This window comes from Manacus vitellinus, unplaced genomic scaffold (genome assembly GCF_001715985.3).
Source record: "Manacus vitellinus isolate BGI_N305 unplaced genomic scaffold, ASM171598v3 scaffold_7_pilon, whole genome shotgun sequence".
NCBI lineage: Eukaryota > Metazoa > Chordata > Aves > Passeriformes > Pipridae > Manacus > Manacus vitellinus.
Window position 1 is genome coordinate 11,694,985 of NW_021940813.1, and position 63,137 is coordinate 11,758,121.

The 63,137-nt window shown below is 39.2% G+C and overlaps 1 protein-coding gene across 7 annotated transcripts; it reads left to right on the forward strand.

Annotated features, from left to right (window-relative positions):
- Positions 1-17,267: 17,267 nt before the first annotated feature.
- MAP7D2 (MAP7 domain containing 2) lies at positions 17,268-54,518 on the forward strand. 7 transcript variants are annotated; one of them, XM_029964782.1, is made up of 18 exons: positions 17,268-17,365; positions 17,536-17,613; positions 20,870-21,033; positions 28,778-28,892; positions 29,812-29,910; positions 31,797-31,907; positions 33,200-33,322; positions 36,176-36,324; positions 37,307-37,434; positions 45,125-45,357; positions 45,736-45,862; positions 47,144-47,348; positions 47,466-47,570; positions 48,754-48,807; positions 49,439-49,517; positions 50,188-50,374; positions 52,031-52,310; positions 52,895-54,518. In XM_029964782.1, exons 1-17 carry the CDS (start codon positions 17,296-17,298, stop codon positions 52,278-52,280), a joined length of 2,277 nt encoding a protein of 758 aa, XP_029820642.1. In that variant the 5' UTR covers positions 17,268-17,295; the 3' UTR covers positions 52,281-52,310; positions 52,895-54,518. The 7 variants fall into 7 exon arrangements, with proteins under 7 accessions (XP_029820642.1, XP_029820643.1, XP_029820645.1 ...); XM_029964783.1 differs by having other exon boundaries at positions 36,200-36,324; XM_029964785.1 differs by lacking the exon at positions 33,200-33,322 and having other exon boundaries at positions 36,200-36,324.
- The last annotated feature ends 8,619 nt before the right edge of the window (positions 54,519-63,137 follow it).

Here is a 63,137-nt window from a genome sequence, read left to right on the forward strand (position 1 = left end):
CCTTTACAAATAGCCAAATGGTGAAGGCAGAAGGCAGCGGGTCCAGGTCATACCAGGAGAGGTTTTATCTTGATAAAAGAAATTTTTTACAATGAGAGGTGTAATAACTGGAGCAACCTCCCGAAGGACATGGTGGAGGTCCTGCTGCTGGAGCTTTTCAAGATGGAGTTGGACAGGGTGCTACATAATCTCATTTGGGCTCCCTCTCTTGTCTAATGTTGGACCAGGTGATCTTTCAAGGCCATTTCCAGCCTGGCCTGTGCTGTGGTTGTATGAACTTATACCCTGCCCTCACCTTTACAGGACAAACTTTAGAAAGCAACAAGCAAATCACATATTTCCTGTACTAAACCTAAAGTTTTGGAGTTAGACCTGATGTGTGATTTTTGTAAGAAAAGCCCATGTATGGTTTCTGTGTGTGGCCTGGAACCACTCTGGGTCAGGAGTGCCAGAGTCCTCACACTGGGGTTTGGGGGCTGTTGCAGCTTACAAAGCCTGTGGAAGTTCCAAACCTCCTTCCCCTGTGAGTGGAGTCGGTAGGAGTGAGGGAGAGACTTCATGGTCTGGTAAAAATATGCCTCTTTTCCAGTTGAGGGCTTCTCAAGATTCCCAAAACAGCGAGCATGTGTGGGTTTGCTTGCAGTGGGTGCTCTGGAGCGTGCCAGCCACCTCTGACAGCAGAGTGCTGGTGGCACTTGCCTTGCCAGGGATGTCAGCTGCTCACCTGAGGAGCCTGCAATTGCCCCCTGCAATTCCTTGGGGGCTTCCTGGAGCAGTTTGCAAACCCTGAGAGGAGATGTACGTGATGGTGGGGTGCAGGGCAGTTGTTCTGAAAGCCACAGGGCTGCAGGAACAGCGTGTTGGATGTGGCACAAGGCTTTTTATTTCAGGTGTAAGGTTTTGAGGGGAGAGAAGAGCTCATACAGATTTGTGCTGAGAAGTGGGATGGTATGGGGCACGTCAGAAAGGGGGCATACAGGCATAGGCAGGGCCTGAAGGCAGTTTTTGTGTAACTTGAATTAAAAGAAGGGGAGGGGTAGGGAAAAGACACCTTTGTCTATTTTTTGTTCTCTTTTTAATTGTAAGAGTGAGGAAAACTGCATAGAATGAGGAGAAACAGCAGAAATCAACATATTGGTACTCTGCACAACCAAATTCCACAAAAGTGGAAACAGGTAATGATCCTAATTGCACCGAGGTGTCTTAGAACCACTGTACACATATTCTTGTTTCTCAGGTGTGTATAAATACAACTGGTTCTGTTTGCTAGATAAAGTCTAAAAATAAACACTGGCTAACACCAGGGAAGCTTAATATGTGTACTGTTCTTTACACATCAAAGTTCTTAACGTGGCTATAACATGTCCAGTGCTGCTCATTTGGGCAAACCTGGTCCTGTGGGGGAGAGCTGCTGAGGCACTTGCTGTGCTGGGGAAGGAGGTTTGGAGGGAGGTCATTCCTGGTCTGCCTTGCACGTGGAGGTTGTGGCAGTGGTTTTTCTACTGATATTTCAGATAACTTTCCTGCCCTTAATACTATTTCCAAGCTAGGATGCTCACCAATTTTCAAGGTTAAATAAGCCTGCCATGAGATTTCCAATGAATAAACAAACACAAGAGGTGTTTGAAAAGATAAATGTTCACACAGCACTACTATTTATCACTCTGCTTATAGAAAACTCTTCCAGTTTTCATGGTTTTTGTTGTTCAGTTTCTTTCCTTTCCACCGACCATATATATGTATGTGGGGGGAATATATCTATCCACACACACATAAATAAAATCTTTGTCTAAATCTTACTGTTTGCTCTTAATGCTGTAAATCAGTCTAAAATGGCTGAGACAAATAAATCGAAGAGCTAATCCAGTCTTTGGCTCTTCATATAACAGACAACACTTCCAACTGAACTCTTTGCCATCAAGAAAAGTAATCTTGAATTAATTATGTGCTCACTATATAAAGTATATATATTTTTGTCTAGAAAGACAATATTTACAGAGTGCTACTCACTGATTCTTCTGTAGAAGTTATCTTTGTATAAATCATAGTAATTGACCTATTAATTTTTAGCAGGGTTGAAAGATGGAAAGTGCTTAGAAAAAGCCTGCATCCACTTTCAGTGAGAGGAAGGGGGCTCAATTGCTGATACCACCAGCTGCAGGTGTCTTTGTCCAAAGTAATTTTGAGTGCAACTGAATAACCTCTATTAATACACTTTGTTTCTTAGAGGAGGGAAACATATATGTTGTCTTCAAATAGTGTTTAGGAATGTTTTCTTTGAGATTATCATGATGTCTGCTTAAGTGGTTATCAAAAACATCCTTAAGAGCTCCTCTTCAACATGGAGAAGGAAATCATTGTGGCTTTGCTGCAGTGGCTGTTATGGGCAAGACTTATAAGAAGCTGCACTTGACTTTTTATTTAAAATAAACCCTGCAGAGTGTTTTCTGAAAACAACTGTTAGTGCTGGCTGTGGTATTACAATTGAAAAGAAGAATGATTTTATTTCCCTGCTGTTGTTTTTCTCAGCTGCACTGGGTAGGATATTGTCTCCCATCTGGCTAGATCTGTGTGATATTAATAATGAGAGTTGTTTGCAAGGCAGGCTGATTTCATTTTCACCTTGAATACTTCCTATTTTCAAACTGAAACTTTTTGGATTTCCTCCTGGTTCTACCTTTATCAATTTCAGAACTTTCTGTAGCTGTGTGGTGTGTTTATATGGGGTTGTCTTGGTTTGGTTATTGGATTTTTTTTATATGTGGACCTTTGGGCTTTGATAGACACATCACCTTGAACTCTTTGAGCTGCAGATTTTATTAGGCAAGTAGCCCTGATCTTTTAGCTGAACTGCCATGATGGATTACATAGGGCAGGAATCTGCCCTTCAGCAAATGTGTGTTCAAGACACCCTTCATCCTAAGTCTTGCTTTTTAAGGTGACAAAATAAAAATACTTCTATTTCAGCACTCAAAATGTAGTGACTCTTGTTGACATTCCAACCTTTAGTCTACGGAAAGGTTGATGAGCAGCATGACCAAAAAGGATAGAGGTTAATATAAAGTGGGGCAGGGGGAACCCAAAACATTGCTGTGTAGGTCTGACATTTTATTTCCCCTGAAATTGTCTTTATCTGATCACGTCTCATTATGCAGGAACAGCTGCTGGTTTCTTGGGATGTGCATGAAGGAGCAGAACAGCTTTTCCTTCCCTTCCACTGGCAGCTGGTGGCCCCTGTGCAGTGAGCAAATGGATGGTTTGCTGGCTTCTGGTTACTTGTGCACCAACAGCCATTTCTGTGTGTTAACAGAATTGTTTATTTATGAACATTTTTTATGTATAAAGTATTTGGTCCAGCATGATCATAGGCTTGGGTAGTGAGCATGTGTGGCTTATTAAGATAGAAACAGAAGAACATAGTAATACCAGTTTAAAAGGGTTTAATTTTCTGTCAAAAAGAAGAAACCTCTTACAAGCTTCTGTTTAAAAAAAAAAGAGAGAAGTAAATATCACTGATTCACATAACAAATGGACTTGAGGAGACATTTATGTTTAAAAATATAAGAAACCTGGTACAGTGTTTGCTGTTGACATAGCTGTTGTTTTACTCAGTTGCTATCCAATGGATGGATTAGTAGGATATCACCCTATTACTGTTTTTTTTATTTTTTGTTTTATGTGGTGAAAAACCATCTTGTTTTATGTCAGTTAGTGATTCCTGGAAGCCAGAAGTGGAAAAGAGCATGCAGGTTTCTGTTGCATTAAAAGGGATTAGAAATAAAAAAGAGCCTGAGGTAAAGACAGTGGTCCCTGGTCCTCTGCCTTTACAGGGCTGTTCAGTGCAGCCTGTGCTTCTGCCCAGTGCAGCCTGGGTACAGTGAAGTAGCTCCTGGGCTGTGAGTTACAGAGATCTGGAGTTGAGCACTTTGTTTTACATGAGAGAACCATCAAAGGAGTAATTCAGAGTTTTGTGTGTTGAAAATTGTGCAGCACAGCAGAGTGCTGGGAGGAGGCTCCATTGACAGTGGTAATTTCAGTCTAAATTTCAGTTTAATTGACAGTCTCATGCTAGTAGGGTGATCAGTTGGGTCCAGGGATCCCAGCTGGGAAGAGCAAGTGTTTGGGCTGGAGATGGAGATGCTACCTGGAACATAGCCCAGAGCCCAGCCCAGAGGTGCAGCCAGCCTGCATCCTCAGTTGGGATCCATCCATGTGGATCCCTCCTCTATGCCAGAGGTGTCTTCAAGGAAAGTCCTGTGTAAAACTTCTCTTAATAAGTGAGTTGACAGGTGAAATGGAGTGCACAGCTGCAAAGTAATTTCAGTGTTGACCCCAAACTCTAATGGTGTCCAGTAGACCCTTTACAATGCAGATGATCAGGTTGCTTGGACCTTGGCTTTTGTGGGGACTGCTGAAGTCTTAGTGTGTTTCAGTTTTGCTTTGCTTGCAAATTCCTTTGGATTAACCCTTTCTGTTTCCATTGTCTGTGCGGTTTGTAAACTGGATAAATTCTTAATTAAGGGTTTTCCAAGAAATGCTTAATACCTTTAGCAACTATTTATCAGTTGTAGTTACTTCATATTGTATACTTCATGGGAGATTTTTTCAGTCAGTCAAACGAAACCCCTCTGCCTGGTCACTTTTGAGGTAGAAGATAGCAACAGGACATGATTATATATGTGGTAAATCCTAAGTAACTATATTGCAAACAAAAGAAAAGGTGATGAAAAGACAGTCTGACTTTAATAAAATTGGTAGATTGCTGGAAGATAAAGTTCATCCATTGATAATTATATGGTATTTCTATAATTGTATGGTATTTCTGTAATTGTGTTGCACAGTTGCACCAGTTTATGTCAGTGGTATAGCTGAGAAGATATTTTTTAAATAAAAGCGTCTTTAGTTTTGTAGGATCCAGAATAGAAATTATTTTAAATAATTGAAGATGTTCTTCATGTGAGGAAAGTTTTGTATGTATCTCTACTCCATAGCTATGATGCCAGTTCTGGAAGCCTGAGAGGTGGACAGTCTCACTGTCTCAGTAAAAACCACAGTGAGATATGAAGGGCAAAGGTAAGGAATAAATTGTAAGTAGATACTCAGACACAGAATAACTGTACAGAAAGATTTAATGGTGCAAATGTCAAGAACTGAAGTACCGTGTAAAACTAGATCTTCATGTCTTACTGTTTTTGTGACATGAAAAGAAAAATAGTCAAGTAGGAAAGAACATAGCTTGGGATTTAGTGTTGACACTGGGGCAAGGAAAGATGATGACACAAGTTGTTACAAGAATTAAACCAGGATTATTTTGCTATCTGTTTTGGTGCAAAGTGGATGTTAAGTTATAAGCTTTTGACAATAAATTCCTACATTTTGGTGCCAAATAAAGCTACATTTGTTTTGTTTGCAGGAGCAGTCGGGTTACATTTTCTGCCAGTAATTGTTTTATTAAAACCACAATTGCAATACATCAGAAAAGGGGGAGAGGGAGGAACAAACGAACAAGAGAAAATGAAAAAGTAAATTTTAAATAGAAAATACCAACCAACCCATGCATGGGCTAATTGTAGGCTTACAAAGTCTAAACGTGCATTAGAGGGAATTAAATGAATTGGAATCTATCTTTGAAAATGTATAATTACATTGTATTACAAGTAGATAATTTAATTGCAAAATCATTATTCAAGTGTTTTCAAAATGAATTAGAACAAAGTATTGCCTGACAAGCAAGTGCGACCTTCGGCTTCACGCATTTATCAGGCATTTATCTCTATTGAAGAGCTTTCCTTTTATCCCCATGTACTCATCCACACCATGTGTTACTAGACTGTGTCATAGCATTAAATAAATGTGTTTGCCTAAGAGTCTGGCTGCATGATTAGATTTGGTGTATTCAGTGTGGCATCTCCCACAGGAGGGAGTTGTCAGTGGGAATTCAGCAGTCATTCAGCAGTCATCAACCTTAGTGCATTTATGCTGCTGTTCACTTGTGCAAATAATTGTCCTTGTTTCTTTTTAGAGCTTGGTATATTCCAAGCAAGTAATTTTTTCAAGCTCATCTGTTACCATCCACTTTTTTAGCTAAACAGTGATTTTTTGATAAACTGCAAGCACTCAACTTCCCATTCTGCTTTTTATGAGTAACACAAAAGAAATTACCATTGAAAATTATTCTTCCAGTATTGTTGGTCAGTTTATCTTGGCAGTTTAATGTCATGACACTGGATTAAGCTTCTTTTAAAGTACTCAGATGTTGTCTCTGTGTTTCTTTAAGCCTCCCAGTTTAAACGTCAGGCAGTTAATTACTACAGCATAACATCAGTACAGCTTAACATCATATGTTTTTTTCCTAAAACATTTCAATTGTGTGTTTAAATGTGTGTTTTTTGGCTAATCTATGCCTTTATTCTAGGTGAGTTATTCAGAAAATGTGCAGAAGAAGATAGTGATTTTTCTCTGAACTATTAGGTTATTAAAAACCATAACGTGCAGATTTCTGTGTTTTGTTGTTTTTAGAAACTTCAATAATTTTGATAGATTTTCTTGAGTTTTCTTTTTACCCAAGGCCATCCTGTTGTGCGTAGCTGGGGCCCTGAAGATAGAAAACCTTGATTGATGTAGGGCATCATAGACTGAATATGCTATATTTCTCAAGGCATGCAAATGAATAAGGACTTTGATACAGGTTTTAAGTGTCTGGCTACAATTTCAAGAACTCAGTTTCTGTATTTCTTCAAAAAGAAATGAAGTGTAGAGGATCACACTTTTCTGTCTGTCCATCCTTCTTTCTTCTCACCAGTAATTAGCTGTTGAAGCCATCAGTCAGCCTCAACAAATTTGACAGAAATTACAGTCTGAAGGATGTTCCTGCAGAGATGGTAAAAAGAGGTGATACCACAGAATGCATTAAAAGCTCTCCCCGTATTACATGCCCCAAAATTCACTCTCAGCATGGAGTTGTTTATGAATTCCCTGACTTCTGAGAACATTTCAGTAGAGAATCTGGTGTCAAGGCACAGCCCTGTAAGAAAGGAGGCTTTTCAGTGCCTATAGAAGTTTTTTCAAAGTGACTTTTTTGAAGAATTTGAATTACCAGAAAAATTAGATTCTGTGAACCAGATTTCCACCTCTGCCCTTACATGAAAACAGGAATTTGCTATGCAAAGTGCTACAAAATTAGATGCAAGAGTATACAGAGGCAGAAGGAATAAAATAATAAAAAATTTTCTTTTGAACCAAACAAATAGTGTTTATTATGCTGTCATGGAAGACCCATACAAACCTTTTAATAGAAGTTTGTAATTATAGACAAATATAAACCACATCTTTTTGTTAAAACATTTAAAATTAATTTCTACTGCTTTTTTTTGTGTCCAGAAAGCATCTGGACACTGATGTTGAATTACTAAGTCTAACACTTACATACCAGTGTTGGACTTAGTTCTGAAATCAAGTCAGTCTTCTCCAGATGGTAGAAGGATCAACAGAAATAGTCCAAGAAATGTAATTCTACAAGTATTTGCATTTTCTTAAAAAAATAGTGTCTTGAGTCAATGTCTCTGTTCTCTGAAATGAATTCAGGTAACAGTGAAAAGAAAACACAATGCCTGTAGAGTGCACGTGTCTGCAAGAGCCTGTTTGTGTCTGATGACTCTACATAGTGATCGTGCCAAGGGAATGCCAGTCGAGTCCCTGTAGTTGTCCCCTGGTGCCTGCAGTGCCTGCTGCTGCACGGGACTCTGAGCTGGGGCAGGAGAGGCAAACTTGTCATGGCAGTGAAAACTGCACGTTGTTGACTGTAATATTAAATACATCTCTCTTTGGGCCACGAAGGTCACAAAAGGGGGTAGGAGACATCACTGCAAACTGGAGTCTCCCTTCATCCTGCACAGTTTTGCCACATATCACAGCCGAAGTTTAGATGAACTTTGACAGAAAATACTGAATACAGGATATGATCTCTGTGCTAAGCACTCCTCCTGCAAAGCTTAGTGACCCACTGTGCTTTAAGTGGCCTCTTTGTGTTGACCTAAGTGTGCTGTCAGTCCTGGATTCAGTGTATGTTTTCATCTTTGCATATTATTTAAAAACTTTGCATGCAGCTTAGTCACTTTGCACTTCTGTTTTGTCCTTTACTTTTATAGGCTTTTGTGAATCTTTGTAAAAGCTCCACATGCTTACCCGGAAAAAAAACAACAAACCCTTCCTCTTTTTGAGACTTGAAAAATTAGTGGATGCATAATCCAGTCATCTCTCTTGTGTAGAAAGTTGTGGTTTGGTAAAATATCTTAATTATTCTGCAAGTTAAGAACCTGCATATATAATGTGACTTGTGTTCTGAATTTGCATAAATGGCTAATACAGTTTATAGTGTGAACTCAGTGAATAATCCTCTGAGAAATTACAGATTAAACAAAGATTTATCTTTTGCAGTGGTAAAAAGGTAGACTTAATCTTTTTAACACTTTTTAAAGTAGTGAAAATCCAAATAAATTCCACTTAAGAACATGGGTTCACATAACCCTTTCCAGGTATGCAGAAATGATCAGCCTTATTTGTGTATCAGTCCATCTCCATACCATTTCTTGCCCTTGAAAAATAATCTTCCAAGTACTAACCTGATAGATCCAAGGCCTTCTGTATCCATAAAATGTGAGCATCGTCTCTCCAAGAGAATGGGGCAGGGAAGGGGGGTGGGACATGTCTCAGTTACAGCTGTGGCTGTGTCTCACTGTTCTCTCATCATCTGGGACTCTTTCAACAGGCTGCTCTAGCCCCATGCATAAATTAGGTTGCCCGAGTCAATGTTAAGGCAATCTCCACTTGGGAGTATTTCCTAGACATCTGGGAGCTCTCAGTAATTCAGACCTTTCAGTGTAGTTCAAGGGTAAGAGTTGAATGAAGTTCTTGCTTTTAGAGCCTTGTCCTGTGGGGGGATTGGCTTGGTTTCCAACAGAGACAATTAACTCTGTGCACAGTGGCCAATATTAAATAGTTGGATCAAGAACAATCATTAAAAATGATCATACAAAGATACATACATTGCATACAAGAGGATGTGTGCAAATGTAATATTTTTGTTCTCTTTGTCTGGGGCAGCGAGGTTGCCAGTGCTTTGTCAGGTCTCAGCAGTGTCTTGCAGGTGGACTTGCATCCACTGAAAGCTTCCTGGAGAGCCAGAAGCTCACAGCTGACAGACAGGTAGAAAACTAGGCAGAAGCTCTAACAAGGACATGTTAGACTCTTGATGGAAGACCTAGAATAATTAGATACTCAGGTAAGGTGAAGTGACTGCATAAAGGTCAGAGGGAAAAGTTCTGGATTTAAAAGGGCCAAGTATTTGGATTCCATCACTAAATTATATGACTTATTAAGAATTATATCTAGGGGCCAAGACTGGGGGATGCAAAAGCAGGAGCTGTATGGAGTACACTTTGATAAAGAGACCAGAAACATAGTTAAAACTGTATGTCTATGCACAATGTTATAAATATGTAGTATGTTGGTGTAGTACATTCTACTAAAATATGAGAAAAAAGTTAAGGATGAACATTTTTTTTGCTAAAGCTTTTCCTCCCTCTGAGGACTTACTGTACATGTTCCTAGAATAAATTTTTTTGATTTTGTTAATCAATGGATGTTGAAATAAATACAAGGGAAATATAATTAGTGTGAAGCAAAGCAAAAGCAACATTTTACCTGTCACTCCTAATCATAATCAAGTCAACAAAGGATGAAGTTCACTTGATCGTGTCTGCTGTGGATTAATCAGCTTTGCTTCTTTTTCTTTGGAAGCTTTTGCCAAATCATAGGGAAAATGTGCTTTCTGCATTTGCTATCTGGTAGCTACTTCGATGTGGAATAATACACTTACTCAGCAATGCACCTGGTAGAGGCAGAGCGAAGTGAGGTTATTTAGGTTAGTCCTTGATAGGTACATGCCTTGTTAGTAAGGCATCAACACTTTTTTTTTTTTTTTGCAGAAAGAAATATATAAATGGAAACTTGCAAATAGATTTTTCTTTTGTTAAATGCTCTATATCCGCTTTGCTCACTGCAAAGCATAGAAACATCCTAAAGCTTTCTCTGAACCTTCAGTAATGGTGGAGGACAGGGTATAGTGAGAAATGAAGGTTCATGGCTGCTGGTGTGTGGGGTTTTGGGGGTTGTCTGGCCTGTGATGGAGTCAGCACAGCCACCCACTGCTGAGGGGAAGGTCACTCATGTCCCCCGGCCAGTGACACTGAAGAGCCGGAGCATGGAGCCGGGAGCTCAGCCCAGCATGCTCCTGCTGACCTGAGTGCTCGCAGCCGGGAAACTCCCTGTTTTCTCCCTGGCTCCTCCACCCCTTGGTTTTAAATTACAGCACAGGGTGTTGCTGTGAAGGTTTGAAAAACTGATCACCGCTGTCAGCAGGGACACAACCCGCAGTAAAATGAGAGTTGTGGTGCAGCTCAGCTGCAGGTCAGCTCCTCGCCCGCCTGAGGGCTGTGCAAGGCTCCCACTGAAGCTCCTGCTACCTGGCTACGGAAAAGCAGCTCGGTGCTCTCCCTCCACTTTTGCTGTCTTTCTGCGCTTCAGCTGCTGTTTGATAGTGCAGCACGGGAGTGACAGCTGTAAAACCACCAAAGCATAAGGTCACTGTGCAGTGCCATACACCAGCAAAGCCAATTAACTCAAATAGGAAGTGTGTTTTAATGTGCATTTGGGGATTACAAGCTAGTGGGCAGTGGGAGAAATGGATACTTACAGTTCCCATCTGGTCTGCTGATGCTAAAAATATCCGAGTTTCTCAGTGAAATGCTAGTTTTTCACTGAGCTCTGGAACCTGGTACCTAATAATAAACATGTGACATCAGCAGATATTGTTGCATAAATGTATATTGTAAGTCCAGAAACACTTTTAATAAGAAATTGAAGTGTGCTAGAGTACACTGTAGATGCAAAACTTCTAGTTCATTTGAGTAACAAAAGTTATTAGCAAATAAATGGAATTTCTTTCATTTTGATTTGTATATTTCTAAAATGAGGTTGTTCAGGTTGAATCCACTGCAATAGAGAAACAGATGTATATGATCCTAACAGATGTATATTATCCTTAGATAATTTGGACAAAATAACTGTGACTTGAGGGTTACTGTTCTGCAGTTAGGCTTTTTCTTGCAAAAGTCAAAGTGAAGTGAACCAGGCAAGCACTGTTTACAATATTTATGGCTGCTCTCCTTCCAACAAATGTGTTTTACATTTATTATGATAGTACGTGAGTGATAGGACTTTTTTTTCAAACTTGGGTGGGGCATACAGGGGCTTCTTGATCCGAACAAGGTATTTCCATATTTTCTGTTTTAACAAAGTAGTTGTGCTGAAGTCAGTGAAACTAGTCTGTGCAAGTTAGTCAATGCATAAATTGTAAATACGTGTTGGGACTACTGCTAATTCAGGAGATATGCAGTGAGTGAACGAAAGAAAAAAAAATTTCAGTTATGGAAAAAAATTGTTTCATTTGTAATGGTTATAGCTTTGGGGTTTGGGGCTTTGCTTGTTGTTTTAGTAGAAAATTTCTAGCTACTGTCACAAATTACTCCTTGGCAAACAGTAGTAGTTTCAAAACACTAATTGTGAGTTAAAAGCAGTATTTTTGTTTCTTTTTTTTCATCGGTTCCAGGAAGCAGAAAGTTGCAGCACAGGCTAGAAGGGAAGATCCTACCTACAGATTCCAGATTGGTCTGGGGTCTAGTGGTGTTTGAAAAATACAGCGATAAACATTCATGTGTGTTAAATCTGGGAGAAAGACACCACCGAGAGGTGTTGGTTACGCCTCCAGATTCCTTTCTGCCTGAGATTACAGGAGTACATAAATAAAACATCAATGTGTGTAGAACACACATTGACACAGTGCTGCTGCTTTGTATGTGCTTGGTGTGGTGCACTGTCTGGTAGGGACCTGTTCAGTAAACTAAATAATTAATCTATTGTTATTATTTGTCTAGTGTTTTCATAAGTAAAAACATTCTGCTAATGTATCCTGTCAGTTCTCCGAGTGCTCTTGAGGTGCATCTGCTGTGTCTACCTGATACTGCAATCACTGTGGGACACCACTAGGGCTGCACACACAGTTTGTACGTAAAGCACACAATCCCATGGAGCTGATTAGGGTGTCTGTGGGCTCATGCAGAACTGAGAAGATATGCCTTTTATTTTTTAGCAAGTTTTTGCTCCCCATGCAGTAATTAAGATATTTCTGTTAATATATGCAATCACCAAATGATGTATATACATCACTTCAAGGTTATTTGGCCAGCATTTTGGAGCAATTTCACTTTAAACTTAAATAAACATATCAGTAGGATATATTTTGCCACTGTAATCTTTGTGTAAGTATAGTTTACAGCTGAAGTTCTTGATTCAAATGAACAGTTTGAAAATCCAGGGTGGGGAGCAGGAACATAAGGCAGGTGTCCTAGTTGCTTAACCAGAGTGTGCAGTCCCTGACAGCTTCTCTGCTCTATCTGCCAGGCCACTGCTCAGCCAATTAGCCTGAGGTGTCTGAAATGTCACTGTGTTTGGCAACTGTTTGCCTTTAATGACTTCATCAGCTTAACATCTTTATAATAACAGATAGCCCTCCTGGTGTTTTAATGAGACATAATGGAAAATGTCCCTTTTACTTTTCTGGTTGTATTTGAAATCCAGCCTGGCAAACATAAAAATAAAATTAAATAGCTGAACCTCTGATTCTTTGTATCAAGATTTTTAATTAGCAAAACTGTAAAGAAGACAACAATTATCAAAAAAGACAACAATCCACTTAATCTTACTGAACATACCTGCAAAGCCCTTGTGCTGTTTGCGTGTTGCCTCTACCTGAAAGCCTGTCAGCTATATACCATAATTAAAATTCAGGAAAAGTGCCTTTTGCCAACAGAAAATGTCATCCAGGTACAGCCACATTCAGTTTTATAACTTCTTTTCCCCTCAAAGTATAGTCAGTAACTGAAAACTTGAACATTCTTCATTCAGTAGTACCCAGAGGGAAGCGGTGGCAGTTGGAAAAGGCTGTTTATTATTTTCTCAAAGAACAGTCCCAAGGGAGAGAAAGTTTTTAGGAAGCAAAACCTTGATTTTATATATTAAGTTTATATTAGTTGAACAACAGAGTTTGCAGAATGGAAGTGTAAGTGCAGTGGTGTCTCAGGCTCATCAGGTCCTGGGCAAGGCCACCCATTGGCAGGCTGCATCCAAACTGGGGATTTCACCAGTGCAGCAACATCGGTGTAGATGACACATACTGTGGCAAAGGTCTAGAAATGTTGGGACAGTGTCATGTGGAATGGACAAAGGTCTAAATGTGTTGAACATGATCATGTAGAATGGACAAAGGTCTCAGTATGTTGAACACTTGGGCAGAGCTGGCCTCGGATCCCCAGCTGACTTCCCTCCTGTTTCGGGATGCCGGCTATCAAGGGCTTCTGTATCTGCTACGTATACATTGTGAAACCAAATACATGGGATGTTGTAGAGGACAGAAGGGTGTGTGGGTCCAACAACAAAGTAGGAAAAAAAAAAAAAAAGAACAGAGAACTTACCTGCTGACAATTACTCAGGTGTGAATTTCAGGAGACAAGGTGTCCAGGCAACCGGTTGGTCCTTCTGAAATGTAGTCTCAGCTCCCAGTAGCTTGACTGTCCTGCTTGAGAACTTGTTTTCTCACCAGAAACAGGATATGAATTTCATATCCTTGTGTCTCATCAGGGCAGGACAACCTTTATTTGTCTTGAGCAACCACCCAGAGGTTTACACAAGCAGTATGTGGAGCAGAGCAGTGTGTGTGGACCTTTTCTGCCACTGTTCCATCAGTCTGAATAGGTTTACCTTGCCCATGAAAAAGGGTTGAAGCAGTGATTAACATGGTGGTTTTTACTTCTGTGAATATGTATTTCAAAGTAATATTAAAGTATTGAAGGAATCCTGCAGCATTAGCTGGGATATTACTGCTGCAGGACTGCTGCTGACATTTTAACCGGCTTTAAGTTATGGTCTTTTCCTTTGGAAATGCTAATTGTAACAAAGTCCTAGAGGAACAGTTGGCCCCCCTCAATCAAAAATTGAGGCCCAGTCTCAAGGAATTAGCGCTGTGGTTAGAAGCATGCCTTTGAGAGTGACTTTTTGGAAAGAGGGGTTTTGGGGAGGGCTGGGAGATTTTTTAACAAGTAGCAGCAATTTGTGTGCGTGCTTCCTTAGAGTAAAAGATTTGATGTTATTATTTGAGCAGTTTCCTTATTCTTCTTCAAGTCTGGGAATAAAGGTTTATAACAGAATTTTCTGCCGTTGTCTCCTTTTATTCATTACTCTGTTTGGCAGAAGGCACAACCAGCCTGCGTTTATTTCCTGACTCTTAAGCACGTTGTTAGCTGGTACGTGCCTGTCTAACTGAGGGATCAGAGGCTTAGCTGTAAACACGAGGATGGCTCAGGATAAAGCTGCGTATACAGACTATTACCCCGAGGTCGCCTAGCACAGTGAGAGGTTTTTTGCTGTGGCGCTTTGTTCGTTCAGACCTTGTCCTGCCCTCTGCTGGCAGTTCCGTGCTGCGGACAGGGATGCCCTGAACGTTATTGCCAGGGTAGTTACCTGTGCCAGCTTGCTGCCTGCAGTCTGTTTTGTCAAATGGAGTTTGAATTCCTGTCATTAATGAAATTTCTCGCCACAGGCAACTGCTGTGCCCATTGTGTTCATAATGTATATTATATGAAGATGTGTAGTAAATACGCTAATTTTGGCCTTCGAAAGTCATTCCAAGGTACAAACTATTACCCAGGGAATAGTTATGCTGTCCTTCAAAGCTATATTTACTTTCTGAAGGCAAGCAAATTCCTGATTTTTGGCAGGCATGCTAATTGACAAAGTCAAGTACTTGAGTTAAGAAATGCTAGTATTGAGGATGCCTGTGCTATTTTAATGCTACTCTTGCCATATGCATATGTGTTTGATGCCTGTACTTACTAAATTGCCTACTGTTTTCCTCCATTTTTTGCATGTTGGTGTATTGCATATATAATGAGCAGTAATTCCATATATTTGTAGTTTCACCTGTGACATAGCCAAGTCTGGAGTGCTGTTCTCCAAGACAGACTTCAGACATAGTTCTGTGTACTTTTCAGTTTCAGGAAGAAATGAAGCAAGAAACCCTAATAACTTTGAACTTGGCTCACCTCTTAAGCACTGAATAAATAAGCAAATGGACCTAACAGGAAGAAGTGCATAATATATGTGTAAGACCAGGCAAAATAAGGATTGTACAGACTGTTTCAATTCAAATGCATCCTCACTTCTTAAGTATCTGACTTTACAGCCTTAATCATCTGCCCCCATCTGAGTGGGGTGGAGACGTCCAAATGCTTGAGAAAGCCAACCTGAAAAATTGTCCCTCTACTTTGGATAGCTCTGGCAGTTGTGAGCAAGATTTTTAGATCCACTTCTGCTAGTTGTGTTCATGAACCAGTCAAAGTAGAGATGAGTTAGCTGTAATTTTATTGACAGACATAATGGGATGTATTTTTGCTGATGGGTTTCAGAGATAGTTGCTGTAAGCAGGAGAGTGATGGGAATCAGTGCAGGATTTTGTGAACATAGTCCATGAACATGAACTGTCTTGCTGTTCCTCTCCTATCCCTCCAGCTTATCTCCATCCTGGATTCCATACTTTCCAGCTGACTTACATCCTTTGCCACAGAAGACCTTAACTTGTGCCTCTGCTTGTCCCTTTCCCTTTCTCCAGCCTCTGCTGGTTCCCAAGCCCAGTCTTCTGTCGTTGGGCTCTTGGTCCAGTCTTGATTTCACTTCCCTCTGCTGCTTCTAGCCTGAGTTGTAGATTTCATGATGGTTTGACTTTCAGGTCTCTGAAAACCTTTCTATTGGAGCTGTAATGTAGCTAGGCTGACAACAGGATTCATCTTCTTAGCTACTTTTTGCCAGGCCCCTTCAAAGTAGTTACGAACCTTCGCCATGGTTGTTTTACTGAGCCACCACCTCTTCTCTCCTTCCTTGTCAAATGTGACAATAAATGGCAGCCAAGGGAATAAACAAGTGGACAACTATGGAAGTAAGACGTGTCTTCAGTAATAAATAAATATGTATTTGACCCACAAATTTAGTTGTAATTAACCAGCTGGGAGCTGTAATCACAATTTTCCAGGGGCCTGGCTGCTGTCAAGTAGTTGCTGTCTGTGTGTGCTGGGGAGGGTTAGAGATGCTGCCTGGGGAAAAAGCAAGCTGTTACTGTAATGGGGGACAGCTGAGACCTGTGTGTCTAACCAGTCACTAGGGACCACCAAGGCTGGCTTTCAGCCTTCTTGCAGAACAGTGCATTTTATGGAAAGGGACTTCCTATGCAAAATCCTTGCTCTCAGACAGGATGCCTTTGGAAAGGAGCTTGCAAGTGTGACTTTTCAGGAAGTGACTTGGAGTTACAGTCTATGTAACTTTTCCACTCATATTTATATGATAAAATTAGTAGCTGCAGTTCTCAGAGCAAAAGGGAAGGGGTCTTAATTATAATTCAGTAACTCAGTAGGGAGCCCAGATAATGATTGCAAAGGATGTAAACGTGCTGTGGGACACCATGCCTGTTTGCACTGCTCAGACCCCAGGAGATCATGAAAACAAAGAGAGAAAGGAGGGCACTGGAGGCCCCATCAGCTGTTTTAAAAGGATACCATCCTTTAGATGGTCTGTCAAGGCACTAGTTGGTGGCCTTACCTGTGGTGTCGCAGAAGGTCCATCTAAGGTCTGTCTGGCTGCTTGTTCCAGGGCGTGCAGGCAGGTGACCCAGAGGCACCTTGTCACACTCTGCCTTCCTGCCTCCTTAAACTGGGCTTTTCAGTTGCTCATGCTGTGTAAGGAACTGGGGTGTCTGGATCCAGGCACGTAACATCCTTAGGCAACCTCCTCCCAAAGTAACCTACTTTTATATACCAACTCAAGGAGGAAACAAAGTGCTTCTTACCTGGAAAAGAGGGCAGAAGGGCTGCTGCCTGCATAGCCTCATCCAGGGGTAATTGCTGGTTGTTGAAATGAGCTGGTGCTACTGAGCAAGGAGACTGTGGGGCTGTGGTAAGCCATAAAGATGAAGGCTGGGACTTCCCATGGCTGCTTACTGCTTTTTTGACCTACCTTTTTTCTTTCTAGCCAAAAAATTTAAAATGAGCTTATTAACAAAGATAAATAAATATTAATTGCATCCTTATGGTTTTTCCCAAGAAAGTTTTACATTTTGAAACAAACACTAACAGCATGCTTGTTTGCTCTGAGAAGAGGAGTCAGGCATTTACACTGAGGAACTGTGCTTGGAGTTCAGCAGTAGGTAGGAGACTCTGCTCAGGATGTATCCAAGATGCACACAAGTGCAAAATTATTTTTGTTATGGGAGTTATTAAATGCAGTAGTAATTATTTATTTTTTATTTCTTTTGAATGCTTCTTTAGTTTTACTAACACCTTTTTAAGACTATTTTTTTCTTCTCTCTGTCTTTAGCCATTGATGGATTTTTAAAAACTGATGAAAGACAAAGACTGGCAAAGGAAAGAAGAGAAGAAAGGGAGAAATACCTTGGTAAGTTGACAGGAGGTGTATGTATTATTTATGTATATGTGTTAATAGGATTAACTAACAAACATTTTTTCTGTTGTGAATTTAAAACATTGTGGTTCAGTCTGTTCCCAGTCTTTATCGCTTCTTTTGAATTAAATAAAAAAAAAATCTGTCATTCTGGATTTTCCATTCAAGTGTTTAATATTCTGTAGTTACAAGCTGATATTCTTCTTTGATTTATGTGCTTTTGAATATAGGTTTATGTTCAAGATACTGACTGTTAGTATTCTGATTTGTAAAAATATCAAATAAGCTTTGGATAATACTCAGGGTAATATGTAGTAAATACGTTGGTAAAGCAGCCTCAATTTTAGCCTGTTAAGTTTTAGTCATACTGAAAGATATCATAGAGTTGTTAAAGCAGATACTTTTCCATAAGTTTTTAAATGATTAATCTTTCAAGAGAATGAGAAAAACTATTATTCAGTTCCTGAACAGCATAAGCATTGGTTTCAGAGAATTTTTTTAAATAATAAGGTATTTTAATGTATTAATAGAACCAGGGAAATGTTGAGGGAATTGTAAAATATAAATGTGTGTGTGTGTAAAATAAAAAATATATATAAGGGGGTGTGTGTATGCCCAGTTAATATATATATGCATGAATAAAATTAACTCTGAGACATTGATTTGGACTTTCTATAGTCTATATGTATATATATATATATAAATTAAAAAAATATTGAACAATTAACTTCACTTTTCCTTATTGTAACAACAAGAAGGGCTAGGAGCACTGTTCCTAGAGGTTACCTGGCAATACCAATCAGAAGGAATTGTCAGTGTTTTATGATTTTTGTAAAATTTAAGCTAGGCATATATTTTGAGGAAATGTCAACTAAAACAATATGGACACCTGTGAAAAGAATCATAGGAAAATACTGTTTTTCTTGCTTTAAATAAACAAACTGCTGACCATTTCTTGACAAAACCTGAGGCTTGAGACCAGTGACTTGATGTTTTTTAGTACCATGGGCTTGGTCAGCAAGATTCCTTTTGGTAGTTTGGTGAAAATCTGCTGCTGTTTAGCACTTCATCTCCCCCGAGGTTCTGTCTATCTGGGGCATGAACCAGCCTGAGCTGTAGGTTAGTTCTCTTCCAGGTATGCCCAGTCTAGGCTATCTCTTCTGTCCTCTTGATTATCCCTTTCTTGCTGGTTCCTGAGAAAGTGACATGATGAGTAGATTGGAAAGGACTTGGATTAAAAAAGCGGAAGAGATGAGAGGGAAACTGAAACCTGGAGAATTTGGGAGTGGTTGGCCCAGGGAATTTGGAAGGTGTTGACTGCAGTTTTTTCCCAGACATCATATGTGCCTTCTGGGAACATAGTTTTTTTAGGGTTAAGACCATTTCTGTAATGGAGAGCTCTGGATTTTGGTCACAGTTTGACTGTGGCAAATTTCTTTTACAAGTTCAGAAAAAGCAGCGTGTTCCCCAGGAGGTCAGACCTTTAAACAATCAGTAGGTACTTTGCAGCAACATGGAATAACCTTTTCAGCAAAGCCAAAACTCATTAATCAGTGCTTTCCCTAAATCAAGGAACAAGAATTGTATGTATGTTCATGATGGTTTGCTTCTCTGTCCAGAGTCAGTCCCCAATTTCACTTACTTACTCAGAAGGTACAATCTCTGGGTGCTTTATTTTTGGTTTTTATGAACTCCAGCATGCTTTTTTTCACGTACTCTACGTGACATGGCTAGCTGTTGTGAATAATTAATGAGTGGTCACTTGTCTTCCACTGTCTCTGAGGTAACTCTTTTTTTGTTGACAAGTCTGGCTCTTCACACATTCAATCCAGGCTCATCTGCAGCACTGACCACCCTCCCCCCCCCATACTGCCCTGTCCTGGGTGGGAAGGAATAGTGGATTTTCATAAGGCAAAAAAGAAGACAACATCAACTATATTTCTAACAAGAATAAGCTAGAAGGTGTTCTGCTAAGCAAGCTGAGTTTGAAGAAGGATTTTAGGAGGATTCTGTGTTCAAGGGGAAGAAATACAACTGTTGGGAAAGGATCTGGGTGTTGGAAAGACTCTGGCTTTCACCCAAGGGCTTGAGGATGTAGTGGGGCCAAAAGGGACCAAAGGTCGCAGTTGCAGTTAAAGAGCCTGAGGGCAGGAGCTGAGGGAAAAAGGCTCAGAGGAGGCAATTGAGGTGGCTGGGCAAGAACCTAGGAATGATGGGGAGATATTGCGATAGAATTAGAAGGGTGAAAATGTTCTGTACAAGGAAACAGGAACTGAAGGAGCAGTGTGAGGCTGAATACATGAGCATGATGAAAGACTAGTTCTTGTATAAACAGCATTAATTTTGACTTTCCCTAACTTTCAAGTTCTTAGCCTGGCAACTTTGAGAATATTCCTTCTTTGATATCGGCTGTGTGTGTGTTGGTATGTGACATTACAGGCTTGTGTGTATGTAGGCATGCTTACTGAACTCCTCTTTCCTGCCTTCTTATGGAATACACTTGCATGAGAAAAGTGAATTTTTCCTCATGATTTGCCACATCAACTTCTGCTATTTGTTCTCCTCCATAAACCTGAAGCAACAGTCCTGTATGTAATGTTGCACTCTGAATTTCTGTATCAAGGTGATCTTGCAAGAAGGTTATTCCTCCAGTTGGAATAAACAACTGGGCAAACCCTCGATAACAGAAGTAATTTTTTTTTCATGTGAAAGGCAGAAGTGGGTAAAGATGAAATACCAAATTATGAGCTGAATGGTGTATTTTCAAAACTTCATAGAAAACTTAGCATATGTTGTTTTCATGTATTTATTTGGAAGGCAGCTCCATAACAAGAAGCAGTTTTAAAGAAATTCCAAGGGCTTTTGCTTCAATTTACGTAACCGATTCACTTCAAAGCTTACTGGGAACATTTGTTATGTCTGAAAAAATAATTTGGCTTTAAGCTACAGAGAGATTTGAAGCATAAACAAAAAAGTGTTTTTAAACCGTTCTGCACACTGTTCTTACATAGGTAAGGGGCACAAACTGTCACCTTGTGTACAAGGGCTTCCTTACTTGTTTATTGAGCAAATCACTTAGCTTTACTCGTTGTTTCAGCACTTCTGTTCACTATGTTTTTAATCTTAGTGTACTAAGACCCTGTGTACTTTTACACTATTTGTTCTTTTACACTATTGTGTCATGCTATCAAATAATTTTAAAACAGAAGAAGATTTTGTAAAGTGAAATGCACCTTTTTCTCTGCATAAGCTGCCAGGGAACAGCAGATACTGGAGAAAGAGAGAAGAGCAAAACTTCAGTATGAAAAGCAAATGGAGGAGAGGTGGAGAAGACTGGAGGAACAGAGGCAGAGGGAGGAGCAGAAGAGAGCAGCTGTTGAAGAAAAACGGAGACAAAAGCTTAAAGAGGAGGAGGTGAGGTCCACTGGGAGATGTGCAGCAGAGCAGTTCTGTGTGGTAGCATTAACCATAGCTGAATACTGACATTCATTAAACGATTTGGGGGGGCAGGACTGGAGACATGTGGGTATTGCTTCGGGAACTGCAAACCACATCACCACAGCTATTAGGAGTCTGCTACTGCTTGTACATCAGAAAGACTTTCCAAAGCGTTTTTTTAACTTGATTTCTGTCTGATCTCACAGAGTAGTTATCTACTATTGCTAACATATCTGGGACTCTGATTGTCAAATGATAAAGCACCAGCTTTCCAGAAGGTACTTTTAAAGATGAGTGTTTCCAAAAAGGGAAAGATTTTTCTTACTGTTCTGTTTATTGTCATGAAACAGAAATAATGTTTATGAAAATGTGCTGTTTCATTTTTCCTTGGTGACAGAAACTCAGAAATTCTTACTTAAAGCAGTAAAGAATCTAGACTGCTTTAAAATTCTAGCACAGAACAGAATTAATCACATATATTTTAAGCATCTTCCTACCCTTCCTCTCTTCTATACTCCCTGCTGAGATTGTTTAAGGTTCTTTTTTTGCTCTAGTGAGTCCAATTTCTGGTACAGATCTCTGAATGCAGTGTCTGTGTATATTTCTGCATGACTTTATAATGAAAACACTAGCACTGCTACTGCAACTGATAAAGAATTAATGATTTTTGGAAAAGGGGGCAGTGGTTTGAAAAAAAAAAAGGCCAGTAGAAGATATTTCCCTAGTTCCTAGATAAAAAAAGCTCTAGAAATCTGCAGTTCCTCCTTTTTTCTGCCCCCACCATCTTTTGATCACAATAACTTTGCAAAACAGTTAAAACACTTCTGCATGGAATCAGAATAATATACTGCTGTTCATTGAATTTTTTGTTAGATTTTTCACATTAAGTTGAAGAGAAGATTACATCCTGTCATTTCTCTTTCAGCTTTAACATACTGATTGTGGCTTCTGTGTAATGGCTGAGAATTAATTTTAAAATATTTTGTCATGTGGTTTGTTTCAAATTCTTTTAAGAAAAATGGCAAAAATCAGAAACAAAGAGGGGTAGGAGGTCTCTCTTCTGTGGTAACATCGTTGACCTGATGTGCTCCTTCCCTAGCATTTCTTGCTGTAGTAACCTTTTGCAGCTAAGAAAAATTGATTCCCTCTGAGGGTTGTGAGGGAAAGGGGCAAGTGCAATAACTTCCAAACCCCTGTCCTCAAAATTTGCAGCAGAGGGAGGTGGGGAGATGAGCAACTGCCTGCTTTCCCTGCCTGCACAGTTTGCCTTTGCTGGACAAATGAGAGCAGGATTGTTGGACATAGGAGAGGCTGTGGCAGGTCAGAGCCAAGGGGTCTGTTCAGTGGGGACTCCATCTCCTGCAGTGGCCTCCTGCACTTCCCTAGTGATGGACATTAGGGGCTGAGCATGGAGTGATGTTTGTCCCAAGCATCAGCAAGCCTGTTACAGCTCCCCAGGACACTATGTGTGATGGGAGACTTCTCTAATGGTGAGAGAAAGGCTGTTTCCAAGTGTTTGGTCATAATACAAGTACCACTTCTCTCGCTGGGATGGTCTTTTTTTTGCTTAGACTGTCCAAAGCCTTTCTTTGGGAGTTAAGACAGGCCCAGATCTGGCTTCTTTACCTTTTCTTTCCTCCCTCCCTCTTCCCCCAGGCTGAGGAAGATGAGAGGGGCAGTAGGACAGGAGAGGATGCTTGCTTGTTTGGGGATGGATTAAACCTGGTGGGAGGAAAAATCCAGGAGCCTCTGAAGGAGGAGAGGGTACACAGGGGAATTATCTGTAGAACAGGGAAGAGTGAGAGAAGAAGGAAACTGGGAATGTGAGACATCACCTTCTGGCTTCCCTTCGTGGTTTCTTGTCCCTCATTTCTCAAATTCCACTTGAATTCTACTAAAGGATCTGCCAAATTCCCCTTCTACTTCTGATGAATCCTTCAAACCCCATGTGCATAGTAACAGTGAGGGGCTGAGTAAGGATGATGAACTAGCAGCTCCCTGGGCATTGCAAGTTGCTTGGCTTGTGAGTCATTGTGGCCATTTAAAGATCATCTTTACTGGAAGAGCTTTGAAGCTGTATTTCCCACACCTGGGGTGGGGGGTGGGGGACACCCTGGCCAGTGAGCCAATATAATGCAACATGTCCTCAGTGTTCTTCATTTTAACTCTAGTTTACACTGGCTGGGGACTGGAGCACCCATTTTACCTGACACCTCATCAGGTGTCTGAAATGACAAGTAGAGAGATTTTGTTCCTTGCTCTCTGCCTTATTGGTTGTCCTTTATATTTTCCCAAAGTTATTTTTCCTTGCTTTTTAACGCAGCAGAAGGTAGTGCATATTTGTGATAGGAACAGGTTATATAAATATCTCTCTACAAAATATTGTTGCATCTGGAAGACTTTGAGAGAGAGAAAACTGGTGGGGACTTGTTGACTCCTATGTCAGAGCATCCTCTGCTTGGCTGTTTTGCGTGCTAAGGACTTCTTAAAGAGGAGGTGGCTAAAATTCCATTTATTTTGCTTACTTTTTCCACTCTACAATGCCAGATAAGATATGGTGGTTTTATGTCTGTATTGGTAGGAATGGAGGTGTTCTCTTAGAGTTCACCTCTGGGGCAGCTGGAGCTTGTTGCAGAGCACAGTGAAAGTGTCTCCGATTCTTCAGACAGGACCTGAATAAATATATATGAAAATATGTGCTTGCCCCGTTGACACTGACTGCACCTTTCTTATCTGCAGAGGTCTTCAGTAGCACTGTCCTCCCCTGTGTATTACTCTTAAAGTTGCCCACCTCCTTCAGTAAAAGCAGTCCCTGAGCCTTGAGGAAAGAAACATGTTGTTCAACAGAAGTGATTAAAGAGTTGCTTTTAACTGGGACTGGATAAAAGTAAAGCCAGTCCTTTTTCAGTTAAAATAGTTTTTTCCTTTTCTCTGTCTTGAACTTCCATGTGACTTGGAAAATGCCTTGCAAATAGGTGTCTAGCTGTACATGGGTTCTTGGAAGTCTTCATAGGAGCCATGTTCTTCTGCTGATCTTGGATTCCATAAGACAATATGAACATCACTTGTACAGGCCATGTCAAGGATGCTTGTGTGAATAAAGGCAATAACATCCATCTAGTCAAAGATTTATTTTTAATAAAACCATCAGATTTTATTAAAAAGGATTCTGATAAAATTAGTACTGAACCTACCAGTAAACTAATGTTTAGATGACCCCGTAGACAGCATCAAATCTAAGCCAGCACTTGACTGGAAAGATTGATGTAACAACTGCTAAATGGAAAAGAATATCCTGCATCATTGGAGAGATTGTTTTAGTGCACATGCAGTATTTGTTACCTTTGTAAAAAGTATGCACTTAAGACACAAGAGAGTGGCAACTCTCAAGATATTATAGCTTTAATTACTTACTGTATTATATACAATTCAAATTTAATTACTTTTAAAATTATAATATATGAAATAATGATTGCTTTCCAAACAGATTTTGGCAATTCATATCCTGAGTGGGATTCTGTTGCATGAGAAATATAAAAATTCTGCTGTAAACTGTTTGAGATTGCAAGCAGTCTTTCACTCTGCTCTGTGGTGGACATGAGGAGAAATATTTAGTCCTCATTACTGACCATCCTCTGCCCTCCCCCTGCCGTTCCCTGCCGTGGCAGCTCCCTTTGTACCTTAAGGCAGAGCCTTCCTCTGTCCTATTTGTTTGATGCACACACCCTGACACACACCCATAACTGTAATTGGTTGAGAGTATAAGTTAATTTTATTCAGAATGGTAATAAAATTTAAGAATACTGTATTGCTTTTAATGCACTTTTTAAATAGAAAATAACATAACTCTTTTGTTGCTATATGGAAGAGCCACTCAAAAGATGAAGCCAGCTGATAATATCAGGAAACAGTGAGCTACTTACATACTGTGCTGTATGTAAAGAGAAGAGGAAAGAGGTGCTTTTGGACTCTTTTAGATATTTATATTGTAGGTGTAAGAAGATCGGTTTAGAATTGTTTGCACAAATTATTTTAAGTCATAATACTTTTAAAATTAATTTTTTCCCTGTTGTCACATCTGTGTTATATTTTGCACAGAGAAGAGGAAACTACTTAGTCAAATTACTTGTTTTCTCACAACTGGGTTTTGTTTGTGGGTTTTTTGTTTGTTTGTTTTTAATTCAAACAGTACAAATGTTTATTCTGTTTCTCAGGCTGAGGAAAACCTGGATGAATAACTGAATTTTGGAAAGTAACATGTATTTTTAGATACTAGCAGTAGATGGCTCTCTTTTATGGTTTTATTAATTCTTAATTTAACCTACATGCAATTCTTGTGCATTATAGTTTTTTTGTGGGAACCCACTATATCTTCACTGCAGACATTGTTTCCCCTATCTGTAGCTGTTAGAGTTCCCAAATGAGGATCACATGGGTAGTTTAATATCTTTTTAAGAAGGTATTTCATCTATAGCATAGACTGGAAGGGTTTTCCACGTTTGCTGGTGAAGGAATGCTTTGTCTTGTGGTTTAATTTTCGTCACAGAACAAATTATTAATGTATGAGGTGTTTGTGCTATGCTTCCTTGTGTCTTATTGTTTTCTTTGGCTTTTTAGTTTTCTGCCAACTTAAAGTGTTTTTTTAATAACCATCCTTTCTTTGTGAAAAATGGCCTTCATATTGTTCTTTATCTAAGCTATATTTGCATGAGGTTTAATAATTATGTTCTATAGTGCTTTAATGAAAGGCTCTTTGCAAATGAAATTCAGTGATCCTTTCCACATCGCGTAGTTGAAGATTTCAACCTCAGATTGTAGGTAGCATGGATTTTCAATTAGGTATGAGGAATCATTTAATTTCTTTAATCTATTTCACCATGCATTTTATTCTTAAAACACTTGCATAGTAGGTGGTATAAGTGTATTAGCTGGTTTGCCAGCTATAGAATATTGCTGGTTCTTACTCCATACGTCATTAAAAAACCCTAAACAAAACAGCAAACAAACATAAATCAGCCAGATAATTGAAACTTGACTCCTTTCATCTTATCTTTTTTGATTAATGTCTAACAATATTAATTAGAAACGGGAAGAAATAAAGGTTCTGTATAAGAATATGTTTTAGTGAGAAATAAATGGTAGGGCAATTTTCCTTGGTGTAAAGAGTGTGGGTAGAAGGGTAGGTTGGAGCAAGATGCATAGTAGAAGAAAGTAGTGAAAAGAAGCAGACTGCAGAGAAGAACTGCTGATGAAATAAGTGAGGTTTGGAAAGAGTAAGGACAGAAAAAGGACTCAAACAGAATTAAATTAGAGAGGTGGGAAATTAAAAGTAAAAAGCATTAACTTGAAATGCAAAGGCAGCACACACAGGTTTTAAATGTGAAAACTGCACCATCAAGTAGTAAGAGAAGAAAGAAAGACTGTAGCGAACTAAATCAGAGGGGAGTGGTTTCGGATTCCAGAGGCTGAAAGATTTTTTTCCTTTTTACACCCCAAGTAGGGACAAGAAGTGAATAGGGTACTCAGAACTGGGGGATTTTCTGTGCTGTTGCAGAAGAGGCTGCACTTGAGCTTTGTGCTGCCTCCTGATGCTTCGTGCATTTGCTCTACAGGGAGAAGAAGGGGAAGGAAGGAGGCAGAGCTTGCATTTTCATGCCTGCCTGGACACTGATGGCACTGAGGAGACAGAAGGGGGGAGGGAGGGCGGGGAAGCAGCTGCCTGCTTTCAGTGGTCTTTGAATGATGTTACCTGATAGACTCAAAACACATGGCTGAAAAATCGTCTTCCGGAGACAGCAGAAGAAATTGTAACAGCAGGGTGGGGCACCTGGCCAAAAGGTAACAGGGACAAGAGAGCTGAGAATGATGGAAAGAGTATGCAAAAATTTTTTTTCTCACTCTTTGTATGGAGGGTAATATATTGGAATTCTTTATAGCACAAGTGATTTTTAATAAGATTGAGGGAAGAGAGCTTAAAGATTAAAGGTAGTGGCTTACTGTTGATATTGATGGATAACTGTTAGTAGGGGTGGATGAGGTGGAAAAATGAGGTCAGAAATAAGTTACTGCAAGTTGCAGTAGAAGAGATTCTTCAAGGATGTGGAAGAGACAAAAGTATATTGCAGATAACCAGAAAATGATGGGAAGACATCTGGCATTGTGGAAGGCTGTAGACAGAACCCCAGGAAGGTAACACAAAGGTTACAGGTACATGTATAAAAGTTCTGGCATGGAGGTTTCTGGAGGTGCCTGATGTTAGGGTCTGATGTGCTGAAGGTGTTTCATCAGAGACTACAGGCTCAACATCAGTGCAGAGACTGAAGGAGACATGCTTGAACAAAGACTGAAATTCTGTGGTAAAATATCTCAGAGCAGGGCAATAGGAAAGCCAGTCCAAAGGCATGAATCAGTTAGAGAAAGTAATCTGTCCAAGAGATGTATGAGAGGTTTTCCATGCAGTTGATCTGAGCTGCCAAAAGATACTGGAGACAGAGCAGGGGGTTGATAAAAATCTGAAGGGGTATGATGTAATCACAGAAGCCTGCAGGATCCAGTTTGAAGTGGATGAGAAGTAGGAATTTTACACTAGAGCAGAAGGACATAGCAAAGATAATAATTAATAGCACCAAAAATACTTATAGGATCAAAGGTCTAAAATCCATTGGGGCAAAAGTTGGAGGCAGCAAGAGTAGACATCTTTCATGGCAGGGGTTGGGCTGTGAGGGTGAGGAGGTTGCCAGATGGGAGGAGGAAGAAAAGAGGCTGTTAGATGATGGAACGGTGGGTGGGGAAGAACCACATTATATCTGCTTGAAAGGAGGAAAAGAAAAGGTGCAGAGATCATTGCCACAACAATAAATCACTGAGAAACTGGCAGAGGGAGGAGGTGGGAATGAAACTCAGTGGAGGTCTTTCAGTAAGTCAGGTGGTGATGGAGAGGGCATAAGGTGACCAGACTTTGCTATAAGTTAAAGGCAGAACAGGATTTGGGGAGGGAAAGAAATATATTTGTTCTCTCATGTCTGAAAATCCTACCTCAGCAAGCCATGGAGAAGAACATAGGGATAGAGTGAGGGGAAAAAAAGTGAATCTTGGAACAGCATGATCTAGGCATGCACTAAAAAAATACACAGAGGGAAAAAAATCAGAAGCTTTTAACTGCATAGACTGTAAGGAACATAGCGGAAGCAAGGAGGGAGTTTTTGTAAAAATAAATATATAAATAGGGCATCCTGCAAAGTAACCTACTTTGGGTTTGAAGTGATCATTTATCTGAGTGACTAGGTGGAGCCACTGACATTGCAGCAATTTTAATGTGCTCAGAAAGAGATGGGAAAAAATCCTGATGTCTGCATAGACAAGAAGGAGTTAATGCTTGTCGAGCATTATTCTTATACAAATTAAGTCCAGAGCACAGCAGCAGCCTCACCAGCAGGAGCAGATGCTAGGCAGTGATGCAACCTGTGTTATTTACTTAGGCCTCTGTAGTGACCTCAGTGGCTTGCAGACAAAGGACACACATATCTGGAGGTAGGTAGAATGCTGATACCTTCTTTTTTCACTTCTTTTTCTTTTATTGAGAACAAGTGCCTGTAATCATCTTGTGTGGAGCAACAGGGGGACTGTGTATTTTTAGCATGGTTTCAGAAGGCAGGGGGGAAAAAAGCCCCCCAAAGAACTGACTGAGATTTGGTTTCTGGTTTTGTACCAACACAACCAGGAACGTTTAGAAGCCATGATGCGTCGGTCCCTTGAACGCAGCCAGCAGCTGGAACAGAAGCAGAAGCGATGGTCGTGGGGAGGAGCACTGGCTGCAGGCTCAGGAGGGAGAGATGGTAAGTGAAACAGGCTGCCTGCATTGCAGATCTGGAAGTGCAAAATGCGTGAGATTGTGGAGATAGTAAGTATGATGGTTTTATAGTTAGGGTGGTACTGTAGGGGCTTCTGCCTTGGGGCGTGAATAACTACTTTGTAATTGCTTGCCAGGCTTCCTCTCTCTAATGCCTTCTGAGGAGAAAGGTTCCTCCTAACTTTAGGAATGCAGATCATTTTAATGGAGTAACCAGAATCTGTTTGGAGGATGCTAAATGCTAAAATTAAAATCGATGCACAGTCTCCCTTATTATCTTCCTCCACATTGTCTTCCCACACATACAGTTAGCAAATTCAATATTCACCAAAGGACTGAGTGCTGTCTAAACCTTGCAAAATGATGATCTGTTTTTGTTTGGTGCTTTTAAAAACCTGCTGGGAATTTCTAGATGACTATGCAGCATGTGCAGTTTAAAACAGTTTGTTTTTTCCCCCCATATACATTCTGTTACTGCTGTTTTTGCTTTGGCTTCAGAGCAAGTTGTTTTTATTACATAATCAGTCATGTGCTGCTTTTATATTTCAAAAAGATGCATGTTTTCTCTTTTATCATACAATTTATTTAAATTTGTCAGATTTGAATAAACTGATGTTATGAGGAAAATGTCCATGTTTGGGTGATGATGAAATATGACAGTTACTCTTTTAAACAGTGTAATATACTTAACTTTAAAAAGGCAAACTCTGTTTCACATCATAGTTTTAATGGTATGCCATTAAAAACCCCAGAAATTAAATATATGTAATAGTAAAAGAAGTCTTTTATATTTTGAGAAAGAAACCAGTTTTTCTTTGTGGTGCAGTTTATGCTTAATTCCAGCTCCCCCAACTTATTCAGTAATTTCTTTCACCTCTTTTTGCTCTGATTTCTCTGCTGTGTAGGTGAATCAGAAAATACCCCACCCCCTGTTCTAGGTTTAGCTGCCAACACCCTTCCTCCAGACCCTGTGACCTCTACTGCTCCTGCTGATTCCTTCAATGGTATTTCAGAGAATCACAGTACCATCGTGTCTTGTTTATAACTGTTCTAATCACTGTAATCCATCCACTGATCTTGTCCTTCCTAACCACTGTTTTCTTATAATTTCAGTCTGGTAGTCTACAGCATTACCCTTAGCGTTGTAGACGAATGTCTTTTTAATTTCTTTTTAATTTTGCCATGGTGGAGCAGTGCATGCCTCACATTCCAGCACAGTAGAGGCATTTCATGGTCTTCTCAGTAACTGTAGACTTCTACCACCCAGATTCTCATCTTTGTTAATTCTGTGGGTGCTCTGTGTGTGTGTGTGTGTATAATTAGGCATATATTTGACAGTTCTAATGGATGGGCACAGGTGCTGTTGAAAAAAATTTCAGTTGCCACAGTAAGACAAAATGTGTTATGAAGACTGTGTTTCATCAAAACAGTCCTCTTTTTACATCTCAAGGACCTTTTTCTGCAATATTTTAAGACCAAGTAAATTTGGAATAAATTTACGTGGCCATGCTGTGTTTTCAGCCTCCTAAAATAAATTTTGGTTTAACTGGTATTTGTAACAAAGTCAGGGAGTTGACTTTGTTTAAACAATTATGTTTTATACTGTTCAGTTATCTTTTTTTGCATTTTTTTTGTGGCTAAGATTTTTTTAGTTACTGTTTCCATAAAAGGACTGTGAAGAACATGAGTCCTCCAAAATTACGAATGTTTTGCATATAGGATTTCTAATCTTGATTGTAAATGTACTTGGCATTTTGAAAACAAAACACAGCCTGTGCTTTTGAGAAGTAGGTTCCTTCTCTCCCCTCAAAGGAGGAGTTAGGCTTGGCTATTACTCCTGCAGAATGTACAATAAATGTTCTGCCCATGGTCTCACAGAATTCTTATTTCTGTGCAAAGAGATTCAAATTCTTATACTAATTGGTTTTTATGTGCAAAGATATTTGGCTGTGCAACTGATGTTTTGCAGCATACCAGCATCATACATGCTTTTTTAAAAAAGCAAATTGTATTGTCTACTGTAGTAGATGGAAGCAAATCTTGCAAACCCCACTGAGGCAATGATTTGATGGATGTAATGGGGAATACAGTAACTTAGGAGCTGCAGAATTACACATGCATGTGCCTTGCTGAAAATATTTTTGGTTTTGAAAGAAATAAAAATCAGATTTAGAGGACAAGGAACCTATGTTTTTGGCTTCTGAGTATCATACAGTGATCATCATGTACTAGTACATTGTAGTAATACTTAGGTAACATTTTTCCTTCATTCAGTTGAATAAATGCCAAGGTAGGAAATGGATATTGTGCTCAAACAGACTTTGTCAAACAGTATTTCAGAAGAAAAATGTACCAAGAATCTGCCTGCCTTTTTTTTTTTTTCATCTTCTCAAGCACAAAAAGATAAAGCCAAAGAGTGAGGTCTCATCATGCAAGCACACAAATGTTGTTTAATTTTACTATTAGAATAATACCTGAGGTCTATCCCAGGTCTTCCAGACTGAAAGCAGAGGGGAGAGGGAATGAAGATGAGTTCAGAGTTGTCATGTGTGCAGTTTGTTTTCTTTGGGTAACTTTATGCTTGTGTTGGTATTGAGTATCTTGTATCAGAATGGCTTCACTCATTCAGACCTGATATATAATTAGGTGCCAGAGGCAGTACAAAAGATAGGCTGTTGTAAAACTGGAATGTTAAATTCACAGGCAGAAAAGTTGCATCCCAAAGCATGTGTCACAGGATGCTGCTCTTCCAGCAGTCAGAAAGAGCTTATCTCCTGCCTAATTCAGTGCTGTGAGTGGCAAGGGCCACGAGTACAAATGCAAGGTTAATTTGGGGAGTTTATCAACACCATGACGTGAATACAAATATCTTCAATGCGTTTCTCTGCAGCATGTGACAAACTTTCAGCTTCTACAATGAATCTGCCAAAGCAAATGGACTCGCCAATCAGTAAGCGCCTCTCCTCCTCCACCGCGGCCATAACACATTCCCCCGACAGAGGCAAGTGAACCTGCTGGTCTCCTGCCAGCCTAAACTCTCCTTCTGCTTAAAGCACTTCTTGTCCATAGAGTTGTGTGATTTGCTTATGTATGTTATTCAAAAGAGCTCAAACATTTGAGGCATTTTTAAATTAATACAATAAAGTAGTTCCGTAGCCTGTCCCATGACTGTGCTGCCCTGCTGGAGATCATAGTCCAGCAACAAACGCTGTGGGTTTTCTACTGATTCTTTTTCAAGTTTTGATACTCCAGCAAACAAGGTTGTAAGTACGTGCTGTGACTGCAGCAATTTCCCATAACTGTACTGCTCGTGACCTGGCCAAATAAGGAAAAACAAGCAAACCAAATAAGTGGCTTGATGGTAGATATGGGATGTACTGTGGGCAGGAGTACGTCCGATGAGCCACCTGGGACACTTCAATCTGGTGACCAGAGTTGTAAAGCCCTTTAATTTGTTAGAAAACTCTGATCCACGAGAGACTCAGCAAAAGATGATCATCTTGTAGGATTAGTGATTACTAAACACTTAAAAGAGGACCGAAGGGCTTATCTCACTGTGAACTCTTTGGCTTTTTTAGGTTTGTTTTGTGTTTCTTTTTTTCCCTCTTTAAAGTCTAATGATAAAAAATGTATTTACTGAAATAAGTGACTACAAAGGCTTGTTTTTAGAATGAAAAGAGAAGGTACATTTATTTTAAGTTCTGAATTTCTTAATGAAATAACCTCATCAGTACCTTTGAGGTTATTATGATGGATGACTGTATATACGTGTAAGAGGAACATCTATAAATATGTCTTACATAGTTGACGCTTACATTTATGGAGTAGGAAGGAATGCAGGCATATTGTATAAATAAGACTTACATAATGCGGTGAGATGGCAAATTTTAAATGCAGTCCCAGTTCGGTTGGCACGTTAGGGAGAAGCTGCGCTGTTATACCAAATGTTTTACCTCTTCTACTGGGGAAGAAGACAAACCTTTTTCATGCTGAGTCATGAAAGCAACCATTTTACATAATGGAACATGCCTCTGAGTAAGAACAAAATGCAACACAGTCTTAACCTTGCTATATTTATTGTACAGGTGGGAAAATAACTTAAAAGGATGGAGAAACTAGAAAACCTTTTTCAGAGGGAATGAAAATCATCTTCAAATATTTTAAATCTCAAACACTTCCAGGGTTTTCGGCATTTCATTTAATCATTTCATCATTTTGTTTCAGTTATTTTTATGTAACATGGTTTTATTTATTTGCATTTTAAATTTTATTTTATTTGCTCCCATCCTTCAGCTCACCGCATGCATCTTAGTCCAATGGAAAACTTTATTGTTTCTCGACTGCTGACTCCCACACAGTCATCTTTAGCCAGAAGCAGAAGTACACTAATGCTTTCTGAGCAGTACAATACTCCAGGTAAAATGTGACTTACTCACTTTGAAACCATTCAGGTATATTTGTGGCTGCATCTGTGTAGTTGCTGAAAGAAATGGAGTACCATGAACCAAATGACAATTTACATGGTAGTACAAAATCAACAATGAACTAAGTTGTTCCTGATTGCAGTGTATTTAAAATCTTGGAAAAGCACATCATCTTGTCTGTCCTGTCCCGAATGTCTATTTTAGGAGAAAAAAACCTGAAATCATTAAAACTGAAGCCAATAGAAAAGCTGAATGTATTCATGTAAGAAACAGGTTTTTAGACGAGGGTGTGACACCTCTCAGAGGCTTTGATTGATTTATTAATGTCATCCCTGTCATACTCAAATAGTATGTAGAACAAAAATCCCAGTGCACCATTTGAGCTTTAATTATTTTTATGAAGGTTCCAGTTCTTAGCTGTTAAATACCTTTTTGCCTTTAACTGTGTGACAGTGTATTTATATATATATATTTAGGTACACATACATTAGGTTATACCTATAAAATGATACATACTTAGAGGAAAAAGCAGAGATACTGATAAGAAAGTGTCAGTTCCAAAAATTATTGATCTTTAAGGGATGATATTTAACATTCCTATCTGTAAATGGTAGTCTGGTAAACCCATTATTTTGTAAACATCTACAAAACTAATGTTTCCAATCCTGCTAATACTTAAACAAGTGCCTGACTTCCAGAGTAGTTTCTACTTACAAAACTATACCTGGTCACAATGTTGGCTGAAACATGACAAAAGCTTCACTGCTGATATTACTTTTAATAAAACAAACAAACTAAAAAACACACCAAAGAACACACCCAAATGCCTGTCTGCAAAAGGAAACATTTTTTCAGGATTAAATTATTTAGATGATAAAGTCTGATCATCTGAGTATTTTCACACACCACGATTAAAATGGGCTTAGGTCTTGCATCAGTGCTTTTAATACAAAGCCATTTTAAAAAAAATTGCAAAGTAAACCTACTTTCCCTTGTGCATTGCTTCTTTGTTCAGTGCATAAGGACATTGATATTGAATGGCTCTAAAATTGCTTCTCTTGTTTCTACATTAAAAGCAGCCTCTACTGGAAGCGAAGATGTTGTCATACAGTACTTGGCCCATGAGAAAATTCCCAGTTTGCTTGGTGCTCATAGATCAGCTACTGCTAAGAGTGAGCAAAAACCAACTCAAAATTAGATCAGTATATTCTGCTTAAGATTTTGAGGTGAATTGCTAGGGCCACCTACAGATGATGTTTTCCATGTTGTATTTGATATCAAAGAAATCGATAGGGATGACTTTTTTCCTTCCCTACTAGTTTTGTTTGTAAACTCCCAGCTTTATCTCACTCTCCATCACAGGACCTTTAAAGTAGCATGCTGGCATGTCTAATAAGGATACCATTTGGACTGCAAACTCCTTTCTCACTGAGCTGAAACAGAAGAGCTGATTTTGGGAACAGCTTTCTGAACCAGCAACCTCTTGTCATTTCCTCACAAGGCAATGGGACTGTAGCTGACAGTTTTGTCAGTAATTGCCAGGAAAACTGTTGAGCGAGATCTCCCATTTGTCATGTAATTCTCACCATAGAAGTAGGTTCCTGAACAGGGGAGAGGGTTCTTCCCTTCCAAGAGCTCATTATACTGGGGTCAAAATTGCTCTGCTCCTGCATTTCTGTATGCTTAGAAATGAGGAGCCTCAATTTAAGACTTCAGGGCAATAAATTATTAATGTCACTCTGAATTAAGATATTCAGGGAAACAGTTGTTACTGGACACATAATTAATTCTTTTAGCAGTTGAAGTGAAAATACTTATCTTAAGCAGACTTCAAGTTTCTGAACACTTTTCTTAATATTCAGTGACCTTACGCCAGCTTGCTGGAAAGTGTGTCAAAGAATACAAAGGTCTAATTAAACTTTAAAGCATGCAAAAAGGCTTCATAAGAAGTTTTATAAGACTGCCTCCAATTAAAAAAAAAAGATTGGAAATGTGAGTTTCTTTACATTAGCACATGATTACTGTTTTTCCAAAGTCAGTATCCTTCTTGACTTTAGTTGACCATAATTGGAAACACACTATCACTTGGTTGCAATTAATGTCTGTCTTATTAATAAAAGATATACTCTGTTGATTGTTCTATATGTATGTGAAGGTTTCATCTTAGAAGGCAATATGAACAAAACCAGGAGTAAAATATACCATTTAAAAAAAATCCTGTTCATATTGCAAATAAAAAAAGAGTTGCCCTGTAAACTGTAATGTGTGTGTCACACTCAAACTGATGTCTCTCACTAATAACAATAACTGAAATACCTACAGCAGCATTTAGTTTAGGTTTGGGGGTTTTTGGTTAATTTTTTAAAATTAAGTATTATTTTGAAAAGTAAGTAAGGTATTTAGGAGCCATTGCCATGTTTAAGCTTTAAAAAAAATAAACCCAAACACTCCCTATGCTCCTGTCACCTTTCCTGTTTTGCGGTATTTGGTCAAAAGTCTCCCAACTAGAATTATCTGATTACTCTTCTTATCATATGCAAAGGAAGCTGGACTTTTCAGAGGAAAAAATAATCACACAGGTGATTCAAAAAGTATGTGAGAGAGCAATATTTTAGAGATAATTTCTAAAAAATCTTGTAAAATGTTACCTTCAGTTGAGACATTTTTAATAAACATGGGACCATGTTGAATGTGTTACATACTGTAATCTTTTGAAACACTTATTTAAAAAACCTTTAAAATTACCTTTGAACATTATAACATAAAAGTATGCTGTCTTCTCCTCTCCTTTACTTCCTCTGTCTGTGCTCCCTTTTGCTCTTGCTATTGTACTATAACTCTTTAGTATTCCATATCTGTCCTCGTGTAGCACCAGCTAGTCCTCTTAAGTCTCCCTACAAGGCTTCTCCCACTCGGAGCACGGACAGGAAGAAGGCGACCTCACCCTCCACTTCCAGTGCCATGAAAGGGGCACCTGCAGCCGAAGTTACTCAGGTGGGTTTGCAATGGTTTTGATTTCACTGCTGGGTAAACTGGTGCTGCTTCTGCTTGTTATCTCTCCCTTTGCATAAATACAAATAAAGTGCTAGCCCTGCTGTAAGAAACAGCAATAAGAAAGTATGCCTTGCAAAGGTCTGTTGTTTTCGTGCTCCACTGAAGCAGTATTTTGATATCTTCCTCCTCCTGAGAATCAGTGCTGAGTGCTGCTATTTGAAACAGCAACACACCTTTATTTTCAGGGAACTGAGGCATTGAAGTGTATGTTTTTGGACTTGCTTGTAACTTCTGGGAATGGGGAAGACAAATAGGATCTCCCACTGAGTATGACTATCCAGTCTTGCTGGTGAAAGAGCGAGCTTCACATATTTCAGAAACTCACCAAGCGTATTGACAATGCCTCTGTTTTACACCACTTACTTAACTCTTTCTTCACTGAGTCTACACAGATTAAGGCATATGTGAGGACTGTAAAATTCACATAAGGTCTTGTGTCTTGTAATAGTTAATAATACAGGAATTCATGCCATCTAAATTAGCTGCAAGTGAGAGGACCAAAGCTGAGAGTAAAGATGTGTGTGGTGTCAGTCTTAGGTGTGATTCAGTGTTACCTGCAGCAACATTTCTGTGAGATGCCTGGTTGCAGTACTGATCATATCTAGGAGGTGTTGCAGGGGCATATATATGATTTTGAAGACTCCACACAGCGCCACCATCCCTCCCAAGAGCTCTTGCAGAGGCTCTGATGTGGTATTACTGCAACTTGTATGCTATGTTATGTGTTATGTCTATGTTATGTGTTATGTCTGTGTAGAACAAAAAACTATTAATAGCACCTCAGTTGTGAGCTGCTGTTTAAAAAACTTTCAAATGTTTGTTACAGAAATCACTTTATATGCCATCTTGTTAATAAAACAATCAAATAGATTTTTGATTTGTTGATACTGATTATGGAAACTAAAATGAACTGTGCTTCTAGACTGAGAAGATAAAGAAAGAGAAGCGACCCACAACACCTGGTTCATCATCTGGAATGGGATCTCCTCTGAGAAGGTCTGATTCTCCTGCTGCCATGTCCAGAAGATCTGCATCACCTGCAACACCTAAGTATGCCTTTCTTATTAGTGGACTAATATACTGTGAACTTCTCATTACCCATAAATAAGCCACAGATTCCTGAGGAACTTCCTTTGAAGTGTTGTATAGAATCTAGTTAATTTTAGTTATACATTCACACATATACAAATGGGAAGAGAGAGAGAGAAAGAGATGGAGATGAGCAAATCTAATATATGTAAGATTGTGTTAGTGCTCATTAGAAACAATTCTCTACCTCTTCTCAGTCATTTGAGATTCTAGTGCATTTCATAATTCATGTGAAATTTCATTTAACATTTATTTTTAAATATGCTTTTGTTTTTTCTGATTTTGAAGAAACTGCCTAATGTGAAGAAATGCACACAACTAACTAGAAATTCCAGCATTTAATATATGCATTTCCTATTGTTGTCATGACCATCTGGTGCCATAAATATACTTAACTACGTGTCATCTAAACCATTGGTTTTAACCTTTGCTCATTTGCAGACCTCTGTGATTTTGTTGCTTTTTGTTCTTTTTTTTTTTTAATGTAGAGCTGTGGACTGGGCAATGCAGAGCAATGTCTGGTCTTACTGCATTGAGTTGCTTTTCTTGATTGTCTTTTGCTGAAAACTCTAGTCTGTGTACCACAACTTGCAACTCAAGTCTAAGCAAATGGGTCTTCAGGTTTCTTAGAACAGAATATTAAGTCTGGCTCAAATGTAGAAGTGTGCTAAAGTAGTCATGGTCTACAGTAGTTGTCAGATTTTTTTGGCTGGTTGATTGGTTTTTTTTTTTCCTTAGACCCTGTTCATGGGTCCCACTTCTGTCTTGAAAATTGTATCTTTTTGTCTTATTTTATTTATTTATCATTTTTTAATCTGCAGCTGGCCATATTTTGAACCAATATTGATTATCCCCTTTCTGACAAATTTCTTCTGCCTCAAACACTAGCTGGTGTTCCTTTTCTGTTCCAGCTCTGAGGGCATAGGAGAATGATTTTGTGTGTGAATGTGGGGCTAAACAACATACAGGAAACCATCTGACCCTGGACATTCTTTCTGGTTTAGACATCCCCTTGTATGTAACTGGGACACTGCAATTCTTGGTTCATGTTATAAGGCTACAAATCCTCAAACTTTCAATATCATATATAATATTGTCAGATTCTGAACTACATAAATTTTATGAAAAATGGAATGATATGAAATGTTAATGACATTCAAGGGTTTTTACAGTTTTGAGCAGATAATTGTCTAGTGGCATTCTGCAACGTACAGAAAAAAGTTTGAGCTATAAAAATGTGTATTATTCCACAAGTACTGATACTCCCTGTTCAGAAAGCATCTCTCAGTTCATTCAGCCAGTATGAGCCAGTAAGAGACACATGTACTTAAGCAAAATGGATAGCTGAGAGTCAAGTGCTTCTTGATGGGCAGGCATCCAAAATGGTCAATGTAGACCATCATAGAGACGTGTAGGGGTAAAATGAAAAAGCTTTTGTGAAACAGATGTTTAGGGCTACATGAAAAAAGTATGCCCAGTCTTAATTTGTAGCACTAATTTCCATAAAAGGTTTGGCAAAGATGGAGAATTTTTTGCCCAGAGGCGCAGATTATGGGAATCTTTTTATAGTAAAATGTTTTCATTCCTATAAGGAATATAGGAATTTAAGGAATACTATTTTTAGAGGAAGAAACAGATGCTGCATGGAGGAATTAAGAAGCCTACTGGTGAGTTTCTATGTGATTGTGAGCCACAGTAGTGATCCTTTCCACCCCCCTTCTCTTTTCTCAAGAGAATCTGATTCTGACCACAGCTAGAAATGTATTACTGAGCATTTAATCTTAACATGGTCCAATTAAAACACCCTCCTTGATCTTAGAGAGATACAATAGAGTTTAAATGCATGTGTATTACTGGTTCCAGAAAGACAGTTCTGCTTCAGCACTTTCAAAACTTCCCCTCATAATTTTAAAATAAAAAATTATGATCACTATATTGTATTGTCATATAAACAAAAATAATAATAATATAATTATATGCATTTTTTCATACAACTCAAGTTCCACAGTTAATTTTCAATTTATCTAAAGGGAGGTTCCAAAAGCCTTACTGCCTGTATTTAAATCCACTGACCAGCAAGATCATTATCTGCCATATAAGTATACTTTTAATCTGACTAAATATGTATACAAATAGTCATTTTCCTTGCAAACCTAATGATCCTTTATAAGTTTAATCTTCCAGAACACCATATGGCCAAAAAAATTACTCTGGAAGACATAAGGGTACATATTGTACAGCATTAGTAGTTACTGATCCTGCACAGCACCTTACCTTCGAAAGCTGTTGGGGGGAGAATCAAATATGGCCAGTGATTTAGATGACAATTAGCTCTATGCATTTCTCTTCTTAAAAGTATATGACTTGACATTCAAGTTTTCTTGGTATTGTTCTAGTTTCTAGTTCATTGCAGTTGTCATCTTGGCTTCTCAGTGGCAATTGCTTGTCTTCTTTATATGTTATTTCATTATTTATTAATTAAAAAGCTCTTTTTATCATGGTAAAGTAGTTGAAACAGGATCAAACAAGACAATAAAACTTCAACCTAAAGAGACACAGTGATTGATGGCAGAACAGCATTGCAGTAATAACATAAATAAAATACTAATGTTTGAATGTGCAGATTTTAGTGAGAAAGCAAAAAGGGACAGCCCAAAAACACAACGTCCAAGATGAAATGAGTGAACAGATATGGGTGTAAAAAGGAGAAAAGGGGAAAAAATAAAAAATATGCTGAGCAACAATTAAAAACAGGGAAAGAATTCAAAACTTGAAGTTATGTGGAAAAGTAAATATATCATGAAATGTCACACAAGAAAGAAATCCAAAACTATTATTTTAAATCTAGCACACATCAGTTGACAAAGATGAAAGTTAATGGATTAGAGTTTGAATAATTGAGACATTATCTCTAATTTTATCAATTGCTCTTGGATACTGATTGTGTAAGTGCTCCTTTTCTTTAGATCTTTCACAAGATCAATAATACCAGGGGTTTGGGTAATTTTTTTTTCGATACTTCATCTTCAAAGATCTATACATTAATCGGTTTATTCTTGCGGTATCCCTCAGAGAATAGGTAAGTGTCTTCCCTTATAGATCGGGAAGGCAATAAAGCCTGTGTCCTTCACATGTCTTTGGGTAAATAGTCCCTTTGCAATCAATGGCACCTGACTGAATCAAGGAAGTATGATTTAGTTTTAAGTGTCTTCAGATAAACCGTAGTACAAGCCAGTGAACAGAAATGGAAAGCTCTGACAAGCCTCTGTGTCACATTCTTTTGCCAAAGCATTACCTCATGAGAGGAGGAAAAGGCAAGGGGGAAGGGAAAAGTGACTTCAGCACTCCTGGTGGGTGGTGGGTCATGTTTAATTTCCAGATCCCAGACTATGTCATTGTTCTTTGCTCATCGTTTCACTAACTGAAGCCCTGACTTGGTGGTTCCTGTGGGTGACAACCCACTGCAGTCACTGGGACATGCTTTTGGTGTCAGAAAAGCACATGTTCAATCACATTACAGAATACTGTTGGAATATGAACGTAGAGTAGGACGAAAAAAAGCCCAAACTTGTAAAAGTTTCTAAAAATGAGTTATTGGAAAGGTGTCTGCATATGGTGAATTCCCCACAGAAGTAGCTTCTATGTCCTGCAGTGACCTACTTCCAGATTTTATTTCATATGTGCTACATATACTACTCTTGATCTTTGTTTGGACTTGGAAAGATAAAAACAACAGGTAGAATGCTAGATCAAGACTGTTTTGAGGGTTTTTTCAGCAGTTGGCTAGATAATGAGCCAATTCAAGATTTTGAAACATCTATAATAACACAGCTATCAAAATACCTATTCTACAGGCCTATGCTGAGTTTGTACTCTTTTAAGAAATGTAAAAGAGAAATGAATCTGTCTCTTGCTAGAAGAGATCAAAACTAAGTGAAAGAAAACAGCTTTTGAGAAAATATCACAGGCAGCAGAGGAAAAATGTCAGAACCCAGGAATAGCTTGTGATCAGAGCAATGTCAGAAAGGAGGCTGGAGAACATGCAAGTCCTCAGTGTGGTTTCAGCAGAGCTTTTGTTGAATTAACAGGGATATAGTGGAAAAAAATATGCAGCTCTGGCATTGCTGCAGATTTGTGATTCACAGTCAGCTTTCTGAACAGCCATAACCAGCGACCTGTTACATACCTGGCTTTTCAAGAAAGCTTACTGTTCTCTCCTGTGCTGTTTATGGCCAGAATTGGATGTGACCTCTGACTTGTGTGCTACATGTACTTTATTTTCTCTGCTTAGCCAAAGTAAGCACAGAACCCCTCTTTTGCTCTTCCTGAGACATTCTTCTTCAGTATGGCCTATCCCTTTCATAATTAAATAAGAGCCACTGTAATTTAAGGATCAGTGGATCCTCACACCTGCTAGAGGTTCTAGCAGTGCATGTAGGGGTCAACTTCTTGCATGCTGCTGCCCCCATGCCAACACAGGGTAGTTAGGTGAGAAAACTAATATCGTCTCAGAAGGAGGAAGATGCTTCTGGTACTTCTGTATTCCCCTGTAAAATCTGGTTATTGAGATGAGTGAGCTGTCAGACAGCTAAAATGCTGCCACTTCTTGGATTTTAGTGATTTGTTATCTTAATTCTCTGATCCTCATCAGGCACAATTCTGTGATCCCACTTTCTTAACATGGTTTCGTTATATCCTTTTCATTTTCTCCCATGTCAAAAACAAAACATTTTTTAAACCTAAGCAGACTCCTATATAAGTTTTTATACTTTTTTTTCTTAATTATCCCATTTTTCTGTCTTCACAATCAAGTTTGGCCCTTTCTGGTGTAAAGCAGCATAATTTAAATACTATTTAGAAGGAGTGTTTTTTCCAGTAACAATTTTGCCTGTGTCTAATAATGTTAAAGATGCTAAGTTGACTATATGTTTTAAATACAAGGGAGAAAACAATGTTGATTTACTACTTTCTACTGGCATCAAATAAATGATATAAAAATTCTGAAAAATTATTCTTATTACTGATGGACTTTCTCATGTTTTCACTCCTTGCACTGTAGTAATTGGTCTTCTTCTTCTTGCTTTTGTTTACTTTAAAGGAAGCAAAGCCATACTTGTTATTCCGGCCCAAAAGCTATAACAAAAAATTACTGTCAGTCTAAAAGTTCAAAGATGTATTACTTAAATAGTACATTCAACATGTTTCTAGTCCAACTGCTAAGTTGTACAGCCAGTCTGCTCTAATGCCTGTGCAGTGCAAGATACGTAGCTCTCATGACTAGACTCCTTCCTACCAACCTCTTTAATTTGATTGTCATGTCTTTATTTGAGAACAATTACTTTTGTGCTGACACTGAAAATGACTCAGCCTTAGTTATTAGCCTGTTTTGCTCCTGCTGTCACAACAAGTTAAATAAAATGTATTGCAAGGAACGTGTGGTAAAGTTGGAAACGTAAACCAAAGACAGCAAGAAGGGACTGTGCTTTGAAGAAGTGTCTAATTAGCAAGAAGCATCCTCTGTGCTACAGAAAAACATAAGAAAAAATGTTCTTTACTTTGTATTTACCAGTTATATTTTTATGAAATGCAATTGGAAATGACTGTCATGATGAGACACGTGTGAGATGTACACGTGTAGGTGGGGCCTTGAAATCTCTGCTTTTGCCTTCAGAAGGGCTTGGAAATCCATCTATATCCTAAAAAGGAATCTAAAAACAATGCTAAAACCCAATTTGGTCAACACCAACCAATCTCACTGGCTTCTCCCTTTGCTGTTTTTTTCAAGATCTGGAAACACACTTGCCTGTTCTCATCTTCCAAAGCCTGTTTCTGTCATGGAGCAGCAGGAGTAGTGTGTGGCAGCAGGGCAGACAAGGGCAGGGACCTCACCCACAGGACCCCATCCCATAGCAGACAAAAAGGGCCCAGGGTAGGTCTGGTGATGGTGACAGGGTCAACCAAGAGTCCACTGATAGCCAACCAAGGCCTTACTCTGAGGCAAGTCCAAGGACAAGCCAGGACATCATGTCAGGATCAGCAGGTTAGGAAGCCAAGAAGAACAGGCTTACCTACAGCTTAACTCAGGCAAGGACCTGAGCTGACAGGGAGCTCCTGGGCCTGCAGGCAGAGGGTACCTGAGCTGAACTTCACATTTAATTGGGTGCTACTGTTCCTGCAGCCCGAGGGCTTTTGGAGTCTGTGATGGCTCTTCTGTGGGAGTAAGAAAGTACGGATGGTGCAATTCTCTGCAGTGTCTTCCTCCCCACAAACCAGGCAGCTCTACCTCTTGCAAATGCAGCATAATATGGTGGAAAAGAACCCTTTCTTCTACTGAATTCATAAATTTGTGGGGGGAGTTGAAAGATGTCTAATTTTTATTGTCTGCTCTGTAATGCAAATGCTGTTCCGGTTATAATAGTCTCTGACTACACAATATTATAGTTACATCTATATAAAACTTGCTACTCCAGTCCATTAATTTTCAGCCATTGTTCATGTTTTTCATCATTGTGGTCTGCCAGAACGAGTGTATAGTCCAGAAAACATGTTATAGTATATGAAACTCTATATTGTGTAGATGAAAAAAGTGATAAAGGATAATACATTTATATCATAATTGCATTTCCATAAAGAAGGTTAAAAATACATGTGTAATGTTCAATTTAATGTAGGATTATTTATTCTAATGGGACTCACATAAATCATTATTTTAAGATTGTAATCTCTTTATTCTCATTATATTTAGTTACACAGCCCAGCCTCTCTTAATGTTATAAGTGCTAGTTACTGGTGTTACATAAATAATGAATGGTGTTTGTGGTAGTTTTATGTTTCCTGGTAATCTGTTCTCTTTATGTGCACCTATTTTCAGTGAATATCAGGTATCTTTGCCTTTCCACTTTCCCCAAACTGACTTCAGAAGTGAGGTTATCACTTCACCTGAAGTGTGCAACAGCCAAACAATCAGTGGGCTGCACTGCTCCTGTGCATCACCATCTCCACAGGTGCAGTTGGCTGAATTCCAAGGGCTGAGTTTTCAGTCTTAAGTCTGTTCCATTGGGGCTCATTAAAGCACTAACTGAAACAGCAGAGCTGATGGTACAATAGTTTGGTCAGTTCTGTCTCTTTCTGTGGTACTCAGCTTTACCTTTGTTTATAGTAGTATTTGGTGCTTTTTTTGAAAATTGAGTACTGTTAGAAACAGACCATGTTTGGCAAGGTGGTATTTAGATGAAAGCAGCACACTGTATCTCATTATAATTTCTACAGACAGAAAGCAGCCATAGCTTTGTTTTAAATGTTGAGAAGGACTGTAGAATGCAGTAATGTTGACAGAATTGTTATGAAATGGTCATTACTAAAATCATCAGTTTAGGTAGTCCCTTATTTCCTGTGTCTCGCGTAGACCTCAGACAGTGTTGCTGGTCTATTTAAATGAGAATTTTCTGTAATCATGTGCACTTGCATGCCAGTTCCCTGCATTTCAAGTTCTGATTACTTGCATCCAGGTGATTCTATTCAGTATTGTGCAAAACAGCTGGTACTCCAATGTAGCCAGAAACACAAGAGAAGAGTGACATATGTGAAGTGGGAGTTCAATTCCAAGCTGTGTAACGCATGGCCTCTTTTGATTTTTGTTTTCCCTCATCAGGACAGTTGCAAAGACTTACCCACAGTCTCCTAAAAACACCAAACAATATCCAGCTTCTCCTGTGAAGCATCGTGCCACTTCCAATCTCAACCAGGAAACTCCTAAAAAGAAAGCAGACAAGGAGAAAGAAAACGTCAGCCATCCGAAGTCCCCAGGAGCGCGCACTGACGAGGCAGGCCAGGTGACTCCTGAGAAGCACGTGCCTTCTGCTGGGAAGACTGAGAATAGTGAAGGTGAGTCTTACTGCAAGAATATATTGCAAGATATCGTGGGTCCCTGAGACTTTTATGCAGTGCTAAGCTGTTCTTTTCATGAAGCTGCTCTGTCATAGGCTATGAGGATGTGTGAAGATACATATTGGAACCTGTAAATGTATAGTTTTCACTAATGTACCAAAACCACTTGTTAGAGAGGATGTGAAAATACTGAAATTCCGGGATGCCCTTACCTATTCCATATTCTATCTGCTGAAAATGCCGAGGGGTGCTTTTAAAAAGGTGTCTTCCAGTGTGAACCAGGCCCATTTCAACCTCTGTGCGAGTTTGGAGTTGCTGAGCACTCACTGTCTTTGTTCCCTGCTAAACTTTCCACCCTTGGTCCTCTTCTCTTAGGGAAGATCACGGCAGGAACAAGTGATGCAGAAGAAGCTTCAAAAATTCTAGCTGAAAAAAGACGACAGGCCCGCCTGCAGAAAGAACAGGAAGAAAAGGAGAGGCAGGAAAGAGAAGAACGGGAAAGGTATGTCTATTGTTTTGTGAAAGTTATTACCTAATAATTAAATAATTTATCATTGAAAATCCTTGAATATGTGGTAGTTTTAGAGTCAAGTGGGAGCTTACATGTAGCTGTTAATTTCTTTAATCTCAGACTCATATTTCATTAATGTCTTTTGCAGTCTCTATGACCAGTGAAGTTCAGAAAATAATGATTTGGCCTCTTTAAGAAGATTGAAAAAACTATTACTTATCCAAATACTTCAGGTATGTCCACACTGCAGTGTACTGCACACTGCAGTCTGGACATACCTGAAGTATTTTACATTGTAAAAAAATATTTGAGGCAGCTTTAAATGAGCTAGATCACATAGAAGAAACAGTCTTGCAGTAGTAGTATTGCATTAAATGGCAAGGCTTGTATTGTTCAACAAATTAACCTGAAATTCACCTTCCCACCCAACTCTGCTGTAAGCACTGAGGGCTTTAGGAGTTTGGGCATAATGAAGGTTGCTGTGTCTAAGCAGCAAAATTCTGGTTCTGGCTTATTCTCTGAGCAAGCTTTTAGGTTGTTCTCCAGATGGGATGCTGGTTGCAAGTGTCAAACCCTTCCTTCAAACTCGTCATAGTAAATCACTAACTCTGCATGTCTAGATTCAACTTTGTTTTTTCTTATTAAAAACACGGCAGTGGGGGTGGGTGGGAGTGGAATCACCAGCTCCTGCCACTTTGGCTCTGAATCCCTGATAGAATGATAAGAATGATCACTTGCAAAGCAGCTCTCACCTGTGGTGACAAAGGAGCATGATGTCCCTCAGTGGGCCAGGGAACAACACAGGTGGAGTTTAGACCCACTCTTTCTAGTGTTCCACTGTGTTTTGTGAACTTCTGCTGCTGCTCATCCAGTCTGTTTATCTTCAGCTGAAACAAAGGATAAAAGAACCTGCTTGCTTGCAGGTACCAGAATTCTGGGTGTCGAGTATGGGGAAGAGGGATGTTTTTATTCTTGAAACTTAATTTTATTATTGACCTCTAATTGACACTCTAAATTGAAACATTTTCTTTGATCATACCTGTTTTTTCAATGGAAATTTTAATCTCTGTGAAATATTTTAGGCATTGAAAATAAGATTAGAGTAAAAGTTTGATAGCAGCCTGAATCCTGAGCATGTGTTCAACCTCTTTGCTGTGTCTTGGCATCTTTCGTGAACATGTGTGTTGATGCATATGCTATCAGTTACTGATACAGCAGGATTCATGCTAAACAAGGTGAAGCCTTTTAAACATACTGTTATGTTTTTTGCAGGCTTGAAAGAGAGGAACAGAAAAGAAAGGCAGAAGAAGAAAGGATTCGTCTGGAAGAAGAAGCTCATAAGAAGGAGGAGGAAAGAAAACGTGAAGAAGAAGCAGCCAGAAAAAAGGCAGAAGAGGAAGCCAGGAGAAGAGCTGAGGAAGAACAGATGCTGAAGGAAAAGCAAGAAAAAGAGCTCCAGGCCAAACTTGAGAAACAGGTACCATCTCAAGCAGAAATGTGAAACTTTGTACACATATAAATAAATACTTTATAGTATTTGGTAATCTGCCTGAAATAAATAATGGCCCTGTCATATTTTACACATTTTGATTAGAGGGAAGAAGCAGAAATCAAAGCCCGGGAGGCAGCTGAACAGCTCCGTCTTGAAAGGGAACAAATCATGCAGCAAATTGAGCAAGAAAGACTGGAACGGAAGAAGGTAGATATTTGCATCTCTAGATAATTATTTCATTTCTTGTTTAAATACATAATCCAGGAAGTACCCAATAGTATCTACGAACAATAATCTGAAGGGATTACAGATGACTAGTTATGTCAAACTTAGTATTTGCTACTTACACTTTAGGGGAACATGGACATCAGTATTTGTAACAAAGTGGAATTGCCTAAGGCAAATGACTCTCTACTAGGCACTGAACAAACATAGAATCAGCCTCTACCTCAACAGTTAAATAAATGCCTGAGACAAACAGGGAATGGCATGTCAAGGCAAATGTCAATTGCTACCCAACCCAGGACATCACAGACTACTGAGGAAGATGAATGACTTTGCTGGAAACTTTCTCAACAGAAGTTCTGTGTCATTAGTGGAGAAAGTTTATGTGATTAACAAACAACTTTTCTCCCACCTGGCTTGTTTCTTGGTTACATTGTGCAGAGGCAGCAGGACTGTGGCCAGTGCTGCACAGGGAAATGGCTGGAGCTGCATAAATTAGCTTTGTCTACAACTCTGTGGCAGGAAAGAGAGAACAGCTGCAGAACCCCTGTCTGGTTACAAAAGGTCATCTGTCCATTTTATTCCAATACATTTTTAACTGTTTACGACTGCCCTGGGAGCATGTTTCAGTTGGAGATTATAATACCAAACCAGAGCGTTTTACAGCTGAAATGGGTTCCTTTTTTAATGAACAAAGAAGGAAAACAAAAGTATTTTAGGATAATACCTTATACATTTCCAGCAAGAATAACTTTAGATACTTCATTTTACTCTTCTATTCCAAAAAGGCTAACTATTTTTAAAGGAACTGTTTGGAAATAGTTGGAAGAACCAAATTAAAATAATTGCTGTTGGTTTTAAACTAATGTCTTGTTCCAGAAATGAGCACAACTCATAACTGCAAACACTTGGAACTAAAATACCTGTTTCTAAAGTGCCTCTGCAGAGAAGGTTATGTTCTGTGAGATCTGATAGGTGAAAGCCAGCTCCAAGATGTTTTCTACCCTTTGTTTTCTTTATTTTTCTTATTTGTTCTCCATTTTCCAAGACAGGCCAGGATGAGGCCGTGACAGTAAAGAAAAGTGTCTTTCTGTCGTCTTCTCTCTGTCTGTTGTGTTAAATATTCTGTCTGCTGTCTCATTGTCAAATTTATTTTTATTTGTAGAGAATAGATGAAATAATGAAGAGAACAAGGAAGAGCGAAACACCAGAAGTAAAGGTATGAAACTGTATGTGATTGCATGATTTTTTTTGTTTTATTTCCATATGTGGAAATTAAATTCTAGAGTAGTTCCATGTTAGTAAATATACTTGGGTGCGCTCTAGACTCAGATTGTAGTTGTATTTCAAACCGAGAATGACTCTTGGTTTGTCACAGGCTTTGCTGTGCCACTGCTGCAGAGACACAGCTTTGTGCAAGTGTTGCAGGTTAATCCCCCCTCACTATCCAGCAAAGTGGCCACAGCCTGTTTCTGGATGCTGGAGCTGTAATGTTTGCTGCTGTTGATGGGTCTTTTCGTGCTTTGTACCAGCCAGTGAATTAGTTACTGAGCTCTCCTTGTTAAGCCTGTCAGGAATGTAGGATTGAAAACAATGCAGTTGTGTCCAGCTAGGAAGTGACAGTCAGGTTTTCACTTCTAGTCTACTAAGGAAACCGTTTCTTCAGTTACTTTCAGAGAATGTTTTTCTTTTGAATTTAAAAAAAAATGCTATGCCTAATTGAAGGGGGAGGGCCAATCCTGTCTTGCTGTTGATGGCCTTGCTTTGACTTTCACAAATTTTGAATCCAATCAGTCCCATGAAGGTTACAGTCCTTCCTCTAATAGACTTGAGTCATTACTTGATTTCAGAAGGAAGAGCCAAAACTGGAGATACCATCAACTTTGAATGTGGAAAAGCAACCAAAGGCACTTGTTCTCAACCAGCCAGGTAAAAATTGCCATATTTTTCTGAGTTTTTTTCACAGTTGCTTCTCTTCAGAGTTTTGTGATCTGAGGCACAGCATTATGTATTTTCATAAATTCTTTGCTTTCATCTCAAAAAGAACAGCTACATTTGCATCAGTGACAAATGTTAGAAACTTTGCCACTTAAGCAGAAGAAAGTTTCTCCTCCATTTTAGTACCTGAGGTAGCATTTTTATAAATGAAAAGTTCTAATGTGTCAATACATTTGATTGCTGCAATCTGCCTTCAAATTTTGTAGGTAGAAAATTTTTGCACACAACCAAGCTTGCAAGCTTTATATAGTATGTCTAAATCTTATATGTAGTTTGACTTTATAAAAAAATTATTTAAAGTATTATTAAATAAAACATATGTATCTGACATTTATCTATATTTTGTTTACTTCCCCAGGCTAAGACTTTTAGTACATGACATAAAAGATATAACATTCTCTTCCTGTTTCCTCAAATTTAAAAGATGTAGCATAAAGAGCAATTTTGGAGTGGAAAAGAGGAATGACAGAGTAGTATGATGAGTCATGGATTTATACTGAGTCCTACTGCATTGTCAGTCTTCCTTTCTACTCAATCTATAACCTAATACTATTTAAATAAAGAAGCTTCTACTGTAATAATTTCTAACCTTCTTTTATAGAGATCAATGGATTGGCAACCTGCCTGAAAAATAAAAGCTTAGAAAGTGCTGCTTCTGTAATCCCTTCCCAAGATGTAGTTGCTAATGGACTGAAGTCAGTTCCAGGACTTATTCAGCTGGAAGCTGTTGATGGGAAATCTAACAGCATGGAAGATTCAACAGATGAGGTTCAGTCCATGGATGTGAGGTACAGACCGAATCTATCAAGAGGGATTGTGCAATTCATATGAGACACAAAATTTTCTGTTTCACTTGTTAACATTTTACTGCTTCTCTTCTCACCTCCTCCCCAGCGTGGCAGTCACGTGTCCACTGTGGTGTGCTCTGCTCCTGGCAGGATGCAGTTGGTGTTTCAAGCAAGAGGCACAGAACCTCATCTCACTCTCACATATTTGGCAGGGGATGGGGGGTGTGTGTGGGCTCTGAAATCCTTCTACAGTCCTTGCTTACAGATTCCATACAAGTTTGCCCCAAACCTTTCAGATAGTTTTGTGAAAGCAGCTACTGTAGATATTGTTCTAGTATCACTTTTTTTTAATTTGGCTGCACAACTGTGATGCATGAGCTTCTCTGCCTCCATACAGAGTAAAGAAAATAATGCATTTAGCATTTTAAGTACTTAACAAGTAGTAGTGTATGGAAATCAGTAAATAACTTTGTGTTTTTAAATACTCTTGGATTTTCACAGAAGGACGTGCAGAAAAGAAGAATTTTTTAATTTAAGTTTTATTATTTACATATTTTTAATATAGGCAGTTAATTTAAGACTGCTAAGACAATTTTAAATGTAGATTTTTTATACAGTTCTTCCTTAATCAGTAAGACAGCTGAACCTCTCATACTGTTTCAGTATTTCCAATAAATATGCATAAATATATAGAAAATGCCCTACTGGAACAAGTCCATGTAGCCCATTATTTGGTCTCAGAAAGTATCAGTAAGAAAACCTAGTGAGGGAGAACACCTGAGCCCACATTTTGTGCAATCCAAGCCCACACTGAATTGTTGCATTAGGGATATTAGAGGGGTCAGCTCTGCCTTGCCCTTCTGAACAGCCACTGGTTGACATGTTGCCCATGAGTTCATCCAAGTTTGGTTTTTTTTTTTGACCTGCTGATAATGTTTGTGTCCAGGACCTGACCTGGAACAAGTGCTACAGTACAGTCTCACTGGGTAAATTATGTTCTTTGATCTGTAAATTATGTTATTTGATCAGTTTCTTACTGGTGGCACTGGGCACCCCTTGGGGTTTGTGTTGCAGCATTTCATGCCACAATAGTTTTGTCCTCAACTTAGAAATCTTTGTGAAATCCTTCCTCTGCCTTCTCTTCTCCAAACTAAAATGCACTAGCCTTACTAGTCTCAGCAAAGCAGCTGGTTACAGCATTTCTTAATTATGGGATTTCTATGTCTTAAGTATATCATAAGGTCTTAAGAAATAACTTTTTATTTAAGTTGTGAAATGTGAGCACTTTAAGGAAATGTTGCAGGGTCAGGACAGTAATTTGAAAGGTATAATAAACATTTAGGTAAGGGAATGGTGCAGGGATTGAAACAGTGAGTGACTGGTAAACTGTCACAAATGTGGGTTTAAGAGATGAGTGCTCACATCACACAACTACCCCAAAACTTAATCTTTAAGGGATATAGATTAGGTCCAACCTTCCATCCTGAACAGTGCAATGTCTTTTTCTTTGGATTAGGATGTATTCTAGGTAGAGTCTTGCTGCAGCTGGCCTTTAAAATAAGCTTTTGAACTGTCAGAAGTTTAATTTGATTGTTACCTAATGAAAAGTTACCCACTCCTTATTCTGTATCTTCCTTTTGTTTATCTTTCGTTTAGCCCGGTTTCAAAAGAAGAACTTATCTCTATTCCCGAATATTCACCCATGAATGAACTTATGCCGGGTGTTTCTTTGGACCAAAATGGGACAAGTAATGCCAAGGCTCTTGAAGACCTCTTGGATTTCACAGGACAAGCTACCTACTCCAAGACGTCCAGTGATACCATTAGCCTAGATGACTGTAACAAAAACTTGATTGAGGGATTTAACAGTCCAGGACAGGAAAATACACTTAATTCTATCTGTTGACAGCCTCGCTTTTCAGCAGAACAGATACAGGTACAGTATTGTGATAAACATCTTAGATATGATAAATTGCTGTGATTTCTTACTAGCTTCCCAGAAACATTGAGCAGTTGTACACAGCAGTGTGGATGGAGGAAGAAAGCTGGTCTCCTAGATCTTTAAATTCAGCACAATCTTTCCTATTTGCAAATTGGCATCATATGCAAACTGACTGTATCATAGCAACCACAAGTACCAGGTAAATGGAAACATTTCCCTTATGCATTGAGAATATAATGAGAAGGGTTGTTTTTTTTCTTCATTAATACAATACCTTTCCTATATATCTTTGGAGCCTGTTTGCATGAAGAAAACAGTTAAAAGTGGGGTCAGTCTAGGAAATGGTAGTTATTGTTGCTGCTTACTCCTTTCAGCTGCTGTAAATACTTGCAGCACGGTGTAGAATCACATGTCCTGAAAAGCCAGCATAGTATAAAATCACAGCAGGCTTCAGTGACAGTTTCAAAGTACAGTGCCACAGTTGATCTTCTTGAAAGAGTATATTCTAAATTACAAAACTGAGGTCATCTAACTGGTGTGGCTGACTCGATATTCTTCTCTCTCTTTTTAATTGACAGCGGTAACAATTTGTGGAGGATATTTATCCCTGTGATGCTACTGGCAGTAAAATATGAGCTTGTCACTTGAAAAAGCTTTCTGCAGTCCTTGAACACTGGATTCCAAATAATCACAGCTGAATATAACTTGTCTTCCCAGGGAAATAAATATGTTGAATAACTGGCTGCTTTTGGTAAAACCAATGATCTAGAGCCTTGATGGTTTCGGGGAAGACGAGTGTGCATTAGAATTTGAGCTTTAGCTGCTAATAAAGCACTTTTTAATTTAAAATTCATCTCAACACATCACTGTGATTTTTACCTGTGCATTTTATTTTGAAATAATTCTTCCCTAAACTTTACCATACATCCGTTTAGACATCTTTTTCTTGTAAATAATGATGGGGTTTGCCCACAGTGCATTGAAACAAAATAATATACTGTACTTTAGTTTTGTGCCTATCTTTTTTTGTCTTTAATAAGGAATTATTGGCAACTTTTATGAGGTGTATAATGCAAAACTATAACTGAAGAGGCTTGAAAAACATACAACTGCTGGAATCAAAGGAGCCTTCTTATTGACTGTGGAGTGTGGGAACTATCCTATTATGGTTACATTGACACTTTTAGTCACTAGTGGCACTTAATGGTTAATATTAATTAGTCCAGGAGCAACTATCAACTGTGTGTTTAAAAACATGTTTGTGTAACACCTGTAAGCAAAGTAGGCAAAATGCCTGGTGTAATCCCTTAATATATATGTAGTATAGCTGTAGTAGATCCAAGTGATGGTCAGGAGGGTGAGATAATATGTTAACTTTTGAAGATGCAGACACTTGATTGATACCAGCAGGCTTTCGATCACACAGAGAAGTATTTTGTCTTCTGTAGACTTAACAAATGAGATTTAGTCAGCAGCAAAACAATATGTGAATGTTGCAGCAGAAACACAAAGGCCAAGACACATGTGGGGAACTGGGGGGCCCTTAACATTCTGTATGGAACAGTTCACATTAGGATGTACGAGATCTGGACATCATGTGCCATACAATGTTAACTTTATTTCTGTTGGTGAACCTTTATGCTAGATCAGGTGCTGCTTTAAGGACATTTTTGTCCAGTTCCTTATAAGAATGAATTTTAAATACAACTCTCTTCGGACACTAACACAAAAGAAGTGAAAACTTGGGGGGGTGGTTTTTTTACTTTATATTTTGTTTGTTTGTTTTTGGGTTTTGTTTCCACATGTAAGGGAGTTCACAGTGTAGATTGAGCTCATTTGTAGCACCATTCTTGTGTTCTTTAAAGTCAGCAACGAGAAAGTAACCAGTGACATTATGTGCAATGCATAAAGAAATCATACCTACAACAACCCAGCTTTATTTATGTTAGTGTAGTCAAAGAAATACTTTCTTTGGACTGTGCAGTAAGCTGTAGCATGGTACTGTGTCTTCCAAATTAGTCCTTCATCTATTTCCTAAATAATAAACAAACGGAAACAGTTTGTTTTGCTGTAATACATTGTGTTTGACAAATGTCATATTATATTTTATTATGGTGTCATTGTATAACCTGTAGATTTCTGTATTTGCATGACCTGTATAGCATGTATAAAGGTGAAATACATTTTCATTTATGAATCTGAGTTGTTTCTTAGTGCTTTTTATTCCCAGCAAAATATGACTCGTTTAAAAACACATATATGTTAATTTGTTCTGAGGCGTTTTCTGAAGGAGAGTGGAATACTGAATGAAGGAGTAGTTGTCGGAACCTCCAGATGTTTCACCATTGTTCCCAGTGCCATATACTCATTTTCTTTCTGAGGTCTTGCCAATACACCAAGGAAATGGAGGCTGGTGGCAGAAGAGCCTTAAGGTGAGGGCTTCCAAATCATGGCATCCAGGGTGCTAGTGACAGTATACAGGCCAGTTTACAGCCCCAGCCTCTACCCTCGGGCAAAGAAAATAATGAAAATAAAACTTGGGAGCTGTGTCCATTAGACACTGTTCTGTTTAGTGTGCAAGAGCTGTTCTGTAAGAGTATCCGTGACATAAATGCTGAATTTCTTTTCAAGCTACATGCACACACTGCTGCTTAGAAAGAGGCCAGGCCTGGAGCTGCTCTTAGTTTTTTAGTGAAATTCTAGGGAGAAATTTTAAAATATGTTTTGTTTAAATCATCACTTCAGTCAAAATTGAAAATGAGAGGATCTACTTTTATTCTGAAGTGTATTAATGATTTCCATGGTGACAGTTCATCTCATTTGTATTGACTCTTGAATCATTCATGTTATTTGTTCCCTCAATTATTTACTAGATTGAAGGAAGCAAGATAAATGAGTATTTGTGAAGAAAGAGATTGCATATTCACATTTATATTTGCTTTCAAATGTAACTTTATAAATTTGGCTGAATATCTGGAGCTGAGGGGTTAAATCGCTTCTTTTTGCTTTTGGTGATACAGCCTCTTCATACCAGTACCATACTGGTGTTTGCTGCTGTGATTCAAAACTCTGCAATGAGCCTTATTTTTAATTAGTCAGTGGTCTTGAAACTGTGGTGGAGGATCACTACTGACTCACATAGGTCTTTGGTAGACCTTTTCTCCTGTAAAGCACTTGAAAATCAAGCTGTCAATAGTAAGAAGAGTTGAGTGTTGATCCTTGAGTGGCTTTTTCATAAATGGTTGAATGGATTATTTTTTTTAGTTTACTTTTATAGTAAAGTGATGTGATAACCCAAATTGTAAACTTCTGCAGATTTGTTTTATGTAGCTATTAGTAAGTTTCTAATACACAAATAAATAATACCTGCGTGGTAATTGGGCATCACAGTAGCTCTCTGATTAGGTTCAGCACTTTCCATGCTGTTGACCTGGGAAATGACACCCAAAGCTTGTCTTGGGCCCCAGCAAAGGCCCTGAGCAGACCTCTGTCTCCCCAGTGAGTGAATTTCAAAACAGAATTGCATCAGTGAGGGTTGGATCTGGATGCCCAGGCTGCATTTTCATCTAGTGATGAAGGGCTAAAAGAGAGGGAATCATCCTCTCTTGTAATTGTACAAATGGTACAATTCTGTGGAGAAAGCCACAGAGATAGCAGAGACTGCTGCTCTGGCTGCCAGGGTGGGGATCTTCCCAGGTCAGAGAAGCCTGGGGTCCCAGGACACCTCTGGGCTTCAGTGCTGCACAGCAGCCTGAAAACCCTAGAAGGAGATATCCTTCCCATAAGGGTTTAAACTATGGCCTATGGCCCCTCCCCTGTATTAAAATGTAAATAGATCAATATTCAAGAGCTGAAGACTAGTTACTCTGTGAGGTTTGTATCTTGTTTGCTCTAAGCCTGGTCTGTATCCTGCATATCCTTACTCCTGTAAGCAACACAAATGAATCAGCAGGAATAGGCTGCTTCTCCTCCTGCTTTAGTGACCTGTGGGACTTCTTCCTTACTCCTCCCCTCTCCCTTCCCATTCAAGAACAAGGTAGAAACTGAAAAAGTCTCTTAGTTTGTTTTCATTTCAGGGCAATGTCGTTCAAGCTGTTGGTTGCCTCCAAAAACAGTGTAGAGAGTAGTGGTTCACCTACACTGCCTCTGTGTATGTATGTGCACAAATATATCTCATTGGCAGTTACCTGACCTTTGGGAATGTTGGTTTTCAGTATCAGTATTAACCTCTGAAAAGTGTATCACTTCTGAGCCAACTGTGCTGAAATCTGGAAAATACAATGTATGTGAGGACTGAATGCAATTTTCTCTGGATTTTCTTCTTCATTGTAAGAAAAAGAGGTTTTAAATTCATTCAATCTGTCCAGAATACATACACTTAAAAATAACAGAAAACTTAAAATATTCAGATGCATTTTTGTTATTGCTGTTAGTGGCAATAATACCAGTCCAGAACACAGTGAGGCACAAAGTTCATCTCTTCCCTAGTTTTTTAGCCCATCTTTTATCTTACCCTTATGATCTCCTACAGCTGAAGAGTAGGTGATGCTGTTCACTGTCAGCCAATTTTAACGTGTCTGTTGAAGCAACGTGTGAAGTGTAAAATCCCTTAAAACTGCAGGCAGAAACACTAAGAGGATGTTTAGGCTTTTAAAATAATTACATAAAGTATAAGAAAATGGTTTCCTGACCACTGGAATAATTTTAGATGCTTGTTTTCTTCCCAGTTGCCTTGTTTGTTCTCCAACTTGTGTAAGTTTTACAGCATTTCTAACAATTCAAGGCTGAGGCAGTAATGTCTTCAAACTAGCGGGTTTGATGATTACCAGAGGCCTGCAATTTTCAGGATCAAAATAAATGCTCTGGAAGGTAGTGTGTCGTGTTTGCTTGGGAGCTTTGCAAAAATAGATGCGTATCCCTGCTGAAATCAAGCCTTAATGATTTCCAGAGAAAAAACAACTATGAGGCAGGAGAGATCCAGTGAATAGAAGTGTTGCAGAATAATTCGAATTTAGTAGTAGAATGGCTAAGGCTTAGTAGGAGAGTAGGCCTAGAAAGCAGCACTCCAAAGTAGTAAGTTAGCAACCTTGTTTGTGAGCATGGAATGTGCTGAAGAGATGGCAACAACAATCAAAGGATTTAGTCAAGCATGTATATAATGATTTGTTACCTTGGATGTGGTAAGGGTCTGTTAATCACTTTCTAGGGGTAAGACAGCTTAAGAAGATTTATGATTAGAGTAGATGATTATTAATTGTTATCAGTATGAAATATGAGCGTGCTTGTAACTGTTTTGTTGTAGAAACTGCTATGAGCTTGTTTGTAACTGAATGTAACTGTTTTGCTGTAGAAACTGCACATAAACTTGTTTGTGTATAAAAGCTGAACTGAGAATGGAGGTCTTTGGAATCCTGACTTGGGACGCTAGTCCTCAGGTTCCCAGGGCCCCGAATAAAGCACCGCATAAACCGGCACTCTGTTGGTTTGTGTTTTTTTATTTGTTACGGGCAACAGAAGGAAAAGGTAAGCAATGTGCTGCTTGTTCTATGAAGTCCTTGCTCTAAGAATAAGTTTTTAAAATAGTTACATAAATAGCTCAAACCAGCAGCTTTGCATTATCACTTAGATCTTGCTGTGCCTAAAAGGAATAAGTTGAAGTCAATTGCACTTGTAGGTGACTGGCATGGTACAGGAATGGACCCAAGAACCTAAAATTGTGTAACTGGAGAAAAAAATTAAGGGGTGTGAGAGATGTTCAGAACTGGGGAAATTACTCTGTCAGTATTTCCTCCTTTTTTTTTTTCTAGAAATAACAGCCTCTCTCACCAAATTCAGTATGTGAGCAGCACAGTAGGCAGGATCAGGACAATATCTGTAACACTATATTAATATGCTCACACATCCCTTGTCAGAGTAACTTCTCTCTTTTAAAATACATGTAACAGCTTTGTCTGAAATATTATTAGCACCTTAAATATGCAGAGCTGTGGGGGTTTATAGCAATAAATTCTATGGAGTTGCTCCTAATTTTCCTGGTGGGAGGTCTCAATCTGAGAACAGTTTTCACTCAGTCCTTTTGTTTTTTCTTAAACCTCTCATCAGTTCAGATACACAAATGCAAGAGAATACAGATTCTGGTGGTTGCCTGCTAGAGTGGGTTTGTTCTCTCAGTGTCTGAACACAGACTGTCCACACCACTCAAGGCAGAGGAACGGGAACTCCAAGGAGTCTTATGGAGACTGAATATGTGCAGTAGTGTGTTGGGGACAGCAGTGAAGCCCTGCTGGCACAGGCAAGGAATATAATCCTGGTCAGACATGGCCAAAACTTCCCCAGCTGAACACTGGGTCAGAAGTTCTTCCCTTTTGGCAAGTAATATTTGTATCTCTAACCTACATTTTTACAAGGTTAATTTGTGCTGATGGTCTTCGGCCAGTGTTGGTTTTCAGGGCAGAAAGTGTCCTGTAGCAAATGAAACTGCTGGTGGATTTAGCAAATAAATGAGCTGAGGAATGGGTGAAGGTCACAGTCACTGAAGAATGCTAAGATACTTTGCATGTATTTACTACCACATATTTACTACTAAAGTCCCCGAGGCAAATCAGTATCAGTCATGCCCACAATGTCTCGAGCTGGACATTTTGAAATTTTATCTCTCCTCAGACTTTTCATCCTGCTGTTTCACTCTGATTTCTCCTGCTGTCATCTTTCCAAGAACTGGCTCTTGCACAGGCAAAAAACTGCAGCCTTTTTGTGCCCCTGCCTTCCTCCTCAAATTCATCTGATGTAGCCCCTTGGGTGATAAGCTCAAAGCCTTTGCTTTTAAAATCCTGTTACTGTATTTATGTCACACATTGGTGTTAATTCATACACTGAGATTGTTTTCACTGGTATTCTGCCAAAATCCTACCAAGTTTACCCGGGCTGTATGCCTCCCAGCAATGGCACATTTTCACATGTTACAGGAAAGCCACGATAACCTTATAAATAAAACATTCGGGCATCCTTACGTCATGAGAACCCAGGCCTGCTAGAGGCTCTCTTTGAAGAGTAAGTTGGTGATACTATCAGAGCCAAGTCATGCAGTCAGTCATCCTCTCACATTCCTTTGGGTTTTAATTAAACAATTACTTTTCAGCTTTCCTTAAGTTTCAAGGCTAAATAATGTAGGACTTATTTCCTCAGTTAGGGAGAGAGTCATTATCTGTTGCTTTGAGCCTGGACTGAAAAAATATCACAGTTCCCCAGAAAGCTGTTTAAGTTCTTAAAACTAAATTTGGGGTTTTTGGTTTATTCTGTAACAAATTCTTGCCTTCTCTGGATAAGGTATTACAGATTTGAAATTACTTTTACAAGTGACCTCAGGAACTGACGTAAACACCAATATCTCATTTTCTGTAAAATAAGACCTGATGCTCCTTTGCTGGGGACTTGGAGGTTTACCTAATTTTATTCCACTGAACAACAACAGAAATATTTTTTTATTATTATTATCATTAGAAGAAGCAAATGAGTAGCGTGCCTGCAAAGAATTAGGCAGCTTGTTCTCATTTCAAGACAGGAGACAGACTTTGTGGTTTGGTGAAAGTAGTTTAATAAAAAAATGCCTGATTGCACTAAGGGATAGTGGTGGGTGAGGGGCAGAAGAAGAAAGCATAAAAGTGAAATTCCTCTAAAAGCAGAGTTTCAAGTTTATGAAGCCATGCAAATCTTATCAGGAGGCATAACAAGACAGTGAAGTACAAGACAGTGAAGTACAAAAGAGACATTTCCCTTTAGATATTATGAGAGGTTGGTTGGTAAAACCATGATTACCCTTGAACTGCAGTCCTCGATGGTGGATCATGCCCCTGAGAGTTTTGACTCCATCAGACCCTCCCTCACTGCTCCAACATGCTGCTTCCCTTTTAGTGTCACCATCTACAGCCTCTGTCTGCAGACAACAAAACAAATTGTGTATGATAACCAAGCTCACCCACTCTTTACAAAAAGCTTTTAATTTACTTTATCTGGTGCACCTCAGTGGAGAGCAGGTGCTGAGCAGCAGCTGCTGTGGTGGTCAGCCCTGGCAGTGCAGGAAAGCCCAGGCAATGCTCCCCAGCACAGCTCAGGCTCCCTTGCTCTGCCTGCTGCTGTGCCTGACCTTGCCAGCAATCAAGGAAGTGTTTTATTTCCACTTTTTTTTTTTTTTAGATTAGCATAATACAGTTCAGCAAAGTTCAGTGCCAACAGTAACATTTTATGTGGAAAATGAAATGCCTCCTTGAAAGAACAGATCTGTCTGCTGTCGAGGGCTAGTTCCTGCCTTTGAATTTTAGGTAACTTCCATTCATCATTTCCAAGTATTTAGCATGCAAACCACAGCCATGCTCTTTCCAAAGGGAATGTTTACTAAATTAGACATTAAAGGAATATGAAAGTGATTCTCTATTCTAATGACACTTAATTAGAAATAAAACATGGAAATAGATTAAAATAATTAGTCTTAATAAGCAGTAATTGCCAAGTCTTGTGCAATAGAATAGCCTTCACAATTTGGAGATGGGGAATAATGATGCTGTGGAGCTACTAACAGGCATTGATTTGAATATTAATTTCATTTGTAAAGTGTGCTTAAGTTGTTGTTTTCTTACACTGCATGGTCCCAACCACTGAGATCCTTGTGTCCTTAATATCCATCAGGATAGTATCCATCCTGCTATCCATCAGAATAAATGTATGTTGGATCAAGACCATCTGAGGCAACTTCAAGTACAGAGGTCAATAATGAAATTTGATAATTCTTCATTTATGTAATGTAGAAGTTTATCCTATATACATAGAGGCTCCTTGTCTGTACTTCATGCTTTGGACCAGTTTTTGCTTCAAGTTTCAGGGCAGCAGTAGCCCCCCATGTGCAGAGATCAGGCAAGCCACTACTCCAGCTGAAGTAGGTAATAAAACCAAACTTTTTTTACTGTTAGTTTGACTTTCTGAATCTTGAGAATGAAAGTGTGGCTGCCTATACAGTGATTATCCCACGTATTGTGAGAGCTGTGCCAAACTGGTACTGCACATTATGTGGCTGAGCCTCCCAGGCTGGACCAAGTTTCTTTGGGAAAGTGCAGATTAACAGCATTTGTCTGCTTCAGTCTCACTATCTCTATCTAAAGCTCACTGGGCCCAGTTCTCATCCCAAGTGTCTAATAACAAAAATGCCAACATAGCAAAGAGGAAGCAAGTGTTGTTTAGTGCAGCTTGACACTGTATGTCTATGCTCTACAGTTCAGTAAGTCTTTTGCAGTGCCTTTTAATTGGAAAAACAGTACAACTAAATTTAAAAATACTTCTAAATGTTTTTCCTAAGAGAATTTCAAAGTGTTTTGGTGAATGCAGGAAATTATTTTATACAGACATTGTGAGGGGTTCCTTGTGTTTGAGCTAGTCCACAAAGAACCGAGCAGGATCCTGCAGACAAAGACAGCAACCAGACTGATGGCTGTGATGAGGAATCCCTTAGTCCCACCTACAGCAACAGGGCCAGGGTTGAGAAGATAGAGAACTGAAGATAATGCTCTGCTAAAAGATCAGTCCTATAAAAGGAGGGAGGAAGATGTCAGCAGCTAAAAGTCCAAAAGGATAGCCAAAATCAGCAGTCCACACTGGTACTGGGAATGTAAGGAAACTGAGACCATCCCTTTGAAGAGGACTAATTATGATGCCAAGAGTAAGCAGCCCTTCCTCTCCACTTTTATCCAGTGAATATAACTTCACCCTATTAGGCCATGGTTTGATGACAGAGTAAATGTAGCACTATGACTCTGAGCTGGATCAAAAATGTCAAGGCTGTGTAAAACAGAGAGCTGACTCTGCCTCTTTTTTGGGCTTAAATTAATTTGTTTACAAAAAAAATGTTGACAGGCTAACTTTACACCAGATCAGATATCACCTGCCTAGGCTCTGTAATGATACCATATCAGGTATCACCCATCTTCCTGCAGCTACTGTAAAAATGCAAAACCATCATCAGTTCTGTGCTTCGGCTAAACCAAAAGTGTGTGTCTGCATCTGAGCTGAATCAAATTTGTATTAATGAGCTGAGCTGACAGTGCACCAAAGAGTATTCACGATCCCTGACCAACAGCCTTGGATGCCAGTGTAATCTAGATAGCATCAGTTTGCGTGATCTTTTTCTGGGTGTTTTTCTGCCATAAAAAGATACTCTGTTTCCAAAGGACTTCAGTTTGTGTCAGTGTGTGACCCTGCTGTTTACAGCTCCTGAAGGAAAAACTCACGCCAGACCTGTTGGGCCTGCTGGCTATCAGGACTGGCAATCGAGGGAATGAATCCCATCTCCTAGGGAAGGAGAGCGCTGCCATCCTGCAGTGCACGCTCTGACAGGAACTCCAGGAACTTGCTAAGAGCCTCGGTGAGCACCACCTACAGCTCACCATCTACACTCTCATGACCCTCACAACATGGGACAAGAGGGCCATGGTCACCTCACCTGGGATGGGTTCAGCTGTGGAGTTGAGCCCATCCAGCCTCGGGGAAGCTTTGGTCCAGCCTTTCCTGCCCGACCCACTACGGTACAGCCAAGACCAGCAAAAGAGCCAGGTTGCTGGGTGTCCCCAGCAACCACCAGCACTTTGGGCCTGCCCTGCTCCAGCCACACCCGGCCCCATGCAGGAGCCAGCAGCCACTCCCTGGGCTAGAGGGGTGGTGGGAATTGTCACAGAAATACAGAATATTCTGAATTGGAAGGGACCCAGGAGGATCATCGAGTCCATCCGTTAGCCCTGCACAGGACCATCCCCAAGAATCACATCATGTGCCTGAGAG

Excerpts from the sequence above, each read along its gene's own strand:
- MAP7D2 (XM_029964782.1), top strand. The coding sequence starts at position 17,296 with ATGCTTGTTTGCTCTGAGAAGAGGAGTCAGGCATTTACACTGAGGAAC. Across the intron at positions 47,571-48,753 it reads AAAGACTGGAACGGAAGAAG|AGAATAGATGAAATAATGAA; the intron begins GTAGATATTTGC and ends TTTTATTTGTAG. Across the intron at positions 48,808-49,438 it reads GCGAAACACCAGAAGTAAAG|AAGGAAGAGCCAAAACTGGA; the intron begins GTATGAAACTGT and ends ACTTGATTTCAG.